The sequence below is a fragment of the Bos grunniens genome, chromosome 10 (genome assembly GCF_055505025.1).
Source record: "Bos grunniens cultivar Pamir isolate PY7600 chromosome 10, Bosgru_T2T1.0, whole genome shotgun sequence".
NCBI classification, from domain to species: domain Eukaryota; kingdom Metazoa; phylum Chordata; class Mammalia; order Artiodactyla; family Bovidae; genus Bos; species Bos grunniens.
The window spans coordinates 75530145-75587861 of record NC_141174.1 but is presented as its reverse complement, the minus strand read 5'-3'; the positions used below and the strand labels follow the sequence as shown (position 1 = coordinate 75587861).

General features: G+C 37.1%; 3 protein-coding genes across 3 annotated transcripts; all 3 read right to left on the bottom strand.

Moving 5' to 3' along the window:
• Positions 1 to 18680: 18680 nt before the first annotated feature.
• LOC147364865 (olfactory receptor 4F3/4F16/4F29) lies at positions 18681 to 19628 on the bottom strand. Its single transcript, XM_086318844.1, has one exon. It carries the CDS (start codon positions 19617 to 19619, stop codon positions 18681 to 18683), a length of 939 nt encoding a protein of 312 aa, XP_086174970.1. The 5' UTR covers positions 19620 to 19628.
• Positions 19629 to 35032: 15404 nt separating this feature from the next.
• Positions 35033 to 35965, bottom strand: LOC147364864 (olfactory receptor 4F3/4F16/4F29-like). The gene has a single exon (XM_086318843.1). The coding sequence runs from the start codon at positions 35963 to 35965 to the stop codon at positions 35033 to 35035; it is 933 nt and encodes a 310-aa protein (XP_086174969.1).
• Positions 35966 to 56079: 20114 nt separating this feature from the next.
• Positions 56080 to 57021, bottom strand: LOC147364863 (olfactory receptor 4F3/4F16/4F29-like). The gene has a single exon (XM_086318988.1). It carries the CDS (start codon positions 57010 to 57012, stop codon positions 56080 to 56082), a length of 933 nt encoding a protein of 310 aa, XP_086175114.1. The 5' UTR covers positions 57013 to 57021.
• Positions 57022 to 57717: the final 696 nt, after the last annotated feature.

The following is a 57717-nucleotide window of genomic DNA, read 5'->3' as shown; positions in this document are numbered from 1 at the left end:
TTCCGTCTATGGGGTCGCACAGAGTCTGACACGACTGAAGCGACTTAGCAGCAGCAGCAATTCTGCAACAGCAATTAGTTGATCATCCAAAGCCTTGTTCTCAATGCACACCTGACTGCGTGTCTACACGTGAAAACTGATGTAATTGTTTTGCCAGTGTATGCTAAGGACTATCAGTATCCCCTTTAACTGCTGACAACAGGTTCAGTGATACTTTTAAGTCTAATCTAATCAGAAGACTAATTTCAGATAACACAAAACCAATACAGATAATGTATTGTTTTTTAAGATATAATGAACATATAACATTCTATTAGTCTCAGGTATAGAACATGATGATTCCATATTTGCATATACTGCAAAATGATCACCACAATACATTTTAACATCCACCACTACATATTTTTTCTTCTTTTTTTAAAAATTTTATTTATTTATTTACAGCTGCACTGGGCTTTCATTGCTGCACAAAGCCTTTCTCTAGCAGTGGTGTGTGGGCTTCTCATTGCAGTGGGTTTTCCTCACTGCTCTGCAGTGGCAGAGCATGGACTCTAGGGCACGTGAGCTTCTGTAGCTATGGCACTCAGGCTCAGTGGTTGCTTTGCATGGGCTTTAGAGTGAGTAGGTTTCAGGAGCTGTGGCTTGGGAGCACGGGCTTGGTTGCTCTGCAGCATGTGAAATTCTCCCAGACCAGGGATCAAACCCATGTCCCCATGGGCAGGAGAATACTTAACCACTGGACCACCAGGGAAGTCCACAATTTTTTTCCTCTGAGGAGAACTTTTGAGATCTACTCTCTACAGTTCAGTTCAGTTCAGTTCATTTGCTCAGTCATGTCCGACTCTTTTCGACCCCATGAATCTCTTAGCAACTTACAATTATACAATATTATTAACTATAGTCACCATGCTATTTTTTATATCCCAGAAGTTATTTATTTTATAACTGAAAGTTCATATTTTTTTCATTTTATACATTTACTCTGGATGTAACATAACTTGATACAAACACAGATGACATTCTAAGACCTTTTGCCAGACCTGTTCAAGTACAGCATCTTTTGAGATGGTGGAAGGTGATTTAGAAACACCTGGGTTGAGTATTTCTATCCATGCCTTAAATCCTAAAAACCTTTCAGTTTTTATAGTCCTTTTGGAGAAAGACAGGAAGTACTTTAACACTTATTAGTATATCAGTTAATGCATTTCTGAGAAAGACTTTGTAAAAATTTTTAAAATTAGAAAGTTCATATTTTTTATGACCGTCACCCACTTTGCCTACTCTCTGCCTCTGGGAATCATCAATTTGTTTTCTGTATCTATGAGTTTGTTCTGGGTTTAGGTTTGTTCTTGTTGTTGTTTGGGGTTTTGTTTGGGGTTATTGTTTTTAGATTCCACATATAAGTGAGATTATATTGTCTTTCACTGTGTTAGTTCTTTCTCTTTCATTGTCTTGGTTCACCTAGCATAATGTCCTCAAGGTCCATCCAAGTTATCACAAATGGCAAGATTTCCTTTTTATAGCTGAACAACTTTCCATTGTGTGTGTGTATGCCATATTTTCTTTATCCAGCCATCTATCAGTGGATACTTCGGTTGCTTTAATATCTTGCTGCTGCTGCTGCTGCTAAGTCGCTTCAGTTGTGTCCGACTCTGTGCGACCCCATAGACAGCAGCCCACCAGACTCCCCTGTCCCTGGGATTTTCCAGGCAAGAAAACTGGAGTGGGTTGCCATTTCCTTCTCTGATGCATGAAAGTGAAAAGTGAAAGGGAAGTCACTCAGTCGTGTCCAAATTGTGCACATATCTTTTAAAATTATTTTAAAGTTTTTATTTCCTTTGGATAAATACCCAGAAGTAGAATTGCTGGATTACATGATAGTTCTATTTTAAAGCTTTTAAGGAACCACCACACTGCTTTCTACAGTGGCTGAACCAATTTACTTTCCCACCAAAAATACACAAACGTTCCCATTTCTCCATATTTCCACCATCTCTTGACTTTTTGATGATAGCTATTCTAAAAGATGTAAGGTAATCTCATTATGGGTTTGATTTGCTTTCCCCTGATTACTGATGCTGAGCACATTTTCAAGTATTTATTAGCCATCTGGGTGTCTTCCTTGGAAAAATGTCTGTTCAGATCCTCCACTCGGTTTTAATTAAGCTGTTTGGCTACTGAATTCTTACATATTTAAGACATTAACATCTTGTCAGTTATATAAATTACAAACATTTTCTCCCATTCCAGAGTTTATTTTTTTAATGTTTTTCTTTTCCTGTAAAGAAGATTTTTAGTTTGATGTAGTTCCATTTAATCTTGCTTTTGTTGCTTGTATTGTTTGTGTCATATCCAGAAAACTGCTGCCAAGACCGATGTCAAGAATCTTCTACTTTTTCTTCTTTTCTAATAATTTTATAGTTTAAGTCTTTAATTTTGAGTTAATTTCAGTAAGTGGTATAAGACAGGGGTCCAATATCATATTTCTGCATATTTGAATGGTTCTCCAGTTTTTCCAGTACCATTTGTTAAAGAGACTTTAAATAGTTTGCTTTATTTAGTTTACCCAAATCTACCATATACAGAATAGGGCTGATCAGCCAGAAACTTTTCAGTTTACTATTAAAGAAGGTATTCAGAGTCTGACAGAGATTATAATGCTGCTCACTCATCTCCAACGAAGTTCCCCATAAGAACCCAGAGGAAACGCCCTTTATCAAGGACGTAAGAAATAAATTTGTGAAAGGAGTCTTAGCATTTTGGAAAAGCTTTATGACTGCTGTTTGCTATAGGCTAGGAAGGATAATGCTGCCTTTGAACATCAGTCCCTGAATTCAATGTGGATTTTGAGGTACTATAGGGACAGTGGCCAAGTGGCAGCATTCATAAATGCCAGATGTAAAGTGTGTATAGGGACTGTAATAGGCAACAGAATAAAAGCAGAAATTAAAATAGTATGACCTGACAAAACCTTTGGCATTGGATAATTAACCATGGTGTCTCTAGAGCTTAAATAGGTAAGTAGCCTATTAAAGTCTTACTTGATTTGTATGAGCAGAAAATCTCTAAGTCTGATGAACATAAATTTGACTTAAACGAGAACAATAGAGACAGAGATTCACAGCATTTCAACAAGTTTTCAGACCAGCCAGTTACAAAAACAAAGCCCACTGAATAGAGAGCAGACTGGGTCTCCTTAAACAAGAAGCTTAGTACTAGGGGTGGAGGGGGGAGTTTACTATAAATATTTCTCATAGCTTTCTTCGAAGTTACAATCATTTACCAAGATGATTGTACACTGAGGAAGGAAAAATAACCAGACTTTTAGAGAACTACTGGATACTGGCTTTGGATTTACACTAATTCCTGAAGACTACTACTATGGTCCACCAGTCAGAGAAGGGCCTGATAGAGATCAAATGGTGAACAAAAGTCTGATTGGATCTGTCTCAGAATTGACCCAATGGTTTCCACCTCATTCTGTGGTTATTTCAAGAGCTCAAGAGTTCATTATTGAAAGAACATACTCAACAAATGGAAGTCTCTATGTTGGTTCTCCACTACATGGGATATGAGCTATTATAGTGTCAGTGGCCTAATACAAACCACTGGAACTATCTCTACATACCGAAAGATTAAACTAGAAACATTACCAAGTTCCTGAAGCAAATTTGGAGATGACACCATCACAGACTTGAAAGATGGCAGAGATGGTGATTTCTACAATATTCTTATTCATATCACCCATTTGCCTTGGAAGAAGACAAGAGGATCTTGGAGAAAGACATTAATCGAGTGATGACTTAATTACAGCTTCTGTTCCAGTTGCATTTAACTGCCTTGATACCTAGTATGCAGCCATTAATCCAGCAATTTTTTTATACCTTTTTAGCAAAGATCATCGTAATAAATTTGCTTTCAACAGCCAGAGCCAAAATAAACCTTCGCTATCCTATTTCCAGGTATACCAACATTCCAAGTCCTATGTTATTAGCTAGTCCATAAGGAACTTCATTGCTTTTCTATTCCAAAGACCATCACAATACCTCATTATATTCTTAATATGTCAGTTGAACTTGCTAAGCAGGAAGTTTCAACAATAACTACTCTAGATACCTTGGTAAGAAATATATGTAAAGTCATAGTGAAGTGAAAGTCGCTCAGTCGTGTCTGATTCTTTGCAACCCTACAGACTATACAGTCCATGGAATTCTCCAGGCCAGAATACTGGGGTGGGTAGCCTTTCCCTTCTCCAGGGGATCTTCCCAACCCAGGGATCGAACCCAGGTCTCCTGCACTGCAGGCAGACCCTTTACCAACTGAGCTATCAGGGAAAGAAGCCTATAAGTCATAGCGTGGAAAAGAAATCTCAGAAATATTCAGGGAGCTGACACTTCAGTAAAGTTTCTAAAGGTAGAGTAGTCTGGGCAGGTGAAGATATACGAAGTGGACAACTTGCCACATTTGTACCATTGTGTCTACCACTAAGAACTAGACACAATTTTCTGTGTCAGTTAATATTTTGGAGGTAACATATACCTCATTTTGGCATGATATTCCATTCTAAGAATCAAGTAACCCAAAACATTTCCAGCTTGAATAAGGCCTAGATCACAGATGGTTCTACAAGTGCTCCAGCCTGCCTTAAAAGCTCCTCTGATGATGATCCAGAAAATATTATAAACCATCTATTATATATAGGAACACTAAATGATACATTTGGTAGGTCCTTATAGGTGAAATCACAATCCCATATCTTTAGACTTTGGGAGCACACATATGCTATACTCTGTAGATACTAAATCTATTTTCAAGTAAGAACTTCTGGCTTGCTTCTGGGTCTTAGTAGAGACTGCACACTTGAACAAGTGTAACCAAGATGCTATGTAATCTGAGATTCCCATCATGAATTTGGCATTGCAACCCACCAAGCTATAGTGTTGGATGTGCACAGCAACATCCATTCAAGACTACAGCTGAAACTATAAAACTCCTAGAGGAGAACATAGGCAAAACACTCTCTGACATAAATCACAGCAGGATCCTCTATGACCCACCTCCCAGAATATTGGAAATAAAAGCAAAAATAAACAACTGGGATCTAATTAAAATTAAAAGCTTATGCATAACAAAGGAAACTATAAGCAAGGTGAAAAGACACCTTCAGAATGGGAGAAAATAATAGCAAATGAAGCAACTGACAAACAACTAATCTCAAAAATATACAAGCAACACCTACAGCTCAGTTCCAGAAAAATAAATGACCCAATCAAAAAATGGGCCAAAGAACTAAATAGACATTTCTCCAAAGAAGACATACAGATGGCTAACAAACACATGAAAAGATGCTCAACATCACTCATTATCAGAGAAATGAAAATCAAAACCACAATGAGGTACCATTTCACACAAGTCAGACTGACTGCAATCCAAAAGTCTACAAGCAATAAATGCTGGAGAGGGTGTGGAGAAAAGGGAACCCTCTTACACTGTTGGTGGGAATGCAAACTAGTACAGCCACTATGGAGAATAGTTAAAAAACTGGAAAGAGAACTGCCTTATGACCCAGCAATCCCATTGCTGGGCATATACACCAAGGAAACCAGAATGGAAAGAGACACGTGTACCCCAATGTTCCTCGCAGCACTGTTTATAATAGCCAGGACATGGAAGCAACCTAGATGTCCATCAGCAGAGGAATGGATAAGAAAGCAGTGGTACATATACACAATGGAGTATTACTCAGCCATTAAAAAGAATACATTTGAATCAGTTCTAATGAGGTGGATGAAACTGGAGCCTATTATACGGAGTGAAGTAAGCCAGAAAGAAAAGCACTAATACAGTATACTAATGCATATATACGGAATTGAGAAAGATGGTAATGATAACCCTGTATGTGAGACAGCAAAAGAGACACTGATGTATATAACAGTCTTTTGGACTCTGTGGGAGAGGAAGACGGTGGGATGATTTGGAAGAATGGCATTGAAACATGTATAATATCATATAAGAAACGAATCACCAGTCCAGGTTCGATGCAAGATACAGGATGCTTGGGGCAGTTGCACTGGGATGACCCAGAGGGATGGTATGGGGAGGGAGGTGGGAGGGGGGTTCAGGATGGGGAACACGTGTACACCAGTGGTGGATTCATGTTGATGTATGGCAAAACGACTACAATATTGTAAAGTAATTAGCCTCCAATTAAATTTGGCAAAAATTATGTAAAGTTTAAAAATAAAATAAAATTTAAAAAAATTTTGAGACAGTCAAAATAAATAAATAAATTTAAATTTAAAAAAAAAAAGACTATAGCCGAACACATCTTGAAAACATAGGTTCCTGAGAAAATTATCTAAATGCCTAGGACACAAACTCCTGCCACATTACTTTCTCTCTGTACCCACACCTAAAACTTTACAGAGAGTTTTCTCTGAAGCAGCTGATAGAGAAAGAAAAAAATAAATGGGACTTTTTGTAGATAGTTCATCATAATTAGTAAGTACTTTGGCATTCACTGCACAAAGACTTCTTGTTTCATTGAACTGTCCATTTTATACACCATCAAAATATCTGACATCTTTGGGTCTCAGTAAAAATACCAGTATTATTTGTTGGTTGTCATTCTTACAACTTCACATCTTCACAACTGAAAACAAATTTAATAAATATTATATCCCACTACTGCTAAGTCTCTTCAGTCGTGTCCGACTCTGTGCGACCCCATAGACGGCAGCCCACCAAGCTCCCCCGTCCCTGGGATTCTCCAGGCAAGAACACTGGAGTGGGTTGCCATTTCCTTCTCCAATGCATGAAAGCAAAAAGTGAAAGTGAAGTCGCTCAGTCCTGTCCAACTCTTAGAGACCCCTTGGACTGCAGCCTACCAGGCTCCTCCATCCATGGGATTTTCCAGGCAAGCTAATAAAGTAATATTAGCTCTTTCACTAACCATAATTGTTAGTGTCCCACTAACTTTTTTTTTCCCATCAGGCAAAGTCTAATAGAGGTTATGTACTCTCACAAAGCATTCTTTACATACAACTGAAAGACACTGCCACTGGCATTATCCTATAAGATTCCAGTCCTAGCCAGTACTCTTGCCTGGCAAATCCCATGGACGAAGGAGCCTGGTAGGCTGCAGTCCATGGGGTCGCTAGGAGTTGGACATGACTGAGCGACTTCACTTTCACTTTTCGCTTTCATGCATTGGAGAAGGAAATGGCAACCCACTCCAATGTTCTTGCCTGGAGAATCCCAGGGACGGGGGAGCCTGATGGGCTGCTGTCTGTGGGGTCACACAGAGTCGGACATAACTGAAGCAACTTAGCAGCAGCAGCAGGGTCATCACTTCATGGGAAATAGATGGGGAAACAGTGTCAGACTTTATTTTTTGGGGCTCCAAAATCACTACAGATGGTGACTGCAGCATGAAATTAAAAGACGCTTACTCCTTGGAAGAAAAGTTATGACCAACCTAGATAGCATATTGAAAAGCAGAGACATTACTTTGCCAACAAAGGTCCGTCTAGTCAAGGTATGATTTTTCCAGTGGTCATGTATGGATGTGAGAGTTGGACTGTGAAGAAAGCTGAGTGCCAAAGAATTGATGTTTTTGAACTGTGATGCAGGAGAAGACTTTTGAGAGTCCCTTGGACTGCAAGGAGATCCAACCAGTCCATTCTAAAAGAGATCAGCCCTGGGTGTTCTTTGGAGGGAATGATGCTAAAGCTGAAGCTCAAGTACTTTAGCCACCTCATGCAAAGAGTTGATTCATTGGAAAAGACTCTGATGCTGGGAGGGATTGGGGGCAGGAGGAGAAGGGGATGACAGAGGATGAGATGCCTGGATGGCATCACCAACTCGATGGACGTGAGTTTGAGTGAACTCCGGGAGTTGGTGATGGACAGGGAGGCCTGGCGTGCTGCGATTCACGGGGTCGCAAAGAGTTGGACAAGACTGAGTGACTGAACTGAGGGTCATTGGGGGATTCCCTGGTCCCTCAGCTGGTAAGGAATCTGCCTGCAATGCAGGAGACCCCGGTTCAATTCCTGGGTCAGGAAGATCCACTGGAGAAGGGATAGGCTACCGACTCCAGTATTCTTGGGCTTCTCTGGTGGCTCAGCTGGTAAAGAATCCGCCACAATGCCGGGAATCTTGGTTTGATCCATGGGTTGGGATGATCTCCCCTTGGGAAGGGAAAGGCTGCCCACTCCAGTGTTCTGGCCTGGAGAGTTCTATGGACTGTATAGTCACAAAGAGTCAGACACAACTGAGTGATTTTCACTTAACGGTCATTGGAAAGACTGATGCTGATACTGAAGCTTAAGCTGAAGCTCCAATACTTTGGCTATCTAATGTGCAGAGGCAACTCATTAGAAAAGACTCTAATGTTGGAAAAGATGCTGGGAAAGAAGGCAGGAGGAGAAGGGGATGACGGAGAACAAGATGGTTGGATGGCATCACTGACTCAATGCACATGAGTTTGAACAAGCTCTGGAAGATGGTGAAGGACAGGGAAGACTGGCATTCTGCAGGCCATGGGGTTGCAAAGAGTCAGACATGACTGAGAGACTGAACAACAAATGGTCATAAACGTCCATGCTCAGTAGCTTAGTCACGTTTGCCTCTTTCCCTGGTGGCTCAGTGGTAAAGAACCCACCTGCCAGTGCAGAAGATGCGAGCTCAATGCTTTGGTCAGGATGATCCCTTGAAGAAGGAAATGGCAACTCACTCCAATATTCTTGCCTGAGAAATTCCATGAAAAGAAGAGTCTGGCAGGCTATAGTCCATGGGGTCACAAAGAGTAGGAAATGACTAAACTACTGAGCAATGGTAACAAGCAAATATATATATATATATATATATATATATATATATATATTTAAATACTCTCTCCAAATAAATATTACTTCTAGTGAAATATGGCTAAATTCTGGACCATCTTATTTTGAAACCTAACCAGAAAGTTCTTTTCATTGGTTACCTGTAGAACAAGAACAACACAAGACCCAGTTTAGGTCATACTTGAACTGCCTCTGTGTGTCTGTTCAAACACCTAGTGATACTTCCTTAGAATACTGGAGTGGGTAGCCTATCCCTTCTCCAGTGGATCTCCCTGACCCAGGAATTGAACCAGGGTCTCCCACATTGCAGGCAGATTCCTTACCAGCTGACATACCAGGGAATCCCCCAATGACCCTCAGTTTAGTTCAGTTCAGTCGCTCAGTCGTGTCCTGCGGGGAGCCGGTGAGGCATTCCACTCGTGACAAAGGTCATGAGGAAGGAGGCTCGGCATACGCAAAGGCGGGATCGAGCCTCAGGAGTCCCCCCGGATATTCTCGAGCATTTTCCCCCAAAAAACCAGAGTCTGCCTACTTTATTGCTTTGTGCTCTCACCTCTGACTTTACTGGGGGCTGTCCCCCACCACCATCTCGCTCTCTCTGTCAAAGAGTTAACTTACAGCTCCAATTAATAAAGTTCCTGGGCAATTAGGAGTGTTTAAATCCAAACCCCTCTGATGGCTCTCTAACTCGCCTGACAAGTTTACCCGGACTCCTGCAGCTATGCATACGATTGTTTACAGTCTCCCAGCCTCGAGAGGCATGGGAAGCTTAAGATATTCAAATAGCTTAGAGCCTCTCAGAGAGTTAAAAACTGTCAGAATAAACTAGTAAAGGATTTCATTGATGAGTCAATGCTTGTTGCCAAGTTTTCACATCCCCTGAATTGTATCCTTGAATATGTATCAATTAATAGTGGGTATGTAGAAAAAATAAGTAGTGGCCTTGGTGTTAGTAACTTTAGACCCTTAAGGTAATAAATTCTTTCTTTGTTGTAAACCCATTACACATCCGCCCTATAGGAATGCAATTTTATCTTTGGAAGATGGTGCCAAACCTTGAAATAATTACTCTTAGAGAAAATAAGTCTTTGTTGATAAGTCCTTGTCAAGAGTCATAAAATGTTAGTAGGCCTTCTGGCCAGAAGATGATGTAAATCACCTAAACCATTTGTATATGATACATTTGCAGGAAAGAAACCTTGGTTTTTGATAAGAACCAAAGACTGCTGACTTTGCATCCCCTATTATCCTCTATGTGTAACTTAGGGTATAAAAGCCCCTGTTAAAAATAAAGCTATGGGCCTTGCTCACCAACGCTTGGTCTCCCCATGTCATTCTTTCTTTTAACTTCCAGCTGAGTCTCCATCTGGAGCGCGGAACCCACCACGCTTACTAATCATGCCTGGGCTTCTAAGACCCACTCGAGAAGGTGTCTAGGGTGAGACACCTTCCACTATTCGAGAGGGCGCCTGCGGCCTACGTAAGTGGTGCAAACTTCTTGTCTTGAAGTTTTATTGGTCTCCCGCGTAAACCAAGCTACTCAGCTTCTTTTCTCCACTGAATTTTCCTACTGAGCTATCCTCATTCTATTGTTCTCTATATCTCTAATTAGCATATAAATAGTCGCCGACGCCGTCTCCCCTTCGAATACCCTGGATCAGCCGGGGCTGGTCCTCGGCAGTGTCCGACTCTTTGCGACCATGAACTTGAGCATTGTTTACCAACTGAGTTACTGGTTTCTATTTTTTTTAATTAATAGACTTTATTTTTTTACAACACTTTTGGATCACAGCAAAAGTGGGCAGAGCATACAGTTTCCACATAACTCCTAAATACACACACATACACACACACACACACACACACACAAACTTCCCAAGCATTCACTTCTTTGTGCTATGTTTTGTTGCACTCAATGAAGAACAGTGACACCATTATGAACCAAAGTGCATAGTTTATATTTAGGTTTACTCCTGGGGTTGTACATTCTATGGGCTTTAACATGTATTAATATAATGGTGTGTATAAATCTTTATAGTATCATAGAGAATAGTTTCACTGCCTTAAAAACCCCCAGTACCTATATGTAACTTGTTGAGAGTTTTTATCAAGAAAGGATATTACATTATGTCAAATTCTTTTTGTTTCTAACATGAGCATATTGTTTTTATCCTTCATTCTGTTATTGTAATATATCACAATTTTTAACTGTGTATTAAATCACCCATCCATTAACACCCAGTAACACTGCCTTCATAAAATAATTCTGGGAGTGATTACCCATCTTCAATTTTTTGGAAAAGTTTGAGAAGGGTTGATATTAATCCTTCTTTATTATTTTTAATTGTTAATGCTTCTAGCTACTAGTATTTCTAATTCTCCCACATCTTTCTTTATAGTCATCTACTTATGATGCTCTTCCTTTCTTTTTTCATATTAATCCTTTATTAAATGTTTAGTATAATTGAATGGCTCAGGAAGTTTTCAATCCTGGGTGTTTCTTTATTCAAAAATTTTTAATTGTTGGTTTAATCTTCTGACTCATTATTAATCTGTTCAGATTTTTATTTCTTTATGATTCATTCTTGATAGGTCATATGTTTCTAGGAATTTATCCATTTTTTTGTAGGTTATGCAATTTGTTGGCATTTATTTTATCATAGTAAAAATTAAGATCCTTTGTATTTCTGTGGTATCATTTGTAATGTCTATTTTTCATTTATAATTTTATTTGTTTGAGCCCCCTCTCTTTTTCTTGGTAATTCTGTTAATTTTGTTAATCTTTTTTGAAAAAGAACTAGCTCTTAATTTGTTTGAATTTTTGTGTTATCTTTCTGTTCTCTAATTCATTTATTTCCACTCACCTTTGTTATTTCCTTCTTTGTGCTAACTTTGCACTTAGTTCGTTCTTTTTTTATAATTCCTCAAGGTATAAAGTTAAATTGTGATTTGAGATCTTTTTTTTTTTTTTCAAGGTAGGCGTTTATCATATAAATTCCTTCTTAGAACTGCTTATGTTGCAATTTATAAGTTTTGACATGTTGAATGTCTATTTTCCTTTTTCTTTGGTCTCAGCTTATGACTTTATTTCCCTTTTGATTATTTCTTTGACCTATTGGTTGTTTAGGAATGTGTTGTTTAATTGCCATATATTTGTGGGAATTTTCCTTCTTTTATTGAAAGTTTCATACTATTTTTGTCAGAAAGCATACTTGAAGCAAGTTCAATACTATTAAAATTTCTAAAAATTGTTTTGAAGGCTAATATATGATCTGTCCTGGAGAATGTCCTGTTTGCACTTAACAAGAATGTATACTCTGCTATTGTTGAATGAAATTCTCTGTATATGTCTGTTAAGTCTATTTGTTATATGGTATTGTGCAACTCCTTTATTTTCTTATTGATTTATATCTGAATGATCCATCCATTGTTGAGAGTGGGATATTGAAGATCCCTACTATTACTCTATTGCTATTTTCCTCTTCAGATCTTTCTATATATGCCACATACTTCTAGGTTTTCTGATGTAGGATACATATAGAACTATATTTATTATATCCTCTTAATGAACTGACTCCTTAATTATAATATAACAGCCTTCTTTATTGTGACAGTTTTTTTTTTTAATTTTAAGTCTGTCTGATATAATATTAGCCCCCTCCTGTGATGTTTTGGTTATACTTTTAAGGACTATGTTTTTCCACTCCTCACTTTCAACCTATGTTGTGTCCTCAAAGCTCAAATAAGTCACCTATAGCAGCACAGAGTTGTATCTTGTTCTATATCCATTCAGTCACTCTATATCTTTTAACTGAAGCATTTAATCCATTTAAGTAGTTGTAGCTAAGTGAGGATTTATTAGGGCTTCCCTGGTGGCTCAGTAGTAAAGAATCTGCCTGCAATGCAGGAGATACAGGAGACTCGGGTTCAATCTATGGGTCGGGAAGATCTCCTGGAGGGGAAAATGGCAGCCCAACACAGAATTCTTGCCTGGAGAATCCCATAGACAGAGGAGACTGGTGGGCTATGGTTCATAGGGTTGCAAAGAGTCAGACATGACTGAAGTGAATGAACACACATGAACAAGGAGTTATTATTGCCTTTTTTTTTCATTTTTTCCGACTGTTTTGTAGTTCCTTTGCTTCCTCTTCTCGTACTATGTTCTTTTGTGATTTGATCTCTTTTGTAGCAGTGTGCTTTGATTCTTTTCTCTTCATACTTTGTGTATCCACTACAGTTTTTTTTTTTTTTTAAATCTTTGTTTACTATGAGGCTTTGGAGAAGGAAATGGCAACCCACTCCAATAATCTTGCCTGGAAAATCCCATGGACAGAGGAGCCTAGCAGGCTATAGTCCATGGGGTCACAAAGAGTTGGACATGACTGAGCAACCAAACCACCACTATGAGGCTTTCAAACACATCTTACAGTTGTAACAGTCCATTTTAAGTTGATGAAAACTTTGATTACATACAAAAGTTCTTCATTTTTACTTCCATCTTCCATCTGACATACTTTATGTTATCGGTTTCACAAATCTTTTTATATTAAGAGAATCCATTAAGTTACTATAGTTAGTTATATTTATTGCTTTCACCTTTTGATTTTTATGATAGAGTTCAAAATTATTTATGCATCACCATTACAGTATTAGCATATTCTGTACTTGAATATATATTTACTTTTACCAGTGAGTTTTACACGTTCACATTTTTCATCTTGCTAAATAATTCCTTTGCTTCACCTTAAAGAACTCTCTTTAGCATTTCTTGCAAGGCAAATCTAGTGATGATGAACTCTCTCTACTTTGTTTTATCTGAGATAGTCTATCTCTTCATTTTTTTTTTTTTACTTTTATTAACTTTGTTTTTTTTTAATTTTATTTTATTTTTAAACTTTACAATATTGTATTAGTTTTGCCAAATATTGAAATGAATCCACCACAGGTATACCCGCATTCCCCATCCTGAACCCTCCACCCTCCTCCCTCCCCTCCCCTCCCTCTGGGTTGTCCCAGTGCACCAGCCCCAAGCATCCAGTACCGTGCTTCGAACCTGGACTGGCGACTCGTTTCATACATGATATTATACATGTTTCAATGATATTTCCCAAATCTCCCCACCCTCTCCCTCTCCCACAGAGTCCATAAGACTGATCTATACATCAGTGTCTCTTTTGCTGTCTCGTACACAGGGTTATTGTTTCCATCTTTCTAAATTCCATATATATGCGTTAGTATACTGTATTGGTGTTTTTCTTTCTGTCTTACTTCACTCTGTATAATAGGTTCCAGTTTCATCTATCTCATTAGAACTGATTCAAATGTATTCTTTTTAATGGCTGAGTAATACTCCATTGTGTATATGTACCACAGCTTTCTTATCCATTCATCTGCTGATGGGCATCTAGGTTGCTTCCATGTCCTGGCTATTATAAACAGTGCTGTGATGAACATTGGGGTACACGTGTCTCTTTCAGTTCTCATTTCCTCAGTGTGTATGCCCAGCAGTGGGATTGCTGGATCATAAGGCAGTTAACATCACTCATTATCAGAGAAATGCAAATCAAAACCACTATGAGGTACCATTTCACGCCAGTCACAATGGCTGCAATCCATAAGGCTACAAGCAATAAATGATGGAGAGGGTGTGGAGAGAAGGGAACTCTCTTGCACTGTTGGTGGGAATGCAAACTAGTACAGCCACTATGGAGAACAGTGTGGAGATTCCTTAAAAAACTGGAAATATCTCTTCATTTTTGAAGGACAGCTTTATCAAGTGAAGTATTTTCATTTGGCAGTTTTAATCCTTAGTGCCTGGAATATACTCATCCATTTTTTCCTGGCCTGCAAATGTTCTACTGAAAAATCCATTGACAGTCCTATGGAGGCTTCCTCAATTGAGATAAACCATGTTCCTAATTCTGCTTTCAAAGTTCTCTTTTTGTCCTTGACATTTAACAAGATGCTTCTAAATGTAAACCTTAGTGTAAATCTTTTTACTTTTAACCTATTTGTATCCCTTTGGTTCCCATGATTCTGGATGTCCATTTTCTTCCATGCATTTGGGAAGTTTTCAGCCATTATTTATTTAAATATGCTTTCTGCCCCTTCTTTCTACTCCTGCTGGGTATCTCACAATGTTATATTGCTTCTTCTGATGTAGTCTCATAGTCTCATTTGGCCTTCTTCACTCTTTTTATCTTTTAATTTTTGTCTGTCAGAATAAGTTAAAATGACCTATTTTCAAATTTACTGATTCTTTCCTCTGTTTTATCAAATCTGTGTTTGAACCTCTCTAGGAATTTTTCCATTTAGTTACTGTATTCTTTAGCACTGGTATTTCTGTTTGGTCCTTTTCTCTATTACATCTATCTCTGTTGATATCCTATTTAAGTATTGCTTTCTCAATTTCATTTTGTTGTCCACCGTGTTCTTTTATAGTTCACTGAGTTTATTTAGGATGATAATTTTGAATTATTTGTCAGCAATTCACAAATATCCATTTCTTTTAAATGAGTTAGAAGTTTGTTTTCTTCCTTGAATCATGATTCTTTATGTTTCTTTGTAGATTCCCTTTGTTATTTAATCATTTGAAGAAGCAGCTTTCTCTCCCAGGCTTTATGGGATTGTTTCAACTAGCCCATAGAGTCAGAAGCACTCAATATGAAGATAGAGACCAATTCCTTGGAGTGTGTGCTTTAATGTTTTTGAGGACAACGTTCCCATTATTTCCTGCCTAGTCCTCTGGAGGAAAAGCCACAGTTTTCTGTTTTTTTTGTTTTTTTTTTCTTTCCCAATTTCACAGAACAATGCCAGCTGTTGGAGAACATTCACCCCTTTTCTTTCTTATTAGCTGGTCCACAAGACTGAGCTCTTCCAATATCTTAGCACTTAGCGTAAGCAAAATAGATATTCAGTTCAGTTTAGTCACTCAGTCGTGTCCAACTCTTTGTGACTCCATGGACTGCAGCACACTAGGCCTCCCTGTCCATCACCATCCAGTAAACTCCTGGAGTTTACTCAATGTCCATTGAGTTGGTGATGCCATCCAACCATCTCATCCTCTGTTGTGTGCTTCACCCAGAAGACACTTCGAATTTCTAAGAATTAGGCTCCCTTTGCTTCCTTTCCTCCTTCCTGGAGTAAACCTTTCAGTTCTGTGTTTATCCCCAGTCCCACAGGGCAGCACCAGCTGTAACTGAATGTCCTCCACTTTCTTAGGTTCTGAGCTGTCCCAAAAGACCAGTCTCTATAGGTTGTTCAGCACTCAATACAAGGAAAGATAGGAACCTGCTGTCCTATGCACCGTAAGACAAGTCTCCACAAATTTAAAAATATTCAAATTATGCAAACTAGGTTACTGACTAAAAGGCAAATAAATTAAACTCAATAATGTAATGATATCTGGAAATTTTCCATGGAAATTATAACTCATGTGTTTCAAATTAAAAATTAGAAAGTATTTGAAGGCTGTCTTTTCACCTTGCTTATAGTTTCCTTTGTTGTGCAGAAGCTTTTAAGTTTAATTAGGTCCCATTTGTTTATTTTTGCTTTTATGTCCAATATTCTGGGAGGTGGGTCATAAAGAATCCTGCTGTGATGTATGTCAAAGAGGGTTATGCCTATGTTCTCCTCTAGGAGTTTTATAGTTTCTGGTCTTACATTTAGATCTTTAATCCATTTTGAGTTTATTTTTGTGTATGGTGTTAGAAAGTGTTCTAGTTTCATTCTTTTACAAGTGGTTGACCAGTTTTCCCAGCACCACTTGTTAAATAGATTGTCTTTAATCCATTGTATATTCCTGCCTCCTTTGTCAAAGATAATGTGTCCATAGGTGCATGTATTTATCTCTGGGCTTTCTATTTTGTTCCATTGGTCTATATTTCTGTCTTTGTGCCAGTACCATACTGTCTTGATGACTGTGGCTTTGTAGTAGAGCCTGAAGTCAGGCAGGTAGTTTCCTCCAGTTCCATTCTTCTTTCTCAAGATTGCTTTGGCTATTCGAGGTTTTTTGTATTTCCATACAAATTGTGAAATTATTTGTTCTAGCTCTGTGAAGAATACTGTTGGTAGCTTGATAGGGATTGCATTGAATCTATAAATTGCTTTGTGTAGTATACTCATTTTCACTATATTGATTCTTCCAATCCATGAACATGGTATATTTCTCCATCTATTAGTGTCCTCTTTGATTTCTTTCACCAGTGTTTTATAGTTTTCCATATATAGGTCTTTAGTTTCTTTAGGTAGATATATTCCTAAGTATTTTATTCTTTTCATTGCAATGGTGAATGGAATTGTTTCCTTAATTTCTCTTTCTATTTTCTCATTATTAGTGTATAGGAAGACAAGGGATTTCTGTGTGTTGATTTTATATCCTGCAACTTTACTGTAGTGACTGATTAGTTCTAGTAATTTTCTGGTGGAGTCTTTAGGATTTTCTGTGTAGAGGGTCATGTCATCTTCAAACAGTGAGAGTTTTACTTCTTCTTTTCCAATTTGAACTGAATGACAGGAAACAATATATGTAAAAAGTTATGTGAAACAGTTAAACAGTGGCTTAGAGAGAAATTAATACAATTAAAATCTTATATTACAAAAGAAGATAGGTCTCATTATGAATGATTATGGTTTCCCCCTAAACTAGAAAAATAAAGGAGAATATAAACAATAAAAATGAAAATTAAAAGAGAAAACAATAGAGAAAAATCAATGAAATTTAAATGGGAGAACATCAAGAAAGTTGAAAAACTTCTAGCCATGATGAAAGATAAAAAAGAGTAAAGACAATTTAGAAAACATTTTTTAAAAAGAATAAAGATACAAGCTACCTGTGGTGGATTCATTTTGATATTTGGCAAAACTACTACAATTATGTAAAGTTTAAAAATAAAATTAAATTAAAAAAAAAAACAAGCTACCAATATACACAGTGAGAGAGAAAAACATTGCCAATCTTACAGATATTTTGATTAGACAGTAAGGAAATATTACAAAGAACTTATTCAAAAAAAATCTGAAAACACAGATGAATGTAAAAGTTTCTTATAAGGCACAAACTACCAAAAATCAAATTTCTAGTTGAAAACATTTCTGCAGAGAAAACCCCTAGCCCAAATGACTTCATTGGGTAAATTCTATAAAATATTTTTAAGAAAAAAATCATATCAACAGGGCATCTAAAAACCTATAACTGGCATCATATTTAATGATGAAAGACTTAATGCTTCTTTCAAAAGAATAAGAACAAGTCATTGATGTCCAATGCCACCGCTTCTATTTAACGCTGTACCATTTGACTTTGCTAAGTGTAATAAGGCAACAGAAATGAATAAATTAAATCCACACCAGAATAAAAGATGAAAAATGTCTTTATTTGCTGATGAAATTCTCATATATGAAGAAAATCCTGCTTAATCTGTAAAACACTAGTAGAAGTAATGTTTTGCAAATGTGCAGGACATAATGTTAATAAACAAAAGTCTGTTGTGTTTCTATATATTAACAACAAACAATTCTACATTAAACCCCAACAGAACAGTTTATAACCATATCAAAAATATGGAAATTTTAGGATGAATCTGAAAATAAGATATGCAAGTCTTATTCACCAAAAACTGAAAACACTGCTGAAAGTAATTAAATTGGACTTACATAGATACAGAGGTACAGTGTTTAATGGCTCACAGGAATAAATATATTTATCATTTAGAAATAAGTTACAGATCTGACACACTCAAAGCAAAATTTGATGCTTCAAATTCCTGATCTAAAATACCAAAGACAGAAGCATAAAGCTACCTTATGGTTGGTGAGAAGACTTCATCACGTCATTTATGAAATCGTCCCATAAATCACTAGCTGTTTGCATACTCTCTTCATTGCTGCTTTCATCTCTTTATTCCTGAATGTATAAATAACTGGATTCAAGAAAGGAGTAAGAACCGCATCAAAAAGAGCAAGAAACTTGTCCATTTGGGAATTGGGGTGTGGCCATGTATAGACAAACATGGTTGGACCAAAAAACAAAATAACCACAGTGATGTGAGCTGACAAAGTGGAGAGGGCCTTGGGTGAACCACCTGAGGAGCGTTTCCAAACAGTTAACAGGATGAACATATAGGAGATGAGAAGTATAAAGAAGGAACTAACACAGATAAACCCACTGTTGACAGTGACCATGAACTGAAGTCTGTAAGTATCTGTACAGGCCAGTCTGAGGAGCCGAGGAAGATCACAGTAAAAGCTGTCCAATACATTCGGACCACAGAAGGGCAAATTAACAATAAATGCTAGCTGGAACAGTGAGTGGCTGACACCAAGGGCCCAGGCAGCAGCCAGAAACAAAATGCACATCCTTGGGCTCATGATGCTCAGATAGTGGAGAGGCTTACATATGGCAATATATCTGTCAAAGGCCATGGCTATGAGAAGCACCATCTCCACCCCACCAATGACATGGATGAAGAAGATCTGAGCAATGCAGCCTCCAAAAGAAATGACTTTACGCTTTCTGAAAAGGTCATAGATCATCTTGGGAGAAGTGACAGAGCAGGCTCCCAAGTCAATGAAGGAGAGGCTGGCCAGTAGGAAGTACATGGGGGAATGTAAGTGAGGATCAGTAGTCACAGAAAACACAATGAGGATGTTTCCAGCCATGCTTGCCACATAGAACACAGAGGAGAACACCAGGAGGAGCAGCTGGAACTCCCATGAATAAGTGAGTCCCAGAAACACAAACTCAGACACCACCGAGTGATTCCCTCCATCCATCAATCTAGCCAACAGGGCTGCCACTGAAATATTGATAACTATGAAAATGAGGAGGAAAGTGTTATTATGGAGAAGATAATTTCTGATTTTTCAATGTCCTCATAATGAATGAAAAGTATGTAATTATCCAGTTCATCAACTATACAAAAATAACAATAATTAACATTATATCATCACAAAGTGTGGGCTGCAACATACTTCAAACATCATCCATACTCACACTTCAATGCTCTGCTCTCAAATTAACACATTAGGCAAGAACAAAAGTGTCCATGACTTCATCAGCTGTTTAAATCTCTTCTGATACTGATTATTCCACATTTCCAAAATATCCCATCATGCTTTTATGTATATCTCATAATCTACTTTTCTCACGGTTTACAAAAATTAGTGATGAGAGGAAAACATTGACTGGTCAATTGTCACCTGGAGTGAACAGGACATAAGACATGAATAGATACTGAATTAGGATAGACTGTAGACTAGAATAGACTGTAGATTAAGAAAATGCTAGTATATGTAAAACTGGAGGCCCTGCAAGTACAACAGGACAGAAGAAGTATGCAGATTCTAGTAAATAAAACAAACACAGTTTTCCATCACATTTTATCATATTCATGGCTATTCTGGGTGCCTCTAGTTTCCACATAATTTTTCATGGCTACAAATATCTAAACTGGACTCAATACTCAGTAAGGCTTTCATAATGGAGCCTACAGCAGCTAAGTGTGAAAGGCTTTCTCCAGGCCTAATAAATGTGTATTTGAGGGTTTTCTGCAGTTTCTGCTAAGGTATATTCCTAAAGTCACAGACGATGTAAAATATCTCTGAAAACATTTGCTTTCTGTCCATACATGTGAGGGTACTGAGGTCAGCACTTGAAATAGTTGAGATATTAATTTGTAATTCATCAGTGCCTCAGTTGTTGTTACCTTTAAGTCCACTGAGATCCCTCTATCCTTAAAAGTATTCAGTACCACCTGCACAATTACCTCCTCTAATGGTTGATATTATCCTGCTTACTTGGCTTGGAAATCTGTTCAGATATTTAATCTTAAAGGCAATTCGTATCCCATTCTTTCAATTTACAATTATAAAATAGGAATATCAAATTTAACTCACATTTTAGGAGGGAAAATAAGATTTCTTTTTGATCTTAAATCATGCTATATATAAGGAGAAGGAAATGGCAACCCACTTCAGTATTCTTGCCTGGAGAATCTCAGGAACAGAGGAGCCTGGTGGGCTGCTGTCTATGGGGTCGCACAGGGTTTGACACGACTGAAGCGACTTAGCAGCAGCAGCAGCAGCATACTATATAAAACATGACACAGAATTTAGTTCTTTAATACACATAGTATTTATATGTGAGGTGGAGAGTGAGCAGACAATAGTGTTGTGTTTCTCTGTGTCCAGACACCCATCTCAATCGCTCCCTATAGTAGAAAGTATTCCCTGAAAACACCTACTAGAGGTTAATTATTTTCAGGTCTAATGAAAAGCAATAGAACAGCTATACTGATATCCATTTTTTGAGGTACAACTCCAGACCTTCTCATTCAAAGGGCCATCTGACTGATGCCCTCATTCATCCCAGTCTGCAAACCTGACAGAAGCTCTCACTATGCCTGGACCCCAATTCTGGGTCACCACCACTGGCATGAATGTCTTTCTACTCTCATCTACATGCACTGACTATGCTATCACATCCCAGTCCAATGGTCCACATTCTCTAGGTGCACAGTGTTACCATAAACCTGAGGCTTGGAGTAGTGGGCAGGAAATAACCACTATCTCCTGCTCATCAGGGCAGAGAGAATCAGCAGGGGAGAGGACTGGTGGGATGGATGTACATGGAAAGTAATGGAGGCATGTGGGGGCAGGATGGGGGCAAGAAGCTTAGTAATTGTTGAAAAACCTCCAAAGCTTTGGTGAGGAAAAAATATGTGCTCAGTGTGGATGGAAAGTTTTCATGGAATTATTTATGGGCCATTTTGTCCAAGGTGATTATCAATCACATGAAAAACATGAGACCCCCAACCAGGTTCACACAACTAGAAGAATTGGGGACCAGAACCTAGAGCTCTTGACTCTTATTCCAAGAAAGATAGACCCTGCAGACAATAATCAAGCAAAATAAAAATCCACAAAACACTATTTCCATACAATGTCCATTATTAACATTAAATTATATAATTAGTGTAATAATAAAATACATAAAGTGAGTGCCTAGTTAAAGATTATTCAACTAGCAAAATAGAAAATTATATTTGGGAAAGTGGTTATTCACTGCAAATATATTTCTGTACTGATGTGTCTTTTTTGCTGGTTATGCAACTGGTCATTACAACTGTAAAACACTTAAGTTGCTGTCTCTAAGGAGACCTTTCTTTTAGTCTTCCTAAATTTTATTATCCTTAAAGAAGGTCAATTAAACTCACTAGCTATAATGTAAACATACTAGCTATTATTGACAATTTTGTTCATAAAAACTTTTTTTTTTTACAAATACGTGTAAATCAAAGAGCAGGGAAAACAGTTGAAAACACATGAATTGAACACATAACAAATACTGTCTAATGTGGATATAACACCTGTCAAGTGAATAGCAAGATAAATATTTGGAATGTGTTTTAGACATTCAATAATATAAGATTACCAGTGTCAGCAATAGCAGGTGGGGAAGGCCACTCTCTATTGATTTGACTCTATAAGAATTAGTGAAAGCTAAATAGAAAGAGAAAGAAATACCTTGAATCAATTAATATCAAGGTGCCTTTTAATATTACGTACCATTATTCATGTGTATATAGCTCATATTATATACCCAGATACATACAGTAGTCAACAAATAGTTCTCAACTGTGAGGGTATATTAACAACAACGGCCTTATTAAAGCCATGACTACAGGTCAATGATCTTTATCATTCTTTTTGGTTTATTCTTGATTCTTATCATCATCTTTTTCAATAGTTTCATCATGGTTAAGGGAAAGTTTCTCATTTAAAAACTTATAAGAGCATGATGAGTAGTCTCCCAGTGAGAAGGCACCAAAGGCTTCACAACGTATTTCTCATTGGGATTAGCTAATATTTCATCTCCATACCTACAGTCAGCACTCAACTTATTTTCAGGAAGTATATGGAATAATCTGAGATGTATAGAAAAGTAAAATAGAGAGAAAGGAGAACAAATAAATTTAAAATATTTAAAATATCTTAAAGATTGGATAGAGGAGAAATTAGAAAAGATGTGCAAAATGATAAAATAGAAGCAAGAGGAGAAAAGAGAAAGAGCACATCAGAGTTCAGAGAGTACAAAATACAGAATACCTGGGTTCTGAGAACCCAGGTCAGTTAAGGAGAACATCACCCTCTCACCTTTAATTCACTGATTCAGGGCTGCTCCTGACTTTGCAACATTGGATTGCATTTAAGGAAGGCAGATGCTTCTGTCACCTGCCCTGTCAGGCTCACAAAGTTTCTATGAAAATCACACTTGATAATGAATGGACAGGTTGCTTTTATGCTGCACAATGATACACACATGTAATTCACAGTAGAAATTCAACTCTTATTATGACTTGAGGAGTCTAGCATATACCAAGCAGAAAAATGTATACAGGACAATACACAGCAGACATATGAAATTCCCCCCATGTACATTTTCTGTACATTCTACTATCCCGGGAGGGCTCTCTGCCCTGTCAGCTTTTACTATTGCAGGTTAGAGTACAGTTATTTTCAACATGTGGTTCTTCTATATCATAGATTTTTCACATGGATATATACTCATATCAAAAGTCCAGAAATAATTTCCAAATTTTGGTCTCTATCTTCAGTCCTACAATTACAAAATGTCACATATTTCTTTTCATGCCTTACAGTAAAAGAGTTAATAGCTTAGGCTCTGATGTCAACCAGGAATTTTTTTTTTCTTTCATTGAGGCTCAGTTGCTCACTTGCTGTGTAAGAATGACAAAGTTATCTGACCTTTCTGAGCTTCAGTTTTGTCATTATTAGCAAAGAGATAATACCTCCCTTGCAGGGTGTTGTGGGAAATAAATGATATATGTATGTAAACATACCTGCCTCAGTACCTAGCACATAGTATGACACAATAAATAGTACTTATTATATAGTAAGGACTATTTACATCGTGGCTTTCAAAGACTGACAATATTCCCAAATGTCTGAATCATTCATTATTCTAATGTATTGAACCTAGATCTTGTTTTATAAATTATGTCTACACTTGTACCCAATGACTTAAGTATATTTCCCAAATAAGTGTACTCTTCAGGAGAGATATTAACCAAAGACTGCCTGAGAGGAAGAAGCTTACTGCTCTGCTTAGGCTGTGACCCTTTCACTACTGTCATCCTTATAATCCAAAGTCATAAATTTCAATTCCTCACATTAAAAAAGTTAAGTTTTTCTTGACCACTTCAGACAATACTGGATATTTCTTTAATGTTTAAAGATAAAAGTGAGTCAAGAAGGAAGAAAGGAGAAGGGCAGGTGTTTTGAGGGGTTTCCAAAGGCTGTGTCCATCCAGGAGCAGATATGTATTGAGCTGAGGCAAGGAAGCCAAACTATACAGTACCAGGTGTTCAGGAAAATACAATATTCTCCAAACTGCTCTTTTCAATTCAGTTCAGTTCAGTCGCTCAGCCGTGTCCGACTCTTTGCGACCCCATGAATTGCAGCACACCACGCCTCCCTATCCATCACCAACTCTCGGAGTTAGACATATTGAATTCTTTAGTTTTGACCTCCAATTTAACTATGCAATTTGAGAAAACAGAGGTCGTTTAGGCGCATTATAAAGTCAGATGTTTACTTAAGACCAAAGTCTTATGTTTTATTATCATTCTTAATTTCTCATTTATTTGCTAATTTAAAATAGATTTGCTTTCTATGTGCCAGGTCTCAAGAAAGGCCAATGTTGTACAAGTTCAATCCTTATCTAACATGTATATAAATATACATCATTGTGTGATGAGGTCACAGACATGGAACAGATTCTCTAATATATGAGAAGAGTAGAGAAAGTAACTACAGTGACGAGAAAAGGCAGCACAGCAAATGTGACATTTGTGTATAGCTTTAGAGATGGTAAATATCATAATACACAATCATAGAAACTAAAATTTCATTTAAAGAAGATGGTCCCTTGGATTGCAAGATCAAACCAGTCAATCCTAAAGGAAATCAATCTTGAATATTCACTGGAAGGACTGATGCTGAAGTTGAAGCTCCAATACTTTGATCACCTGATTTGAAGAGGTGACTCACTAAAAAAGACCTTAATGCTGAAAGATTGAAGTCAGAAGAAGAGGGTGGCAGACAATGGGATGGTTAGATAGCATCACCAACTCAATGGACATGGATTTGAGCAAACTCCAGGAGATAGTAAAGGACAGGGAAGCTTGGTGTGCTGCAGTACATAGGGTGGCAAGAGTCAAACACAACTTAGCAACTGAAAAACAACAACAAAACATTAAAAGTAGGCAAGTTTGGTATTCATTGAGTTAACAGTGAAGCATGCAGTTTGTCTACAGCACAAATGTTGCTTTGGAGAAGAGGAGAAAAATGGTAAAGGTTAGTTTCTGCCTGACACTGAGAACTAATCTATTTAAGAATTATTAAATAAGTGTAGAGAGACAATGAAGGATTGGGAGCAAGGAACTGATGATTAGGTCAGTCATTAGGGAAAATACTCCAACCATAACTGGAATAGGTCAATCAAAGGTTAAAAAAAAATGAAGGTAGGGAATCCCTTAAGAAAATGATGAAATAAACAGATCAGGGAGGCCATGGAGAAGCATCAGGACTACACAGTTTTATCTATAAGAATATAAATATAGAAGACAGAAATACTGGGAAGTAAAAACCCAAAGGAATTGGTGACTGATTAAAGTTGATGTGAACATGAGAGAAGTCAAAGATGACACCAAGATGTATGCATGAATAGAATAGTCATGGATTCATTTTTAAAAAGAGGATAGCTGGACATGGAATTTGTGATGATGGAGAAAAGAGATTATCACATTTACATTAAGCAAGTGACAGTGTCACATGGCACACTGACAGTGTGAAAGGAAGCAAAGGAGCCAATGAGTTAGAAGGACAATTGGCTGTGAGCCAGAGAAGCCAAAACACAACAGTGAATCAAGAATGAAGGATGAAAACAGAACAAAAGGAGGGAGTTGAGAAATGCTATCAGTGAGATATCCAGGTTGAAATATCAGACAGGATACATGGAAAGAAGCATAGATTCAAGACATAACTGCATACTAATCCATGTAAATGTAATAAATGAATGTATAAGAGTGAGTAAGTTTTCTGAGGGAAAGAGTATAGAGGGGAAAAAATAAAGAGGAAATAAAGCAAAGATCCCACCATGTAGAACATGACACTGACAGAGTGAAGGAAGCAAAGGAGCCAATGAGCTAGGCAGAACAGTCATGGAGATAGGAGGACAATTGGCTGTGAACCAGAGAAGCCAAAACACAACAGTGAATCAAGAACAACAAATGAAAACAGAACAAAAGGAGGCAGTACAGAAATTCTATAACAGTGAAGAAAGGGGGATGATAAAAGGAGAAGTAATATAAGAAAACTGAGATATCATCTGACATAAGTTTCTACTTTGCAACTGGGTGATTTCAGCCTAGTATTTCATAGGTACACATTATAAACATCAAACAGGTTCATTAAGATATGAATAATATAATAGATGTGATAGAGTTGTTTAAGATAGAGTTAATGAAAGGTCCCCATTAGGGGCTGGATAACAAAGATTGCAGAGAACTTACGAACTACTCTGTTGTAACACACACCAGCAATGCTCAGCAGCTTGAAATCAACCAAAAAAAAAACCACTTTAACTATTAGGGTGAAAAGGGCTGAGAAATGAAATGGCAAGTGAAGAAGGAGGTTACAAAGGTGTAAAAGGTTTCTGGTCATTGGACAGTACAACCAGACAGTCAAGACTGACCATAAGCCACAGGCCAGAAAAAAAAAGCACATGAGACCAAAAAAATAAATATTTTAAAATGAGGACAATCACTTGGGAAACTTGTAGTCATACAATACATTGAGTCTTCCATGGTATTCTTCTACAACTTTATTATCATTCTTTGAAGTATGCATATACGTGAGTCTCCTTCATGAGCCTAATTCCTGATCCATTCTCCTTCTCTCGTGCCAGCCAAAAACTGCCACAGAGAAGGTTACATCACCGCAAGCTGAGGAAAACTCAGTTTTTGCATTCCTGGAACAAGAACCTTGGCTCAGTAATTTTCTCACTATGGATTTTATTTTTGTCCTTCCCACCTACCTGTTTTGTCAAGGGAACTAAGAGAACAGCATCATTAAGAATTCACATAGATATAGTTCTCCTAAAATCAACCAGATCCTATGCAGTATCATTACAGACACATAAAAATAGTTATATAAACAGTCAGAGCAACAGCTAATTACAACCCCAGGGGTTAGTGACCAAGTGGTGCTGCAGAGATCTGGGAATTATCACCTATGGTCATTTTGGTTTCCCACTGTAGCCAAGCAGAGAAGCTGTTAATGACGAGAAATGAGACACTTGACAAACTAATACAATTATGTAAAGTTTAAAAATAAAATAAAATTAGAAAAAAAAAAAACAATTACTGACCATCTTTTAAAGCTATTTTAAATATTTACTTTATGATGATTAAAATTGATTTCCAGGGTAACATTTTAAATTGTCTTTTAAAATGTTGATTATCACAATAATATTCAACTTAAACACAGAATATATTAAGAAGTATTAAGACTATTACACAGCAATAAAGCCACACAATATTCCATGAAAAAGAAAGAGAAGAGAATATATAAGGAAATGAGATTTAAATTGACTTCAAAAATAATACTTTAATACATATTCTATTGAAGCCCCAGAACCATATTGTGAAGTAGATATAATTGTTACCACATAATCTCAGAAAAATTATTGACATTATATAGATATTATAAGGTTGAGCTATATATGAATTTAGGACTTTCTCAATTTTTTCTTCTCTTTCTTTCTTAAATTATAGAAAAGTCAATATTACCCAACACATTCATGAAGCACAGGATCGTGAATCCAAATTTCAGGCATGCATAACAGATAAAACTGTAGGTCAACCTCAACTATGTAAATAAACTCAGAGTTTCAGTCTAAGATTCCAGTCTTGAGATGCTTCTCCCTCTCTTTCTTTAAATAATGAGATGAAATATAAATGTGAACTCCATTCTTATAAAAACCAGGAAATCTACCTACAATTCCAAGGCATGACATGTAAAGTAAAACTACGTGCCATAAAAATTGAAATAGGACAAGAATGAACACCAAAAGAAAATGCATTCCTCTAAAGATCTTGAATCAGTCAGGAAGTTCAGTAGTTTCAAAAAGAGGTAGCTATGTTGAGAATAAAACCAGTGATCCTCACTTTAAACAGCAATATCAGAATGTGTGAACCCTCACATTAGAAAGTGATGGGGTAATGGAACTTAAAGAGAAAGATACAGATACAGCACCTTTGAAATAGTTAGGCCATGGTATAGCATGGCAAGAAGTGGGGGAAAGCATCCAGACAGCTGACAATTGCCATTATATAATGAGAAGAAACGGACAAATAATAAGATACATGATAAATATTAACAAATATGACTCCACTCTGAGTCAGTAGTTAGACCAGCAGCCCAGGCTTGAGTCATACTAATGAATGAGAGGTATTTTGAAAACCACATTCCAAAACTCAACTGCCTTCTATCATATATCACAATCACCCCCACCTTCTCCTCCTTCATGATATCCTTTCAAATATCTAGTGTATTAATAGATTAATGATAAAATTATATTTCATAGCATAATGATTCTATTATAAAACAATGATGACCTGTGTGAATATACTTCAATAAGAAAGAAAAGGGAAAATGACATAAGATAAACAGCAAACACATAATAGGTTATGCCATGAAGTAGTGAAAATTATAAGCAAATTTTCAGTGAAAATGTAAAGATATCTTCTTTCTGAAATGACATTTAGAAAATATGAGTCAAATTAAATAAATGACAGAAAATATGAAGTGACAAAAAATAAACTGGAAATTTCAAGAAGTAAATAACAAAATGAAAGAGACAGAAATGAGGATCACTAACAGAAGAAAAAAGTGGAAGCTTAAATATTCTAAAAAGAATGGAGTTTAAAAGAATTAAAGAAAAATATAGATTAAAATAATATCCAACAAATTAAAAATTAGTTTTTCTTAAAGAGAGTTCATAATGTTTAGTATAGAAATTATTCAAAATAAAGAAAAAGGAAACTTCTCCAAAACAAAAGAAGCATTGAATTTACAGACTAAAGAGCTTATCAGAAACCAGGGGTAAAAAAATATAGCATGGGTCACATTAAGGCAAATCCAACTGGTTATCAAACCTCGTGTGCACAAAATAAAGAAACTTAAAAAAAAAAAAGTTTAGGAAACAAAGTTCTCATGAGGCCTTACTGAAGAAAACAGAACAGATATAACATGGTAATAGTAAATTATGAAGTTTAATATTAAACAGTCCTGGGAATCCTGAGGACTATGGTTAAAGAATAGAATACATGTGTTAAAAACTATAACACTATAAAGAGTAATTAGTTACATGTCAGTTATATATCAATAAAACTGGAAAATATATTTTAAAAAAGAATAATTATATTAGTAAAAAAATTAAAAACAAAAATATTTCTACTGAAATATTATGATTTCTTTATCTTTCACAGTAGGAGGGATTCAAAATTACTTTAAGGGTGATTAATTATTATTTTAAAGTATAGAGGTAATGATTAAAAGAACTAAGAATTAAGTTATCAAATAAAATTGAGTGATGAAGGGGGAAAAGATAAGGGGTGGGTAAAAGATAAAAGGCATGTATACTAATTTCTACTATAGTGAGGAGCCATTTCCTTCTCCATTTCCTTCTTTCCAACCCAGTGATTGAACCTGGGTCTCCGGCATTGCAGGTAGATTCTTTACAATCTGAGCCACAAAAGCCCACAGTGAGGAGTCAATGGGTACTAAATTTGAGGTAACACAAAATTACAGCATTACCTATGTTATATACAATGAGTAATTAAAACTAAGTGTATGGTGTTAGAAAGTGTTCTAGTTTCATTCTTTTACAAGTGGTTGACTGGTTTTCCCACATCACTTGTTAAAGAGATTGTCTTTTCTCCATTGTATATTCTTGCCTCCTTTGTCAAAGATAAGGTGTCCATAGGTGCATGGGTTTATCTCTGGGCTTTCTATTTTGTTCCAGTGGTCTATATTTCTGTCTTTGTGCCAGTACCATACTGTCTTGATGACTGTGGCTTTGTAGTAGAGCCTGAAGTCAGGCAGGTTGATTTCTCCAGTTCCATTCTTCTTTCTCAAGATTGCTTTGGCTATTCGAGGTTTTTTGTATTTCCATACAAATTGTGAAATTATTTGTTCTAGCTCTGTGAAAAATACTGTTGGTAGCTTGATAGGGATTGCATTGAATCTATAGATTACTTTGGGTAGTATACTCATTTTCACTATATTGATTCTTCCGATCCATGAACATGGTATATTTCTCCATCTATTTTTGTCCTCTTTGATTTCTTTCACCAGTGTTTTATAGTTTTCCATATATAGGTCTTTTGTTTCTTAGGTAGATATATTCCTAAGTATTTTATTCTTTTCATTGCAATTGTGAATGGAATTGTTTCCTTAATTTCTCTATTTTCTCATTAATAGTATATAGTAATGCAAAGTATTTCTGTGTGTTTATTTTATATCCTGCAACTTTACTACATTCATTGATTAGTTTTACTAATTTTCTGGTGGAGTCTTTAGGGTTTTCTATGTAGAGGATCATGTCATCTGCAAACAGTGAGAGTTTTACTTCTTCTTTTCAAATTTGGATTCCCTTTATTTCTTCTTCTGCTCTGATTGCTGTGGCCAAAACTTCCAAAACTATGTTGAATAGAAGTGGTGAGAATGGGCACCCTTGTCTTGTTCCTGACTTTAGAGGAAATGCTTTCAATTTTTTACCATTGAGGATAATGTTTGCTGTGGGTTTGTCATATATAGCTTTTATTATGGTGAAAAATGTTCCTTCTATTCCTGCTTTCTGGAGAGTTTTTATCATAAATGGATGTTGAATTTTGTCAAAGGCTTTCTCTGTATCTATTGAGATAATAATATGGCTTTTATTTTTCAGTTTGTTAATGTGGTGTATTACATTGATTGATTTGTAATTATTGAAGAATCCTTGCATCCCTGGGATAAAGCCCACTTGGTCATGATGTATGATCTTTTTAATGTGTTGTTGGATTCTGATTGCTAGAATTTTGTTAAGGATTTTTGCATCTATGTTCATCTGTGATATTGGCCTGTAGTTTGTGTGTGTGTGTGTATGTGTGTGTGTGTGTGTGTGTCATCTTTGTCAGGTTTTCATATTAGGGTAATGGTAGCCTCACAGAATGACTTTGGAAGTTTAAAATAAACTCAAAATGGATTAAAGATCTAAATTTAAGAGCAGAAACTATAAAATTCCTAGAGGAGAACATAGGCAAAACACTCTCCGACATAAATCACAGCAGGATCCTCTATGACCCACCTCCCAGAATACTGGAAATAAAAGCAAAAATAAACAAATGGGACCTAATTAAAATTAAAAGCTTCTGCACATCAAAGGAAACTATAAGCTAGGTGAAAAGACAGCCTTCAGAATGGGAGAAAATAATAGCAAATGAAGCAATTGACAAACAACTAATCTCAAAAATATACAAGCAACTCCTACAGCTCAATTTCAGAAAAATAAGTGACCCAATCAAAAAATGGGCCAAAGAACTAAACAGACATTTCTCCAAAGAAGACATACAGATGGCTAACAAACACATGAAAAGATGCTCAACATCATCCTCAGAGAAATGCAAATCAAAACCACAATGAGGTACCATTTCACGCCAGTCAGAATGGCTGCGATCCAAAAGTCTACAAGCAATAAATGCTGGAGAGGGTGTGGAGAAAAGGGAACCCTCTTACACTGTTGGTGGGAATGCAAACTAGTACAGCCACTATGGAGAACCGTATGGAGATTCCTTTAAAAACTGGAAACAGAACTGCCTTATGTTCCAGCAATCCCACTACTGGGCATACACACTGAGGAAACCAGAATGGAAAGAGACATGTTCATCACAGCACTGTTTATAATAGCCTGGACATGGAAGCAACCTAGCTGTCCATTAGCAGATGAATAGATAAGAAAGCTGTAGTACATATACACAATGGAGTATTACTCAGCCATTAAAAAGAATACATTTGAATCAGTTCTAATGAGGTGGGTGAAACTGGAGCCTATTATATAGGGTGAAGTAAGCCAGAAAGAAAAACACCAGTACAGTATTCAGTTCAGTTCAGTTCAGTCGCTCAGTCGTGTCCGACTCTGCGACCCCATGAATCGCAGCACCCTAGGCCTCCCTGTCCATCACCAACACCCAGAGTTCACTCAGACTCACATCCATCGAGTCAGTGATGCCATCCATCCATCTCATCCTCTGTCGTCCCCTTCTACTCCTGCTCCCAATCCCTCCCAGCATCAGAGTCTTTTCCAATGATTCAACTCTTCGCATGAGGTGGCCAAAGTACTGGAGTTTCAGCTTCAGCATCATTCCTTCCAAAGAAATCCCAGGGCTGAAATCCTTTAGAATGGACTGGTTGGATCCCCTTGCAGTCCAAGGGACTCTCAAGAGTCTTCTCCAACACCATAGTTCAAAAGCATCAATTCTTCTGCGCTCAGCCTTCTTCACAGTCCAACTTTCACATCCATACAGGACCACTGGAAAAACCATAGCCTTGACTAGACAGACCTTTGTTGGCAAAGTAATGTCTCTGCTTTTCAATATGCTATCTAGGTTGGTCATAACTTTCCTTCCAAGGAGTAAGTATCTTTTAATTTCATGGCTGCAGTCACCATCTGCAGTGATTTTGGAGCCCAAAAAAATAAAGTCTGCCACTGTTTCCACTGTTTCCCCATCTATTTCCCATAAAGTGATGGGGCCAGATGCCATGATCTTCGCTTTCTGAATGTTGAGCTTTAAGCCAACTTTTTTACTTTCCACTTTCACTTTCATCAGGAGGCTTTTTAGTTCCTCTTCACTTTCTGCCATAAGGGTGGTATACTAACACATATATATGGAATTTAGAAAGATGGTAAGAGTGGGTTGATTTGGGAGAATGGCATTGAAACATGTATATTATCATATGTGAAACGAATCAGCAGTCCAGGTTGGATGCATGATACAGTATGCTTGGGGATGGTGCACTGGGATGACCAAGAGGGATGGTATGGGGAGGGTGGTGGGAGGGGGGTTCAGGATAGGGAACACGTGTATACCTGTGGCAGATTCATGTTGATGTATGCCAAAACCAATACAATATTGTAAACTAATTAACCTCCAATTAAAATAAATAAATTAAAAAAAAAACTATAAACCTTCAAAGTTATTAAAAGAAAACACACACAAAAAGAAATAAAACATCATATAGAGAGAAATCTTAATACATAAAAGTATTACATAAAAGAATGCATAAAATTAATTCATTAAGTTATCTTAATATTTATTGACTACCCCGTTGCCAGGACTGTGCCCAGTGCAATTGATTGATAGTTCTCCCATCTTGAGGTTTTATATACTAGAGGCAGAGGCAGATATTAGTTAAACAACCACAGAAACAAATGCAAAATTGCAAACATGAAAGTTACACTGTCATATTGTAATAGAGGATTTGATGTAAGCAACAAAGTCAGTAAAGATTTCCTGAAGACGCAACTGGAGCTAAAATCTAAATGATAAATAGATGTTGACTAAGAATGGAAGACAAAAGATTCCCTGAAGGGGAAACAATCTGTGCTTCCCCTTGAGGCCAGAGTGGGCACTGGGAGTGAAACCTGGAACTACACTGAGAGAAAATGAGAGGAGATTTATACAGGATGAGGCTGAAATAAGTAGTGGGATACTCTTTCTAGGAGAATGAGAAGGCAAGGAAAACTTAAAATCTTCCTCCAAGGAAGGCAATATGAACAGACTAGATATTTATGACTATCACTTGGATCCCTGTGTACAGAGTAGGTTTGAAGGAATCTGGACTGGATGTTGGGGCTTCCCATGTGGTTCTAGTGGTGAAGAAAGTGTCTGCCAATGCAGGAGACTTAAGGAACGTGGGTTTGATCCCTAGGTCAGGAAGATCCCCTGGAGGAGGGCATGGCAATCCATTCCAGTATTCTTGCCTGAAGAATCCCGTGGACAGAGGAGCCTGGCAATCTATACAGTCCATGGGGTCACAAAGAGTTGGGCACAACTGAGTGACTTAGCACACAGCACACAAATGGAAAAAATAGGCTATACTGGACGTATGACACTTTGGCAAGCACTGGAAACTAATGTTGGATTTTTACAGTGCACTACAAAATGTTCTATAAATTTGCATTGAAAATATTTGATTCATATCTCTATCTCCTCCAGGCCATACATCTTGAGGTGCTTCAACGTATTCTTAGAAACAATCCCAGATACAGAATAAATACAATGCCATATATAAAGAGAAATGAATGGTTTTAGGAGACAGATAAAAGAATGAATAATTGGTTCATGAATATACCTATATGTGAACAGTAGGAAACCAGTAGTGTCATTTGTTTAGGCTTTCAAAAATCTTCCCAACAGGGTTTATGTCACCAATAAAAAATATTGGTAATTAAGAGAAAGAGTAGTGAGAAAAGAGGCAGAAAGGCAGAAGACAATGAGGCCAGAGAGACTGGTATTTCCTTAGCCTGGAATCAGTACTTTGTAACTTGTTGAGGGAGAATCTTAACAGAAGATTTTCCTACTGAAGAAGATATCTATATCCTCAAAATTACAAAGAGATAACTGATATAATAAACCTGAAGGACTTGGATGACATGTGAGTATTATCCAACTCACCAAAGGAATGAGAAAAAGACCCATTCTTGGTAAATGTGGAGATTATCAATGGAATAATTAGCATCTTGGTTACTTCAAGATGTAGATTATGAGTAAATATATGGACAAATTGAAACAATTATCAGTTTAAAATTTTGAAAGAAAAGAGAAGTAAAGAAACTAGCTAGAATGAAATGATTATAATTAGAACATATGTGTGTAATCCCATATAAATAAACATAAATTTTGAATTAAGGTTTTATTTGTCTGAATGTTTATTCTCTTTAGGGAAGAGAAGCAGTCTTTTAGAGTGTGGTAACACTCAGAGCTAATGAACTAGAAAGAGCTAATTTCATAATACCAGATACAGGCAACATAATGATCAGGATAAAATCCTTTTAATATCATTTATGAAATCTTAAAACTCACGAATGGTCTGAAAGCTCTCTTCATTGCTACCTTCATCTCTTTGTTCCTGAATGTGTAGATGACTGGATTTAAAAAAGGAGTGAGAACAGCATCAGAAAGAGCAAGAAACTTGTCCATTTGGGAATTGGGGTGTGGCCATGTATAGATAAACATGGTTGGACCAAAAAACAAAATAACCACAGTGATGTGAGCTGACAAAGTGGAGAGGGCCTTGGGTGAACCACCTGAGGAGCGTTTCCAAACAGTTAACAGGATGAACATACAGGAGATGAGGAGTATAAAGAAGGAACTAACACAAATAAACCCGCTATTGACAGTGACCATGAACTGAAGTCTGTAAGTATCTGTACAGGCCAGTCTGAGGAGCCGAGGAAGATCACAGTAAAGGCTGTCCAATACATTCGGACCACAGAAGGGCAAATTAACAATAAATGCTAGCTGGAACAGTGAGTGGCTGACACCAAGGGCCCAGGCAGCAGCCAGAAACAAAATGCACATCCTTGGGCTCATGATGCTCAGATAGTGGAGAGGCTTACATATGGCAACATATCTGTCAATGGCCATGGCTATGAGCAGCACCATCTCCACAACACCAATGACATGGATGAAGAAGATCTGAGCAATGCAGCCTCCAAAAGAAATGACTTTACGCTTTCTGAAAAGGTCATAGATCATCTTGGGAGAAGTGACAGAGCAGGCTCCCAAGTCAATGAAGGAGAGGCTGGCCAGTAGGAAGTACATGGGGGAATGTAAGTGAGGATCAGTAGTCACAGAAAACACAATGAGGATGTTTCCAGTCATGCTTCCCACATACAGCACAGAGGAGAACACCAGGAGGAGCAGCTGGATCCCCCATGAATGAGTGAGTCCCAGAAACACAAACTCAGACACCGAGTGATTCCCTCCACCCATCGATCCAGCCAACAGGGCTGCCACTGAAATACTGATAAATATGAAAATGAAGAGGAAAGTGTGATTATGGAGATGATAATTTCTGATTTCAGTATTCTCATAATGAATGAAAAGTATATAACTATCCAATTCCTCAAATACACATGCAAAAAGACAACAATCAACATAGTATCATCACAATGTTTGAGCTGCAATGTACTTCAAACCTATCATCACAAATACTCTCACTTCAACATTCTGTTCTTAAATTAAGAGTAGGCAAATACAAAAGATTCCAACGTGTCCATGGAATTCATCAGCTGTTTATATCACTTCTGGGGACTTCCCTAGTGGTCCTCTGGTCAGATGTACACCTTGTCATGCAGGGAACAGGGGTTTGACCCCTGCTTGGGGAACTAAGATCCCACATACCTCGGAGCAACTGAGCCAGTGCTCTGCAGTCACAGCTATAGAGTCTGTGCATCTCAACAAAAGATCCCACATAATGCATCAAAGATCCCACGTGCTGGAACTAAGATCTGACATAGCCAATAAGTAAAGATTTTAAATTTCACCTTTGATATTGACTATTCCTCATTTCCAAAATATTCCATCATGTTTTTACATATATTCTCACAATCCACTTTTCTCACAATTCACTGACAAAAAGTAGTGATGAGAGGAAAACATGATTCACTGGTCGATTGTCACCTGGATTGAAAGTTACATGAGACATGAACTGATAGTCTCCTGTCTTTTATCCCTATCTCAGGATAAGCTGTAGATTGAGACAAAATAAAGAGAATGTGGTATGTAAAACTGGAGGTCCCACAAGTATAGTAAAGCAGGGGAAGTATGTGGACTTCAATAAGAAATAAAACAACCACTGTTTCCATCACATTTTATCATGTCCATGGCTATTCTGGGTGCCTCTAGTTTCCACGTAATTTTTCATGACTACAAAATCCCTAAACTGGACTCAAAACTCAGTAAGACTTTCATAATGGAGCCTACAGCAGCTAGGTGGGAAAAGCTTTCTCTAGACCTAATAAATGTATATTTGGGGAATTTCTGCAATTTCTGCTAAGGCAGAAATTTCTAAAGCAGCCACAGATGATGTAAAATATCTCTGAAAGCATTTTTCTGTTCATACATGTGAAGGTATTGAAGTCAGCACTTGGAATAGTTGAGATATTAAGTAGTAATTCATCGGTGTCTCAGCTTTCCCTTAATGTCATCTCTTATGTTCACTGATACCCCCTTATGCTTTAAAGTATTATCACTTGCATGATAACCTATTCAGATAGCTGATATTATCCTGCTTAATTTTACTTTGAAATCTAGTCAGGTATTTTATCTTCAAGGCAATTTGTATTTTATATTTTTTATTTATAATTATAAAATATGAGGAATATCAAACACTAATAAGTCCCATTATAGGAGGGCAGATGAGATTCCTTCTTGATCTTAAATCATAATATACAAAGTTAGTTAGTTCTTTAATACATATAGTATTTATATGTGAGGTGGAGGGTAAGCAGACAATGGTGTTGTGTTTCTCTGTGTGCAGACACCCGTCTCAACCACTCCTTCTAGAATAGAGCAGTCCCTGAAAACATCTGCTAGAGGTTAATTTATCTAGGACTTAATGAAATGCAGTAGAACAGGTATACTGATATCTTTCATTTTTTAGGTACAACTTCAGACCTTCTCACTCAAAGGGCCATCTGACTGGTGCCCTCTTTCATCACAGACTACACAACTGACTCTGTCACTATATTCTGACTCCAATTCTGGGTCAGCATCATTGGGATGAATGTCTTTCTATTCTCATCTACATATATTAACTACACTATCATCTCCGAATCCAATGGTCCACAGTCTTAACGTGCACACTTTCTGTTACCAGAAACCTGAGGCTTGGAGTAGGGTGCAGGGAGCAACCAATTTCTGCTGCTCATCAAGTTGGAGAGAGTCACCAGGGGATAAAATTTATGGGATAGACATGCAGAGGAAGGTAGTGGAGGCACAAGATGGGGGGAAGACAAGAAACTCAGTAATTACTGAAAAAGGACCAAGGTTTTGGTGACGAAAAGCACATGTTCTCAGTATTATGAGATGAAAAGCTATTGTGGAATTATATATGGGCCATTTTGTCCAAGATGGTTATCATTCACATGAAAAACATGAGGCCACATCCAGGTTTACATAACTGGAAGAACTGGAAACCAAAAGCTAGGTCTGTTGATTCTTATTCTAGAAAGATTGACTCTAGAGAAAATGATCAAGTTAACAAAAATAAATAAATAAATAAATAAATAAATATTTTTTCTTGGTGAAAATCAAAACTAACCAGAGGTATTCATACACTATCCATTATTAACATTATTGAAACAGAAACTCCCCAGGTCAGTAGGTACCCAATATGCTACTGGAGATCAGTGGAGAAATAACTCAAGAAAGAATGAAGAGATGGAGCCAAAGCAAAAAGAATACCCAGCTGTGGATGTGACTGGTGATAGAAGCAAGGTCTGATACTGTAAAGAGCAATATTGCATAGGAACCTGGAATATCAGGTCCATAAATCAAGGCAAATTGGAAGTGGTCAAACAAAAGATGGCAAGAGTGAATGTTGACATTCTAGGAATCAGCGAACTGAAATGGACTGGAATGGGTGAATTTAACTCAGATGACCATTATATCTACTACTGCTGGCAGGAATCCCTCAGAAAAAATGGAGTGGCCATCATGGTCAACAAAAGAGTCCAAAATGCAGTACTTGGATGTAATCTCCAAAACGACAGAATGATCTCTGTTCGTTTCCAAGGCAAACCATTCAATATCACAGTAATCCAAGTCTATGCCCCAACCAGTAATGCTGAAGAAGCTAAAGTTGAACGGTTCTATGAAGACCTACAAGACCTTTTAGAACTAACACCCAAAAAAGATGTCCTTTTCATTATAGGGGACTGGAATGTAAAAGTAGGAAGGCAAGAAACACCTGGAGTAACAGGCAAATTTGGCCTTGGAATACGGAATGAAGCAGGGCAAAGACTAATAGAGTTTTGCCAAGAAAATGCACTGGTCATAACAAACACCCACTTCCAACAACACAAGAGAAGACTCTATACATGGACATCACCAGATGGTCGACACCAAAATCAGATTGATTATATTATTTGCAGCCAAAGATGGAGAAGCTCTATACAGTCTGCAGAAACAAGACACGGGGCTGACTGTGGCTCAGACCATGAACACCTTATTGCCAAATTCAGACTGAAATTTGAGAAAGTGGAGAAAACCACTAGACCATTCAGGTATGACCTAAATCAAATCCCTTATGACTATACAATGGAAGTGAGAAATAGACTTAAGGGACCTGATCGGATAGACAGAATGCCTGATGAACTATGGATGGAGGTTCGGGACATTGTACAGGAGACAGGGAGCAAGACCATCCCCATGGAAAAGAAATGCAAAAAAAGCAATATGGCTGTCTGAAGAGGCCTTACAAATAGCTGTGAAAAGAAGGGAGGCAAAAAGCAAAAGAGAAAAGGAAAGACATACCCATTTAAATGCAGAGTTTCAAAAATAGCGGGGAGAGATAAGAAAGCCTTCCTCAGCGATCAATGCAAATAGAGGAAAACAACAGAATGGGAAAGACTAGAGATCTCTTCAAGAAAATTAGAGATACCAAGGGAACATTTCATGCAGAGATGGGCTAAATGAAGTACAGATATGGTAGGGACATAACAGAAGCAGAAGATATTAAGAAGAGGTGGCAAAAATACACAGAAGAACTGTACAAAAAAGATCTTCACGACCTAGATAATCACTGGTGTGACCACTCACTGAGAGCCAGACATCCTGGAATGTGAAATCAAGTGGGGCTTAGGAAGCATCACTACAATCAAAGCTAGTGGAGGTGATGGAATCCCAGTGGAGCTATTTCAAATCCCGAAAGATGATGCTGTGAAAGTGCTGCACTCAATATGCCAGCAAATTTGGAAAACTCAGCAGTGGCCACAGGACTGGAAAAGGTCAGTTTTCATTCCAATCCCAAAGAAAGGCAATGCCAAAGAATGCTCAAACTACCACACAATTGCACTCATCTCACACACTAGTAAAGTGATGTTTAAAATTCTCCAAGCCATGCTTCAGCAATACCTGAACCATGAACTTCCAGATGTTCAAGCTGGATTTATAAAAGACAGAGGAACCAGAGATCAAATTGTCAACATCTGCTGGATCATCAAAAAAGCAAGAGAGTTCCAGAAAACCATCTATTTCTGCTTTATTGACTATGCCAAAGCCTTTGACTGTGTGGATCACAATAAACTGTGGGATATTCTGAAAGATATGGGAATACCAGACCACCTGATCTGCCTCTTGAGAAACCTGTATGCAGGCCAGGAAGCAACAGTTAGAACTGGAAGTGGAACAACAGACTGGTTCCAAATAGGAAAAGGAATTCATCAAGGCTGTATATTGTCATCCTGCTTATTTAACTTATATGCAGAGTACATCATGAGAAATGTTAGGCTGGAAGAAGCACAAGCTGTAATCAAGATTGCAGGGAGAATTATTAATAACCTCAGATATGCAGATGACACCACCCTTATGGCAGAAAGTGAAGAACTAAAGAGCCTCTCAATGAAAGTGAAAGAGGGGAGTGAAAAAGTTGGCTTAAAGCTCAACATTCAGAAAACGAAGATCATGGCATCTGGTCCCATCACTTCATGGGAAATAGATGGGGAAACAGTGGCTGACTTTGTTTTTCTGGGCTCCAAAATCACTACAGATGGTGACTGCAGCCATGAAATTAAAAGACACTTACTCCTCGGAAGGAAAGTTATGACCAACCTAGACAGCATATTATAAAGCAGAGACATTACTTTGTCAACAAAAGACCATCTAGTCAAGGCTATAGTTTTTCCAGTTGTCATGTATGGATGTGAGAGTTGGACTATAAAGAAAGCTGAGTGCCAAAGAATTGATGCTTTTGAACTGTGGTGTTGGAGAAGACTCTTGGACTGCAAGGAGATCCAACCAGTCCATCCTAAAAGATATCAGTCCTGAGTGTTCATTGGAAGTTCTGATGTTGGAGCTGGAACTCCAATACTTTGGCCACGTGATGGGAAGAGCTCTCTCATTGGAAAAGACCCTGATGCTGGGAAAGATTGAAGGCAGGAGAAGAAGGGGACAACAGAGGATAAGATGGCTGGATGGCATCACCGACTCAATGGACGTGAGTTTGAGTGAACTCCAGGAGTTGGTGATGGACAGGGAGGCCTGGCGTGCTGCAATTCATGGGGTAGCAAAGAGTCAGACACGACTGAGTGACTGAACTGAACTGAACTGAATGCAGAATACAATATGTCAATTGAATAGTGAGATTTTGATGATTTGGGGTGGGGGCGGGGGAAGTGGTGGAAGTGTGTTCTAGAGATTCAAGTATAGAAGATAACTTCTGTCAGCAATACCAGGTGGCTAAGCTGCTCCAAGGGCATAGATACTTATCTGGGTCTAGAAGAATTACTGAAAGCAAGAAGGAAGATATATACAAATTTTGGTAAATATCTTGAATTACATAATATGAAAATGCTCTTTAATATTAACTACCATTATTCACAGGCTACCCAGGTTGCTCAGTGGGTAGAGTCTGCCTGCAATGCATGAGAAACAAGACACAAGTTCAGTTCCTGGCTCAAGAATATCCCCTGGAAGAGGGCATGGCAACCCACTCCAGTATTCTTGTCTGGAGAATCCCATGGACAGAGGTGCATGGCATGCTACAGTCCACAGGGTTGCAAAGAGTTGGACAAGACTGAGGTGATTCAGCACACAAACAAGCACCATTATTCACATGTATACAGTTCATGGTATATACCCAGACACATAGAAAATCAAAAGATAGTTCTCGATTGAGAGGTTATGGGTGATTCAGTAGTAAAGTATCTGCCTGCCAATGCAGGAGATGCAGGAGACCCGGGTTCTATCCTTGGGTTAGGAAGAGCCCCTGGAAGAGGAAATGACAACCCACTTTAGTATTCTTGCACAGGAAATCCCATGAACAGAGAAGTCTGGCAGGCAAAAGTGCATAGGGTCACAAAGAGTTAGACACGACTGAGCAACTGAGCACACAGGCATTAATAACCCAAGGCTGTATTAAAGTCGTTCCATCTTTATTATTCTTGATTCTCCCCATCATCTTTTTCAATAGTTTAAATACACTTAAGGGAAAGTTTCTTACTTAAAAACTTAGAGTAGACCAGACCATTAGACTTCCAGTGAGAAGACACCTATAGCTTTACAACACATTTCTCGTTGGGGATTAGCTAGCATTCATCTCCAAACCAATAGCCAGCACTCAACCTGTTTTCCAAAAGTTTATGGGTGCATAGAAAAATAAAATAGAGAGAAAGAATGAATTTAAAATAAATTCTTAAAGATTGGATAGAGGAGAATTTAAAATAAAATTTTAAACTAAAATAAAATAAAGTTTATTATTAAAATAAATAAAATAAATTTTAAATAAAATTTTAAAATAAAATTCAAAATAAAATCTTAAAGATTGGATAGAGGAGAAATTAGAAAATATATGCACAATGACAAAAAACAACAAAAAAAAAGAAGCAAGAGGAGAACAGAGAGAACACATAAGGGTTCAGAGAGTGTGAAATACGATGCCTCTATTTCTGAGAACCCAAGTCAGTTAAGGAGAACATCACCCTCTCACCTTTAATTCATTGATTCAGGGCTGCTCCTGACTTTGCAACATTGGGTTGCATTTAAGGAAGGCAGATGGTTCTATTACCTGCCCAGTCAGGCTCACAGAGTTTCTGTGAAAACCACACTTGATAATGAATGGCAGGTTGCCTTCACACTGCACAATGATATATACATTTAATTCACAGTAAAAAAATTCAACTCTTATTATGACTTGAGGAGTCTATCATATACTAAGCAGAAAAAGGTGTACAGGACAATAGACAACAAGCACATAAAATTCTCCCCCATGTATGTTTTCTTTATATTCTACCATCCCAGGAGGGCTCTCTGTCTGGGCAGCATCTGTTATTAGGGTCACAGTATTGTTATTTTCAAAGGTGTGGTTCTTCTATGTGGTGGATTTATCACATGGCTATATGTTCATATTAAAAAGTCCAGAAATCATTTTCAAACATTCATCTCTTAATTTCCTCAGTCCAAAAATGCAAAAATTCACAGATTTCCTTTCATGCATTATAGTGGAATGGTTAATAGCTTGGACTTTGGCATTAGTCTTTTATATTTTAGTTGAAGCTCAGCTGCAAATTTGCTGTGTAAGCATGGAAAAGTTACTTTATCTGAGATTCAGTTTTCTCACTATTTCTCATTGAGATAATAATACCTCCCTTGTAGGTTGTTGTGAGAAATATATGATATGTATGTAAACATACCTACCTCATAACCTAGCACATATGCGTGCGTGGTCAGTTGCTTCTGTCAGTTCTGACTCTGAAATCCTATGGACTGTAGCACTCCAGACTCCTCTGTCCATGGGATTCTCCAGGTAAGAATACTGGAATGGGTTGCCATGCCCTCCTCCAAGGGATCTTCCCCACCCAGGGATTGAACCCAAGTCTTTTATGTCTCCTGCATTGACAAGTGGGTTCTTTACCACTAGTGCCACCTGGGAAGCCCTAAGTGGCTATTAAGTATAAATAATTATTCCTGATATTCTGAATCCTTCATTATTCTAAATTATTAACATTTAAACTAGACCTTATTTATGCCTACACTTGCACCCAATCAATTAAGAACATTTCCCAAATACTTTTACTTCTCAAGGAATGTATTAACCAGAGAGCCTAAGGTTGCAGGAAGAAGCTTAGTGCTCTCATCAGGTTGTGACCTTTTCACTACTGCCATCCCAATAATCCAAAGCCATAAATTTCAATTTCTCATATTAAAAAAGTTAACTTTTCCCTAACAGTGGATATTTCTCTTGTCTTTATGGTTAAAAGTGGGGCAAGTAAGAAGAAAGGGAAAGAGCAGGTGCTTCAAGGGATTTCTGAAGGCTGGGTCCATCCAGGAGCAAATATGTATTGATCTGCTGAGACAAGGAAGCCAAAGTATGCAATATCAGCTGCTAAGGAAAATACAATTTTCTCCAAACTGTCTTTTTCATTTGGCATATTAAATTCTTTAGTTGTGACTTTCACTTTGACTGTACAAGTGAAAAAAAAGAAGCAGTTTAGGCATATAATAAAGTCAAATGGTTATTCAAGACTGAAGTCTTAATAATGTTCTTTTCCCATTCTTATCTCCTCACTTATTCATTTTGTTAATTTAAAATGAATTTGCTTTCTATATACTAGGTCTCGTAAAAGACCAATCTTGTACAAAGTCAATCTTTATCAAACACATATGTAAATATACATCAGGCATTGTGTGATGTAGGTCACAGAAGTGGAATAGATCTCTAAAATATGAGAAGAGTGGGAAAAGGTAATTCCAAAGATTAAAAAAGACAGCATAGCAAATATAACACTGTATATACTTTTAAGACATGGTAAATAGTACAATATATGAACATGGGATCTAAAATGTCATTTCAATCAAATGGTAAAATATTAAAAATACATAACTTTGGTTATGTATTCATTAGGTTAATTCACTAGGTTAATGGTGAAGCATGCAGATTGTCTATTTCATAGACATTGTTTCAGAAAAGAGAAGAAAGACTGGTACAGATTAGTTTCTGCCTGACATTGAGAACTAATCTCAGTTATTCAAGACATTAAATAATTACAGGAAGTCAATGACAAAGAGTGTGCAAGAAATTGATGATGAGGCTAGTTATTAAGGCAGATACTCTACCCACTACTGTGATAAGGCAACTGGAGGAAAGAAGCAATGGAAGCAGGGAATCCTCTTAAGAGAATGATGAAATAAAGCAGATCTGGGAGGCCATGCTGCTGACGAGGACTACATAGTTGATCTGCAACAGTATTGATACAGAAGAGAGAAATATTGAGAAGTAAAAACCCAGAGAAACTGGTGATGTATTAAAGTTGATGTGAACATGAAAGACAGAAGTCAAAAGTGACACCAAGATGTGTGGATGAATAGGACAATTGTGGATTCATTTTTTAAAAGAGGGTAGTTGGACATGGAATTTACAAAGGTGGAGAAAATAGATTATCATGTTTATATTAAGCAATTAGAGTTTAAGTTATTAGTGAGATACCAGGTGGAAATATGGGACAGGATATATGGAAAGAAGTATAGATTCAAGACATAATTGTATCATAACTCACGTAAGAGTGATAAATTAATATATAAGAGTGAATTAGTTCTCTGAGAGCAAGAGTACAGAGGGAAAAGACAAGATAAATGAAATAAAGCAAAGATCCCACCATGTAGAACGTTACACTGATAGTGTGAAAGGAAGCAAAGGAGCCAAAGACTTGGGCAGAACAATCCGGGAGACAGGAGGACAATGGGTTGTGAGCCATAGAAGCCAAAAAGTGAATCAAGAAGAGTGAATCAAGAACCAAGCATGAAAACTGAGAACTAAGGGAGGGAATAGAGAAATGATGGGACAGTGAAGAGAGTGGGATGATAGAGTAAAGGGAAGAAATAAAATAAATTGAGATACCAGTTGACATATGTTTTCTACTTTGGAAACAGGTGGTTTAGGGCCAGTGTATCATAGGCACACACTATAAATATCAAATGGGTTCATTAAGGAATTAATCATATAATAAATGTGATGAGTTGTCAAAGAATGAATGAATGAATAAAAGGACGCCATTGGGGCTAGAACGAAGAAGGCAATAGCACCCCACTCCAGTACTCTTGCCTGGAAAATCCCATGGACGGAAGAGCCTGGTAGGCTGCAGTCCATGGGGTCACTCAGAGTCAGACACGACTGAGCGACTTCACTTTCACTTTTCACTTTCATGCATTGGAGAAGGAAATGGCAACCCACTCCCGTGTTCTTGCCTGGAGAATCCCAGGGATGGGGAAGACTGGTGGGCTGCCTCTATGGGGTCGCACAGAGTGAGACACGACTGAAGTGACTTAGCAGCAGCAGCAGGGGCTAGAAGACAAAGTTTTCAGAGACTCTACATGCCACTCTATTGTAACACATACCAGCAATGCTCAGCAGCTTGAAATCAACCAAAAAGAACTTTAACTATTAGATGAAAAGACAGAGAAATAAAATGGCAGGCGAAACAGGAGGTTACAAAGGGCTGAAACATTTCTAGTCACTGTATAGTACAACGATATACTCAGACTGACAATAAATCACAGGCCAGAAAGAAAAACACACGATACCAAAAAAATTAAAATTTTAACGTAAGGACCAACACTTGAGATACTTAGAAAAGAAGATGAGCATTCCCTGATATTCTTCTACAGATTTATGCTCATTCTTTGAAGGCTTGTTGTGCACTTCCCCTAACTCATACCTTCAACTGTCCATATACATGACTCCTCTTCATGGGCCTGATCCCTACTCTATCCTCCTTCTCTAGTGCAGGCAGAAAACTTCCACAGAAGGTTAACATCACAGCGAGCTACAGAAAAACTCAGTTTTTACATTCCTGGAATACAGAAAACTTGGCTAGTAGTAATTTATTCACTACTGATTTTATTTTTGCCCCACCTACCTGTTTTGTCAAGGGAACTAAGAAAACACCATCATTAAAGATTCAGACAGATATAGTTCTCCCAAAATCAACCAGGTCCTATGCAGGATCATTACAGACACACACGAATAGTATAAAACACTCAAAGCAGCAGCTAATTACAACCCCAGAGGGTAGTGACCAAGTGATGCTGTGGAGATCTGGGACTGCTAAAGTGAAGTCAGTTGGCCTGGGGGATTATCACCTGTGGTCGTTTTGGTTTTCCTACTGTAGCCAGGCAAAGAAGCTGTAAATGAGGAAAAATGAGACATTCAGGTTTCTTATGACAAAGGTACCACTGAACATGTTTTAGAGCTATTTTAATCTTTATGATGATTAAAGGTAAATGCCACAGCAGCATTTTTATTTTATTTTTTAACTTTAAAATATTGTATTGGTTTTGCCATATATCAAAATGAATCCGCCACAGGTATACATGTGTTCCCCATCCTGAACCCTCCTCCCTCCTCCCTCCCCATACCATCCCTCTGGGTCGTCCCATTGCACCAGCCCCAAGCATCCAGTATCATGCATTGAACATGGACTGGCGACTCATTTCATATATGATATTATACATATTTCAATGCCATTCTCCCAAATCATCCCACCCTCTCCCTCTCCCACAGAGTCCAAAAGACTGTTCTATACATCAGTGTCTCTTTTGCTGTCTCGTATACAGGGTTACTGTTACCATCTTTCTAAATTCCATATATATGTGTTAGTATAATAATCTCATCATTTCTATGTTGATATTACAATAATATTCAACTTAAACACAAAATATATAATAAGAATAATAGTGAAAGTGTTAGTCACTCAGTCCTGTCTGACTCTTTGTGACCCCATGGACTGTGCCTACGAGGCTTCTCTGTCAATGGAATTTTCCAGGCAAGAATACTGGAGTGGGTTGCCATTCCCTTCTCCAGGGGATCTTCTCAACCCAGGGACTGAACCTGGTTCTCCTGCACTGCAGGCAGATTCTTTACCATCTGAGCCACCAGAGAAGCCCAGTACATGGAGATAAAACCATACAATATTCCATGAAAAAAGGTAGAGAGAATATATAAGGAATTGAGGTTAAATTGACTTCAGAAATAACACTTTCATGCACAGTCTGTTAAATCTCCACAACCACACTGTGAAGTAGATGTAGTTACATATTCTTAGACAGATTATCTAAATTACATAGATATCAAAGGGTTGGCCTATATATGAATTTAGAACTTTATCCAATTTTTATACTCTTTCTTCCTTAAGTTACAGATTTTGTTTGGTAAAGTATCTGTTCAAGCCTTTTGTTACTTTAAATTGCATCTTTTTTTAATTACTGAGAGTTCCCTATGGATTCAAAATACAAGTCATTTTTCAGATATGTGATATGCAAATATACTCATCCCACTTATATGGGTTGTCATTTCATTAACAGAGCAGACATTTTCAATTTTGCTGAAGAACAATTTATAACTTTTTGTATTTTATGTTTTTGGTTTCATATCTCAGAAATCTTTACTAGCTTCAGGTGACTAAATTTTCTCTAATACTTTCTTCTAGAGGTTTTATTGTTTTAGATTTTACATTTATGACCATTTTTGAGTTAAAAAGGTGTCAGATATAGCTTGAGATTTAATTTTCATTATGAATGTTTGTTTGTGTGTGCTCAATGTCTGACTCTTTCTAACTACATAGCCAGCCAGGCTTCTCTATCCATGGAATTTTCCAGGCAGGAATACTGGAGCAGGTTGCCATTTCCTACTCCATGGGATCTTCCCAGCCCTGGGATCCAACCCACATCTCTTGCATCTCCTGCACTGGCAGGCAGATTCTTCACCACTGTGCCAACTGGGTAGCCCTTATAAATGTTTATTTCAGCACGATTTGTTGAAACAACTCCCTGTTCTCCATTGAATTGTGTTTTAACATATTTGTAGGTTTATTTCTTGATTCTTCTTTCTGTTACTTGATCTATGTATACATTTTAAAATTCAATTTTACTTTTTAAAAATTTATTTTGGCTATTATAGTTCCTTTGCATTTCCATAAAGATTTTAAAATCTGTTTGTTGATATCTTTAAAAATCTGATTTTTTTTTAATGTAACTATATTGTATTGGTTTTGCCATACATCAACATGCATCTGCCATGGGTGTACATGTGTTCCCCATCCTGAACCCCCCTCCCACCTCCCTCCCCATACCATCCCTCTGGGTCATCCCAGTACACCAGCCCCACGCTTCCTGTATCCTGCATCGAACCTGGACTGGTGATTCATTTCTTATATGATATTATACATTTTTTAATGCCATTCTCCCAAATCAACCCCCCCCCCTCTCCCATAGAGTCCAAAAGACTGTTCTATACTTCTGTGTCTCTTTTGCTGTCTCACATACAGAGTTATCATTACCATCTTTCTAAATTCCATATATATGCATTAGTATACTGTATTGGCGTTTTTCTTCCTGGCTTACTTCACTGTGTATAATTGCTCCAATTTCATCCACTTCATTAGAACTAATTCAAATGCATTCTGTTTAATGGCTGAGTAATACTCCATTGTGTATATGTACCACTGCTTTCTTTATCCATTCATCTGCTGATGGACATCTAGGTTGCTTCCATGTCCTGGCTATTAAAAACAGTGCTGCGATGAACATTGGGGCACACGTGTACCCCAGTTCTGGTTTCCTCGGTGTGTATGCCCAGCAGTGGGATTGCTGGATCATATGGCAGTTCTATTTCCAGTTTTTTAAGGAATCTCCACACTGTTCTCCATAGTGGCTGTACTAGTTTGCATTCTCACCAACAGTGTACGAGGGTTCCCTTTTCTCCACACCCTCTCCAGCATTTATTGCTTGTAGACTTTTGGATCACAGCCATTGTGACTGGCGTGAAATGGTACCTCATTGTGGTTTTGATTTGCATTTCTCTGATAATGAGTGATGTTGAGCATCTTTTCATGTGTTTGTTAGCCATCTGTATGTCTTCTTTGGAGAAATGTCTGTTTAGTTCTTTGGCCCATTTTTTGATTGGGTCACTTATTTTTCTGGAATTGAGCTGCAGGAGTTGCTTATATATTTTTGGTTTAATTATTTGTCGGTTGCTTCATTTGCTATTATTTTCTCCCATTCTGAAGGCTGTCTTTTCACCTTGCTTATAGTTTCTTTTGTTGTGCAGAAGCTTTTAATTTTAATTAGATCCCATTTGTTTATTTTTGCTTTTATTTCCAATATTCTGGGAGGTGGGTCATAGAGGATCCTGCTGTGATGTATGTCTGAGAGTGTTTTGCCTATGTTCTCCTCTAGGAGTTTTATAGTTTCTGGTCTTACATTTAGATCTTTAATCCATTTTGAGTTTATTTTTGTATATGGTGTTAGAAAGTGTTCTAGTTTCATTCTTTTACAAGTGGTTGACCAGTTTTCCCAGCACCACTCAATAAAGAGATTGTGTTTTCTCTATTGTATATTCTTGCCTCCTTTGTCAAAGAGAAGATATCCATAGGTGCATGGGTTTATCTCTGGGCTTTCTATTTTGTTCCATTGATCTATATTTCTGTCTTTGTGCCAGTACCATACTGTCTTGATGACTGTGGCTTTGTAGTAGAGCCTGAAGTCAGGCAGGTTGATTCCTCCAATTCCGTTCTTCTTTCTCAAGATTGCTTTGGCTATTTGAGGATTTTTGTATTTCCATACAAATTGTGAAATTATTTGTTCTAGCTCTGTGAAAAATACTGTTGGTAGCTTGATAGGGATTGCATTGAATCTATAGATTGCTTTGGGTAGTATATTCATTTTCACTATATTGATTCTTTCCAATCCATGAACATGGTATATTTCTCCATCTATTAGTGTCCTCTTTGATTTCTTTCACCAGTGTTTTATAGTTTTTTATATATAAATCTTTAGTTTCTTTAGGTTGATATAGTCCTAAGTATTTTATTCTTTTTGTTGCAATGGTGAATGGAATTGTTTCCTTAATTTCTCTTTCTGTTTTCTCATTATTAGTGTATAGGAATGCAAGGGATTTCTGTGTGTTGATTTTACATCCTGCAACTTTACTATATGCATTGATTAGCTCTAGTAATTTTCTGGTGGAGTCTTTAGGGTTTTCTATGTAGAGGATCATGTCATCTGCAAACAGTGAGAGTTTTACTTCTTCTTTTCCAATTTGGATTCCCTTTATTTCTTCTTCTGCTCTGATTGCTGTGGCCAAAACTTCCAAAATTATGTTGAATAGTAGTGGTGAGAATGAGCACCCTTGTCTTGTTCCTGACTTTAGGGGAAATGCTTTCAATTTTTCACCATTGAGGATAATGTTTGCTGTGGGTTTGTCATATATAGCTTTTATTATGTTGAGGTATGTTCCTTCTATTCCTGCTTTCTGGAGAGTTTTTATTATAAATGGATGTTGAATTTTATCCAAGGCTTTTTCTGCATCTATTGAGATAATCATATGGCCTTTATTTTTCAATTTGTTAATGTGGTTAATGTTGCGGATATTGAAGAATCCTTGCATCCCTTGGATAAAGCCCACTTGGTCATGGTGTATGATCTTTTTAATGTGTTGTTGGATTCTGATTGCTAGAATTTTGTTAAGGATTTTTGCAACTATGTTCATCAGTGATATTGGCCTGTATAAACGGTATATAAACTTGAACCCAAAACAATAACGTAAATAGCAATGGGATCATACTTATCAATAATTACCTTAAATGTAAATGGGTTGAATGCCCCAACCAAAAGACAAAGACTGGCTGAATGGATACAAAAACAAGACCCCTATATATGTTGTCTACAAGAGACCCACCTCAAAACAGGGGACACATACAGACTGAAAGTGAAGGGCTGGAAAAAGATTTTCCATGCAAATAGAGACCAAAAGAAAGCAAGAGTAGCAATACTCATATCACATAAAATAGACTTTAAAACAAAGGCTGTAAAAAGAGACAAAGAAGGACACTACCTAATGATCAAAGGATCAATCCAAGAAGAAGATATAACAATTATAAATATATATGCACCCAACATAGGAGCACCGCAATATGTAAGACAAATGCTAACAAGTATGAAAGGAGAAATTAAATAACATAATAATAGTGGGAGGCTTTAATACCCCACTCACACCTATGGATACATCAACTAAACAGAAAATTAACAAAGAAACACAATCTTTAAATGATAAAATAGACCAGTTAGACCTATTTGATATCTATAGGGCATTTCATCCCAAAACAATGAATTTCACCTTTTTCTCAAGCGCACATGGAACCTTCTCCAGGATAGATCACATCCTGGGCTATAAATCTAGCCTTGGTAAATTCAAAAAAATTGAAATTATTCCAAGCATCTTTTCTGACCACAGTGCAGTAAGATTAGATGTCAATTACAGGAGAAAAACTTTTAAAAATTCCAACATATGGAGGCTGAACAACATGCTGCTGAATAACCAACAAATCACAGAAGAAATCAAAATATGCATAGAAATGAATGAAAATGAAAACACAACAACCCAAAACCTATAGGACATTGTAAAAGCAGTGCTAAGGGAATAGTTCATAGCAATACAGGCATACCTCAAGGAACAAGAAAAAAGTCATATAAATAACCTAACTCTACACCTAAAGCAACTAGAAAAGGAAGAAATGAAGAACCCCAGGGTTAGTAGAAGGAAAGAAATCTTAAAAATTAGGGCAGTAATAAATGCAAAAGAAACAAAAGAGACCATAGCAAAAGTCAACAAAGCCAAAAGCTGGTTCTTTGAAAGGATAAATAAAATTGTCAAACCATTAGCCAGACTCATAAAGAAACAAAGGGAGAAAAATCAAATCAATAAAATTAGAAATGAAAATGGAGAGATCACAACAGACAACACAGATACAAAGGATCATAAGAGACTACTCTCAACAATTATATGCCAATAAAATGGACAACGTGGAAGAAACGGACAAATTCTTAGAAAAGTACAACTTCCGAAAACTGAACGAGGAAGAAATAGAAAATCTTAACAGACCCATCACAAGCACAGAAATTGAAACTGTAATCAGAAATCTTCCAGCAAACAAAAGCCCAGGACCAGACGGCTTCACAGCTGAATTCTACCAAAAATTTAGAGAAGAGCTGACACCTATCCTACTCAAACTCTTCCAGAAAATTTCAGAGGAAGGTAAACTTCCAAACTCATTCTATGAGGCCACCATCACCCTAATACCAAAACCTGACAATGATGGTGTTTTGACTGGGACTTTGTTGAATCTATGGATGACTTTGGCAAGAATTGACATATGACTAACGTCACAGTGTTCTAATTTATGATTTCTGATGTGCTTAGTCACTCTGTTGTGTCCAACTCTTTGCGACCCCATGGACTATAGCCCAGAAGGCTCCTCTGTCCATGGAGGTTCTCCAGGCAACAATACTGGAGTGGGTTGCCACACCGTCCTCCAGAGAATCTTCCCAACCCAGGAATCGAACCCAGGTCTCCTGCACTGAAGGCAGATTCTTTACCATCTCAGCCACCTTATATATTTTTTGATTTATTGCATCAGTGTTTTGTAATTATCAGCATACACTTGTTATATCTACAGTTAAGTATTCCATGTTTATAAGTGCTATCATAAATGTCATCTTTAAAATAAATATTTTGGTTTCCAACTGTTCATCTCCAGTATGTAGAAATACAACTGAATTTTATATATTACAGAGCTCACTTTAGTTTTTGAAGCTTGTTTTACACATTCATTAGAATTTACTATATAGAAAATCTTATCTTTAGTGCATGGAGACAATTTTATTTCTTCCTTTCTAAACTGCATGTCTCTTCTTCTCTTGCCTTATTCCACTGGCTGGGATATCTAGTGTGATTATAAGTAGGAGTGGTAAGGATGCAGATCTTTGCCTTGTTCCCAGTCTTAGAATGAAATATTCAGTCTTTCACCAATGAGTATAATGTTAGCTGTAAGATTTTGTTGATGGTCTTAATCAGATTAAGGAAATTCCTTTTTTCCCTTTATTGAGAATTTTTATCATGAATAGTGGTTTAGTTGGTAAGTCGTGTCTGACTCTTGAGACCTCATGGACAGTAGCCCACCAGGTCCCTCTGTCCATGGGATTTCCCAGGCAAGAATACTGGTGTGGATTGCCATTTCCTCCTCCAAGGGATCTTCCTGACCCAGGGAGTGAACTCAGGTCTCCTGCATTGCAGGTGGATTCTTTACTGACTGAGATACTAAGGAAGCCCCTAGGTATTTAATTTTGTCCTTTTCTTTTTACATCTATTAAGACAATCATGTAGTTTTAAATCTTTTTTTCTGTCAATTGATACTGAACTCTTCAGCCTGCCTTTCATTCCTTGACTAAACCCCACTTAGTTATGATGTATTTATCACATCTATTTATATCCTATCCTGACTGTCAAATACTTTGTTGAGCATTTGGTGTCTCTGTTTATGGTGGATATTAATCTGTATTTTTTTGTTTTTCTTTGTTTCTTATAGTGTCTTTTTTTTTTATATCACAGCAATGTTGATCTCAGAAACTAAGTTGGGAAGTTCCCTCCCTATGATTTTCTGGGAAATTTGTGTAAAATTGATATATCTCTTCCATAAATGTCTGACAGAATTTGCCAGTAAAATTTATCTGGACTTTTAGAGATTTTGGATGAAGGGTTTTAAACTAGGAATTCAATTTCCTTAGCTAATATAAAACTATTCAAGTTGTTTGTTTATACTTAAGTCAACTTGTATATTTCATATTTTTCAAGAATTAAAATATTTCATTAGAATTAAAAGTATGGGCATAAGTTACTCATAATATCTTATGATTATTCTCTTGATGTGTCTAGAGTATAGTGAGATATTTTCCCCTTCTAATAATGACATTTTAACCTTCTCAGCAATCTCTTTCAATTGTATTGATATTTCTCAAAAATTAGAGGGATGGTATGGGGAGGGAGGAGGGAGGAGGGTTCAGGATGGGGAACACATGTATACCTGTGGCAGATTCATTTTGATATTTGGCAAAACTAATACAATTATGTAAAGTTTAAAAATAAAATAAAATTAGAAAAAAATTTTCCTTTTGGTTTCAATGTTATTTCTTTATAGATTTTTCTATTTTCAAGAAGTTTTTTTTTCTATTATCATTATTGTTTTCTTCATTCTCTTTATCCGTATTTAACTTTCTCTTCTCATCCTAAAGTGAAATATTAACTGGTTTAATAATTTCTTTATTTTTTAATATTAGCTTTAAATTGTATAAACTTTTTAAACACTGCTCTAGCCAAATTCCACCAATTTTGATATTGTATTTTCATTTCCATTCAACTCACATACTTTGTAATTTCCCTTATCACTTTCTTTATGACCTATGTATTATGTGAAGTATACTGTTTAATTTCCAATTATTAGGAGAATTTTCAGATATCTTTCCATTTATTTTTAGTTTAATTCTATTACTTTCAGAGAATTTTTTTGTGTAATTTTAATTCTTTTAATTTGGTAAGTCTGCTTTATTGTCCAGAATATGTTCTGTCTTCAAGAATATTTCATGTGCACTTGAGAAAAGAGTATACATTTTGCTGTTGTCAGGTAGGTTTTTCTGCAAATGATTACTGGATAAAATTGGTTGATAGCCTTACATAGGTTTCCTGTTTCCTAACTGATATAACTGCTCCCATTTTCTTTTGATTAGCATTTACATGGTATACTTTCCATTCTTCTACATATAACATATATATATACATATATACACACATATATATAATATTTAAAGTGAGTTTCTTGTACACAGCATATATTTAGGGTTTTTCCCCTAATTTGATGACTTGTCTTCAATTAGTATGCAGACCTTTATATTTAATGAGATTATTAAAATGGTCATTTAGCTTTACCATTTTATCATTTATTTTCTGTTTCTCCCAGTTTTTGTTCTTTTCTTTACCCCTTGTTGTCTCTTTTTTGGATTATTTATGTATTTTTTATGATTTGACTTAAATGTCTCTATCGACTTTTTCATTATATCTCTTTGTTATTGCTGTTGTTGCTGTTCAGTGAGTCTCAGGAGACTGTAATATGCATATCTATCCTTTCACAGTCTACTTAGATTTAATGGTAATTGAATAATTAGCATATAAGTTACCTCAAGAGGCAGATTATGAGTAAATACATGGATATATTGAAATAATAATAAATTTATAGTTACAAGAGAAAAGAGAGGCAAAGAAACTACCTAGAAAGAAATGATTTATAATTATAATTAGTACACATATGTGCAATCCCATATGCATCAACATAAGTTTTGAATTAAAGTTTTATTTGTTTAAATCTTCATCATCTTTAAGGAAGAGGAGCATTCTTAAAGACTGTGGTAACACTCAAATTAATCTCTAATGAACAAAAAAAGCTAATTCTAAAATTTCAGATACAGGTGACATGATGATCAGGATGAAATTCTTCTATCATTATTTATGAAATCTTCCTAAAAATCACGAATGGTCTGAAAGCTCTCTTCATTGCTACCTTCATCTCTTTATTCCTGAATGTGTAGATGACTGGATTTAAAAAAGGAGTGAGAACAGCATCAGAAAGAGCGAGAAACTTGTCCATTTGGGAATTGGGGTGCGGCCATGTATAGACAAACATGGTTGGACCAAAGAACAAAATAACCACAGTGATGTGAGCTGACAAAGTGGACAGGGCCTTGGATGAACCACCTGAGGAGCGTTTCCAAACAGTTAACAGGATGAACATATAGGAGATGAGGAGTATAAAGAAGGAACTAACACAGATAAACCCACTATTGCCAGTGACCATGAACTGAAGTCTGTAAGTATCTGTACAGGCCAGTCTGAGGAGCCGAGGAAGATCACAGTAAAGGCTGTCCAATACATTCGGACCACAGAAGGGCAAATTAACAATAAATGCTAGCTGGAACAGTGAGTGGCTGACACCAAGGGCCCAGGCAGCAGCCAGAAACAAAATGCACATCCTTGGGCTCATGATGCTCAGATAGTGGAGAGGCTTACATATGGCAACATATCTGTCAAAGACCATGGCTATGAGCAGCACCATCTCCACCCCACCAATGACATGGATGAAGATCTGAGCAATGCAGCCTCCAAAAGAAATGACTTTACGCTTTCTGAAAAGGTCATAGATCATCTTGGGAGAAGTGATAGAGCAGGCTCCCAAGTCAATGAAGGAGAGGCTGGCCAGTAGGAAGTACATGGGGGAATGTAAGTGAGGATCAGTAGTCACAGAAAACACAATGAGGATGTTTCCAGTCATGCTTCCCACATAGAGCACAGAGGAGAACACCAGGAGGAGCAGCTGGAACTCCCATGAATAATTGAGTCCCAGAAATACAAACTCAGACACCGAGTGATTCCCTCCATCCATCAATCCAGCCAACAGGGCTGCTGCTGAAATAATGAGAACTAAGAAAATATGAAAGAAGTTATTATTATTAGTGATAAGAGTGGCATTAATTACAAGTATACCTCAGAGATAAGATGGATTCTGTTGCAGACCACTGCAATAAAATAAATATTACAGAAAATCAAGTCATATGAACCTTTAGTTTCCCAGTGCATATGAAAGCTTTGTTAAAATATATTGTAGTCTATTAAATATGTAATAGCACTTTGTATAAAACAATATATATACCTTAAGTTAAAAATACATGTTTTGCTAAAAAAATGCTAGCTGTCATCTGAGCCTTTAATGAGTCACAGTAGCAACATCACTGATTATAGATCAACCCTGATTATAAATCACCATAACAAATATAATAATAATGAAAATTTTTGAAATATTATGAAAATTACCAAAATGTGACACAGAGACACTGAGAAAATACTGTTGGGAAAATGGCACCAACAGACTTGCCCTATGCATTATTGCCACAATCCTTCACTTTGTGAGAAACACAGTATCTGTGAAGAACAACAAAATGTGGTATGCTTGTACTTATGTGGTACTGTTCACATTATAAATGACAAATATTTGATAATATATTCTTCACACTTGCTAAATAATCATGAAAATGATGATGGTGATGGTGATGATGGTGATGAAGACATACATATAACTCAAGAAACCATA

What these genes read in the sequence shown, in the direction of transcription:
- LOC147364865 (XM_086318844.1), bottom strand. Translation starts at nt 19,619, where the DNA reads ATGGATGGAGGGAATCACTCGGTGGTGTCTGAGTTTGTGTTTCTGGGA.
- LOC147364864 (XM_086318843.1), bottom strand. Translation starts at nt 35,965, where the DNA reads ATGGGTGGAGGGAATCACTCGGTGTCTGAGTTTGTGTTTCTGGGACTC.
- LOC147364863 (XM_086318988.1), bottom strand. Translation starts at nt 57,012, where the DNA reads ATGGATGGAGGGAATCACTCGGTGTCTGAGTTTGTATTTCTGGGACTC.